The sequence below is a fragment of the Sciurus carolinensis genome, chromosome 13 (genome assembly GCF_902686445.1).
Source record: "Sciurus carolinensis chromosome 13, mSciCar1.2, whole genome shotgun sequence".
Lineage (NCBI taxonomy): Eukaryota > Metazoa > Chordata > Mammalia > Rodentia > Sciuridae > Sciurus > Sciurus carolinensis.
The window spans coordinates 41,685,978-41,746,925 of NC_062225.1; the positions used below are offsets into that span (position 1 = coordinate 41,685,978).

The window sequence follows — 60,948 nt, forward strand, 5'->3', positions numbered from 1 at the left end:
TAAAGTTTTTTAAAATGATTATTTCATAACTGGTTAAACAAGCAACTGTTACTTTAGGTTACTACACTATAGTTGACACCCTAGATATGTGTGACTAGAAATATGTATACATCTGAGAATTAAATGTTCAAGCTTTGTCTCAGTGTTACATAAAAGTATATAAAATAAAAATTTATGTAGGTCTAATACAGGCAATGTAACCAATAAGTGCTATCTTTTATACATTGTCCATGTTAAAACCTGTCTTACCTCTGTTTGCTTTGAGTACATAAAGGTTTTATTATATAAATGAGATACACATATATCAAGTAAGCTTATTTCTGACCATTAACACTGTTTCTCTCATTAATTTCATTTTGTGTTTTCCTTATAAAACTTTATAACCATTATATGTTATGTTTTGCAGAAGTACTACTTCTAACAGAAAAACCTGAGTTAAGATAAGCCATCACCTACAGGACAGATGGGATATAATGCTATTTTCCAGTAGTGAGACTGACCCTAATTAAACAAAAGGGGTTACTATAAAATTATAAGCATTATCATATAATCCATTACTCCCACTTTAAGACTGGTGAAATTGACCTGCTGGATGTTTAAAACCAAAAACTTGGATACCAAATTCAAGGAAGTAAAAGCATCAAGCGGCCTACATTTTGACCCTTGCACTCTAAGGTCAGCCAGAACCCAGAAAACCAGGTGATGTCTCTAAAGGCCCTCCAACTCCAGTGAGTTACTCAAACTCCCATTCAGGGGATTGTGAGGATCCTAGAGAACAGGAAGTCAACAGTCCACATTCTGCAAAGAGAAAGGTCACTGGAAAGGGAAAAGTCCCAAATGCTTCCAAGGGAAGCCACATGTGGTCAGCAAGACCCTGACCCATCCTGGCAGATGGCACAACTGGTAGAGGAAATCTAATGGAGCCAAAAGTCTTCTCACATGTTCCCCAGAGTGACCTCTGACAAATTTTAGCTGACTCTTAATAGTAGATAAGAAAAAGGTCAATTTTGACCAACTTTGTCTTAAACACCTGGCAGGAGAGTATAACCAAAGCATGAGTCACACAGGGACATTAAGGAAAAAGGCAATGACTCTTTTAATATAACTCAAAATGTACCCTGTGTCAGTTCTCCTGCAAATAAATAAAACTGGGAGGTTAGAAAGAAAGGGTTATAAAAGACACTGCCAGAGTCACAAGTTTGTTCTAAGTCAATTTGAGATGTACAAATTTTCCTAACCTCCTCCATAGGTAAACTCAACCTGCTTTTCACTGGTAGGATTATCTAATTCTAGTATTTATTCTTTAGATTGGTCTAAAAGAGAAATCAAATGGCATTCCACAGCTCAAGGGGACACTTCCACCATTATAAAAATTAAATACGTGTATGTTTCCAGCAACTCTTCTAACGTTTATAAAAACTTACATGGCCTCCACTCACAAATAAATGACATGCAAGACCACACTTTGATCTCTAATAAGTTACTATCTTCATGGTCTTCAGAAGTTGGCTGAAAACACTGATGAGTTTTGTGCTAATTGTTTGTAGAAAATAATGCTTTGCAGTATTGTTTATTGTTGTCCTACCATGATCCCTGCCCCATGTATACTCTGTCCAGTCACTTGTCAACTGTCATCATGGACCTGTGAACTGCCCTGATATAGCAGGGAAAAAAAACTTCAGCCACATCTTGCATCACATATAAAAAATAATGCAAAATGCATCACAGAACCTGGTGTGGTGGCACACACCTGTAATGCCAAAGACTCAGGAAGTTGAGGCAGGAGGATTGCAAGTTTGAGACAAGCCTGGGCAATTTAGCAAAACCATGTCTCAAAATTAAAAATAAAAAGAGCTGGAGATGCAGCTTCTTAGTAGAGGGTCTCTGGGTTCAGTCCCCAGTACCACAAGGAAAAAAACAGAATCACAGACTTTAATGTAAAATGCAAGACTATGATGTAACTTCTATAAGAAAAAAATATATATATCCAATCATTCCAGCATCATATCATTTATCGAAATGATTATCCTTTCTCCACTGAATTGCCTTCGAACCTTCATTGAAAATCCATTTCCAATCTCTCTTTTCCACTGATTATTTTACTATAGCTGCATAACAAGTCTTGAAATTGTGTAGTATGAATCCTCCAATATAATTCTTTTTCAAAGTTGATCTTGCTATTCTAAGTCATTTGCATTTCTACATAAATTTTAGATTCAATTTCTGAATTTATGCCAAAAAGGTCAACTGGGATTTTATTTGGAATTGCATTGAGTCTATGAATTAGTTGCTGGATTTCTACATAGATGATCATGTTCTTTGCATATACAGGCCATTTTTCTTTTCCTTTATGATACAGATGTTTTTTGTTTCATTTTCTCGCAAGGTTGGATGCACTAGAAGCTCTAGTACAATGCTAAATAGAAGTGATGAGATCTTATATCCTTGTCTTGTTCCCAAGTTTAGGAGGAAATCATTCATCTTTCATTATTAAGTATAATGTTGGCTGTAGGGTTTTTGCTTTTGTTTTTTGTTTTGTTTTGGTGCTGGGGATTGAATCACTGAGCTACACCCCCATTTTTATATTTTCTTTTGAGACAGGATCTAAGTTGCTTAGGGTCTTGCTAAATTGCTGAGGTTGGCCTCCAACTTGGGATCCTTCTGCCTCAGTCTCCTAAGTTGCAAGAATTATAGGTATGCACCTTTGTGCCTGGTGATTATCTTTTTTAGAAATGATAAAATTGAATGTAATAAATTTTTGTTTGTAATTTTGCAACTATGGTCATGATGAACACTGTTCTGTAGTTTTCTTATGAGGTTTTTACCTGGTTTTAATATCAGAATGATGCCAATTTTATGAAATGAGTTAGAAAATGTGCCCTTCTTTTCAAATTTCTTGAAGAACTTTGTGGAGTTGGAATGATTTCTTCTTTAAGTGTTCAATAGAATTTATCAGTTAAATCATCTGCTCCTGGATCTTTCTTTGTGGGAAGATTTTTAATTACAAATTCAATTTCTTTAATACATGTAGAATTATTCAAGAAGGCTATTTGTTCTTTTCTGAAAAATCTTCATGCACTTTATATGTACATTTTTATTGGTACATTGTAATTATACATAATAGTGGGATTCATTATAACATATTTGTACATATCATAATTTGATAAATTTAGTTCCCTGGTATCTTCCCTTTCTCTCCCCTCCTCCCTCCTCCTGGTTCCCTTCCTCTATTTAACTGACCTCCCTTCTATTTTCCTTTTTTTTTCCCCCCTCTTTTTTTATCTCTCTGGCTTCCACATATGAGAGAAAACAAACCCCTATCTTACGGAGTCTTATTTCACTAATATAATGCTCTCAAGTTCTATCCATTTTCCTGCAAATGACATAATTTCCTTTTTCTTTATGGACGAGTTAAACTCCATTGTGTATATGTACCGCATTTCCATTATCCATCCATCTGTTGATGGACACCTAGACTGACTCCATACTTGGTATACTGTGGATTTTCCTTTTATAAACATGGGTATGCTTGTTTTGCTGTAGTATACTGATTTTAATTCTTCAGGATAAGTGGTATAACTGGGTCACATGGTGGTTCATTGTTTGTCTTTTGAGGACCCTCCATACTGATTTCCGTAGTGGTTGTACTACTTTATAATCCCATCAACAGTGTATAATCCTCTCCAGCATTGTTATTTGTATTCTTGATGACTGACATTCTAACTGGATTGAGATGAAATCTCAGTTTTGATTGATTTCCCTCATTGCTAAAGATGACTAACATTTTCTACATATTTATTGTCCATTTGTGTTTCTTCTTTCAAGAAGTGTCTGTTTAGTGTCTTTGCCCATTTATTGATTGGGTTGTTACCTATTTCTTCTTGAGAGAACTTTGGTAGTTTGTATCTTTCAAGGAATTTTGTCCATTTTATTTGAGGTGTCAAATTTATTGGCATACAGTTATTCATAATATTCCTTGTGTTCTTATTAATCTGAAGAATATGTAGAAAAGTCACCTCTTTCATTCCTGATTGGTAATTTGTGTCTTCTTTCTTATTTTCCTAAAGGTCTTCAGGATGTTTATCAATGCTATTGATCCTCTTAAATAACCAGGTTTTGGTTTCATGGATACTCTCTACTATTTTCCTGTCACAATGCCTGTTTTGATCATTACTTCTTTTCTTGTGCTTACCTTGGTTTAAAATGTTCTCTTTTATTCTATCTCTTAAGGTGGAAGGTGGGGTCACTGGTTTGAGGCCTTTGTTTCTGGCATTTGGTGCTATAAATTCCCTCCTAAGGACTACTTTAGCAACACCCCACAAATTCTGATACATTGTCTTTTCATTTTCATTCTTCTCAGAGAAGACTTCCTAACGTCCCTTTGATTTCTTCTGTGACCCATGGCTTATTTAGCAGTGTGTTATTTATAAGTATTTGGAGATTTCCCAAAGGTCTATAATTGAGTTCCAAATTAATTCTCTTGTTTCCAGAGAAGACATTTGGTATGATTAATCTTGTAAAATGTATTAAGACTTGTCTTATCCTGCACAATATGGTCTATCTTGGCAAATCTTCCATGTACACTTGTAAATGTGTGTCCTGCTGTTGTGGGGTGGAGCTGGTTTAGACCAGCTTGATTGATAATGTTGTTAAAACCTTCCAGATCCTTCTTAAAGGTTTTCTGTTTTTGCGTTCTATCAGTTATCAAAACAGTGATATTAAACTCTTCAACCATTGCTGGGGATATGGATTAGTAATAGAGTGCTTGCCTGGCATGCATGAGGCCCTGGATTCAATTCCTAGCACAAAAAAAAAAAAAAAATCAACCATGACTGTGGGTTTATTTCTCCTTGATATTCTATCAGTTTTTGCTTCATGTGTTTTAAAGATCTATGTGCATGAACACACATTTACATTTTTTAGTCTTCTTGATGAATTGACCCCTTTGTCGTTATGACATGACTTTATTCCCATGAAATCAAGCTTTGACTCACATTATATAACCATTCCATCTTCTTTTAACTAGAGTTCTCATGTGAATCTTTTCCCATCCTTTGTACTTTCATAAGTCTTTGTATTTAGGTTTGCTTCATGCGATCATCATCTAGTTGGGTTTTGCTTTGATATCCACTCTGACATCCTCTCCTGCCCTTTCATGTGTGTGCCTCGCACATGCTCTACCACTGAGCTACATCCCAGATACTTTTACATGTTATAAACCCCATGACACACTGTTATAGTTGATTAAACAGTGAATTATCTCTTGAGATGTTAAAGAACACAGCCCTGCTAAGACAGGTTTTGTCAGCCTGTGATCTGCAATCAACGCTGGGACTGAGTCAGGAAATAAGATTGAGGCCCCTAGACTTTCCCAAGAGTTCCCTATTAATATTTCTCAGGCAGCTTAAGAAATATGTGAGCCAACATAATGACAAGATCATGTTAAGGTCACTGCTTTCCTCTCATGCCTACCATTTCAGATAATTTCCAGTAGCTACTCTAAAGTTGAAGGCAAGAGAACTGCTGAGCAGAGCCAACTATCAATATCTGAGAGATTTCAGAATTCTGAGCTATGTTTAAGTGAGATATTCTGAGATGTCTGGCTGAGTTTGTATGTGTGTATGTATGTGTATATGCATATGTAAATATTTATATTCATAGATATGAATTTTTTTTCTGATACCAGGGATACTTAACCTCTGAACTACATCCCCAGTCCTTTTTTTTTTGTTGTTGTGAGACAGTTCTGCTAAGTTGCAGACTCTGGTTTCAAACTTGTGATCCTCCTGCCTCAGGCTCCCTAGCAGTTGAAATTACAGGCATCCAGCACTGCACTCAGTGTGGTTAACACATAGATGGCAGGAGGCACATGGTTGCAGAAAGTGGCAAAGACTTATACCCCAAACAAGACCACAGGGAAGCATGTAAGCTAACTTGAACTAAGGGACTCCATTAGTTTTCCCAAATTTGGCAATTGACTTTGCTTCCCTCTCCTGCTTAGCCCCTCTCCTAGGCTGTCCCTGTTTGGTCCTGAGCCCCAGATCTGACACTGTGATCTGCTCAGCCTTTTCCACATTACCTATACCAGATTCCTATTCCAAAGCTCCAAACAGCCTTTCCCACCCCACCAAGGCCTCTCTGTCACCATTCACCATCACTGACCTGATGTGCTAGACACTAGGTCTGCCCCCCAGGTTCCAGCTGCCCCAATGCCAAGGCCAGTCTCCAGGTACCAGCCCCTCCAGTCAGACCTGAACCACCACCCTCTGCATCCAGGTGTTGACAGAGATATCAGGGGATCTACCTGCCTGGCCAGGCAGTCCTCGACTGATGGCCAGCTATCAGAAAGGTGTTTCTCTCAATTCACCAAAGTCTCTAACTTCCACCTGAGGTTCTGCTTCTGCCATTTTCTCCATTTCTGCAGGGATTCCTCTACTTTTCTGGTCATTTGGCCACTATTCACAGTAAGACAACTTGGATCAGGTGTTCTCTTCAAATACACTCCTTTTAAAGTCAGCTCTTTTCAGCTGCATCAGATTTAGGGGAAAAAATATTTGATGTGTGTAAGGATATGTAAGACACAGTCAGAATCAGATGTGAAAAAAGCAGAAAGAACCAATTCTGATCCCACATCAAGGAATTTCCCACCTATATGGCAGTGACTGGAAAAGACCTAGGCTTTGGTTGCTTTCTTAAAAGAAAACACAAAACTCCATATACACACACAAATTTTTATTTTATTATAAAAATAGGAGAGAACTGGGCAAGGTGGTACATGCCTGTAATCCCAGCAACTCTGGAGGATGGCAAGTTCGAGGCCAGCCCCAGGCATTTAGCAAGGACCTAAGCAATTTGGAGAGATAATGTCTCAAAATAAAAAATAAAAAGACTGGAGATTAGCTCAGTGGTAAAGCACCCTTGGGTTCAATCCCCAATACCAAAATAATAATAAATAAAAATTTTAGAAAGGAGAGAGCCAGGTATGGTGTCACATTCAGGAGGCTGAAGCAAGAGGATCATTTGAGCCCAGGAGTTTGAGATCAGCCTGGGTAACATCTTGAGTCTCCGTCTCAAAAATAAATGAATAAATGAATAAGGAAGAAAATTGCAAATGAACAAAAAACTGCCTAAAGCTTAGAAGTAAAATAATAATAAAATTCAGGAAAATATGTAATATTTTCATAAACTGCCTGACTCACCTCTTTAATGCTTTCTCAGACCAGAGAATACTATTATATAACAATTTTGTCATATGATTTCCTATAGAATGGAAGAATAATTTAATCTCTCTTCTAGTATGTTTGATTAAAATTAGATTTTCATTCATAGTTTAGAAAAGTCTCTTTCAGTTTCACAACTGGTTATCAGTAACCTCCTGTATCTTTTTGTTGGGGAAACTAACAAATTCTTCTCATCAAGAAGTTATACAATTTGGGGGATTTCAGGACTTTCTTATTCATCATAAATACTCTTTAAAGCTGAATGTGATGGTGCATGCCTGCAGTCCCAACAATTTGGGAGGCTGAGGCAGGAGGATCACAAATTCAAGGCCAGTCTTAGCAACTTGGCAAGACCCATCTCAAAAGATAATAAAAAGGGTTGAGGATGTGGCTCAGAGGTAGAGTACTTGCTTAGCATGTGTGAGGCCCTAGGTTCAATCCTCTGCACCACAAACAAAACAAAACAGCTCTTCAAATGACTCTACTCACCATCAGATTTGTTATTAATTTCTTCATTGTGGTTTATTAGGAGTTTTATATTATGTTGGAATTTCATATCAAGATAGGAAAACATTGGGGGCTGGCGATATAGCTCAGTTGGTAGAGTGCTTGCCTCACAAGCACAAGGCACTGGGTTCAATCCCCAGCACTGCCAAAAAAAAGAAAAAGAAAACAAAGAATGAGGTGAACCTGGGATCCGATTCAATCTCTGCCAAGTCCTGGCCTGTGAAACTTTACTAGCAACAACATGGCTCTACACAGAAGGGACTACAAGAACCTCTTAGTCCTGTGAAATACATTTCCAACTCATCTTCCCCCTAGCCAAATCCTCAGGCTACCTCCAGTCATTCCCACAACACAGACTCAAGGGGAAGTATGGGGGAGAATAAGCTAAAGTGGTGAGAGGCACCAGGCCTCAAGGATTGCACTTAAAAGTATTTTCTGTAAAATTTACAAAAACATGACTGTGAACCCATGGCTAGAGATTCTCCCAGGGTCATGCAAGGGACTTGTGCAAGTGAGGAGCCCTGAGGCTTAAGCTTCACAAGTTTCATGGTAAATTCATACCCTGTTGAGAACACAAAACACATACATGATGTACAGTTTTCTCTTATTGGGTAACAAATTATCCCCAAATTAGTACTTTTGAACAACACACACTTATTTTTTCTGTAGTCAGGAATCTAAGCACAGTATAGGTGGGTCCTCTGCTTCTTTGTCTGGCCCAAGGCTACAATCAAGAGGCTTCCCCAGGCAGTCTCACCTGAAGGCTGGACTGGGGAAGTAGTGGCTTCTAAGCTCACTTATGTGGTTGTTGGCAGGCTTGGGCTCCTTGAGGACTGTCAGTTTGAAGGCCTCATTTCCTAGTATGCAGTGGCCATAGGCCACCTTCAGCCCCTTGCCACAGAGGCCTCTCCAACATGGCCTCCTGCTTCATTAAAACTAGCACAAGAGTCTGCTAATAAGATGGAAGTCAGGATCATTTATAACCTAGTCATGGAAGTGATATCCCTTTACCTTTGCTATATGCTATTGGTTAGGAATGAACCTCTAAGTCTACACACTTGGAGGTTCCAAGAAGCAAGTCGGGTTCTAGAAAAATTTCTAATCTCCCTTGACTAGCAGGGACACTGGACACGACAGGAGATCAAATGTTAGACTACTGTCCAATGGCTCATGCTGAGATTCAGGTCTCAAAATGAACCATCAAATGCAGGACTGGGGAAGGTATCAAAGCTAAAAGCAGAGGAAACCGGAAGTTGGAAAACTGAACAAGAGCCAATTCAGTTGTGACAGACACCCATGGCTAATTCTCAGGTTACCCTGCATAGGCAGGGACTGGGATAGGACAGGCTGAAAGGATGTAATGAAGAGTTAGCTTCTATGTGCAAAGAACACTTCCCTGCTTTTTCTTCCTCCCCTCTCTGGAAACCTTTTGATTGCACTAACTTTTCTTCTTTCAAGAGAAGTTCATTTAAGGATTGCCTGTTAAACTCCTATTATAGACAAGGTATAGAGCTGATCACAACAGATAATGTCCCTGTCCTTCCAGAACTTTTCACCTACTTTCACAGGAAAGCTGGAAGACAACAAAGACGAGATTCCAACTTAATCAGTCTATCTGGTTATTACAAAATCTTATGAAAAACACTTGGGGAATCTTAAACTGTTACCTATTCACTCACACACTTCCTCCTTCCACACTCAATCTACACCTATTTCTTGAACTCATATTTCAGGTGAGGTACAGCAGTGACACCTGCCCCTTGTAAAACTTTTCTTCTAGAAGGTGAGAGACAGTATACAAAGTAACAGGTCCTTTGAAAACAGTTAAGTGGGGTAGCAGGCACCAGGGGCTCAGGGATAAACAAGACAGAACAGGTCTCTACACTGTGAGAGCACCCAATCCAACAGGATGACAGACAGGAGGACAGGGAAGTACCCTGCTCAGTAAAATTCAGCCTCTACCCCAGACTGCATCCTGGTTCCCAGCAACCAATTCACAAACTGGCAGGGGGCTCAGGACATCATGGGATCAGAATCCTGGTATTTCAGCAGCAGAAGAGGTCTTGGGTCTTTATTTTAACTGGGAAGGAGTTACAGAGAGCTCAGGGAAAGCCCACCCCAACCCTGGGGAGAAAATACCAAAAGGGCATTTGTGGCAGGCAGTAATCCTTTTAGAGTATCCTGGGAAGATGCTACCTGTTATTGATATTGGAGAAACAGTCTGAATTGATCAGTTTGGTCTGCTTATCACAAGAATTGGAATTGTATAAACTTCAGAGTCAATGGAATTTTATTTTTAATACAACTTTATTGGGATATGATTCATAAACCTAAAATTCAAGGTTTAAAGTCTATAATTCAATGCTTTTTAGCATATTCCCAGAGTTGTGCAAACATCAGTACAATGAGTATTTGAACATTGTGATCATCCCAAAGAGAAACCCTACACCCTTAGTGTCACTCCCTACCTCCCTCTGCCACCAGCTCCAAGCCCCTGGCAACCACTAACCTGCCTTACCACTTACTACCTATTTGAAATTAAAAGGTCACCTCTACATGAGCCTGTTTTCTCACCAACAGCTCTGTCTACTCTGGGTGCTACACACCTATATTGACAAACATCATAGGTGTGAATAAAGTGCCAGGCCTTGCACAGTGAGCCACCAGGGTGGGGCTTTATCAGACTCTGGGATGGCAGAGCCTGAGTGAAGCATCTGGGGGAAGCAAAGATCTCTGGACATTTGGGCATGGTGGTGCACACCATGTAATCCCAGCAACTCAGGAGGTTAAGGCAGGAGGATTGCCAGTTGGAGGCCAGCCTCAGCAACTTAGGGAGATCCTGTCTCAAAATAAAAAAAAATAATAATAAAATAATGATGTTGAAGCTCCATGTAGGGGGCACCCCCACACTGGCTATATGGGTAGCTAAGCCCTAGCTCACCCTCTCAATCCTTCCAGCCCACCAATAAAATGGATCTTACACATACACACACACACACACACAAACAAGCACACATATACCTTCCTTTTTTTTTTTTTTTTTCTTTTCTTGGCTCTGCACATGTCACTAGAACAAACCCCTACAAATTTGACCCTGACCAAGAAGCTACACTCTGTCACCCAGGATGCACTGACCACACCAGGAAGAAGGCTGGGTACCCTCTACTCCCCAGTTTTCCCATCTATATTCTCTGCCCCAGCACAAGGGCATCAACTCCCTTTCCTGGCTGCCTACTGCAGGCTTCTCATGAAAGGAATCTGGTGTCACCCATAGAGGGTCTCAACCTAGGGAAGGAACGAGGCTTCCATGACATCTGTCAGGACCAAGAAACCCAACTCTAGCTAGCTTAAGTAAAAAAGGGAAAGGAAGGTTCTCATGGCCAGAGAGCTTGCCCGAGGGTGGACCTGGGCCCAGGGGCTCAAAGGCTCACCTGTCACCACCACTCTCCTGGCTCCCTATCCTCAATCTCACCTTCTGCCCAGGGGAAGCTTCCTCCAGGTAGTCAGGGAGATGGCCAGTGACTCCATCACCCCCTTTTAACCACACCAAAGGGAGAGGAGCTCCCCTCTCCCAGGCCCAGGGAGGATTCAGATAGGCCAAGCTGGTCACCTACCCTCCCTACATCTGGGTCCTGTCTGTCTCCAAGAGGCAGATGGAGGGCCACTGCTGGGCAGGCAAAAGCAGTATACAGCCGTCCTCTCCATGGCAGCTATTTTGAGAAACTTCCCATCTCTGAGTAAAAATAGAGGCAAATGCTCCAAAGTAAGGGAAGAGTCTGAGAGGCGGAGAGAGCTGCCAAGAACAGCCATCCTGTAAATAAAACTGTGTGCTGGAGCACAAGGGGCCTGGGAGCAGCTGCTGTGCTTGGGCCCGGCGTCGAGGGACGCTGGCTGAGGAAGCCAAGGTTGCCCAGCACGGGAAGGGAAGGCTTCCCACCGCAGGCCTTGGTGCCCCTCCACCTGACCTGGCTCTCCTCTCTGGGATGCCCCAAAAGGAGGAACTGCAGGAGCCCAGCCCTCCTTGCATAACACCCCACTGCCTTCTCCCTGAGGAGGTCTACCCTGGCTCATTCCTGCCTCAAGGGCTCGGCCAGGTGGTCTTCTTCTCCATCCTGTCCCCCTAGGATGGTTCTGGCCCAGGCCTCCACAGCAAGAGGTGTGTGCCCTTTGGGGCTCTGCAAAGTCACCTCTGAGGCCCTGCAAAGTCACCTCTGACATGGACATGACTTGCACAGAGGAATCCTTACTCCTGTCAGTGTGGCTTTGTCCGTGCCCTGACCACCTGTGCTGAGGAACACTGAGCTCTTCTGTTCCATCTTAAGGCCACGGATGTTTTGAATGCAACAGCCAACCCTAAGGTGAGGAAGTGAGCAGTTAGGGTAGATCAGCATTCAAGGAAAGGGTAATGACCAAACAGTGAACAGAGACAGAAATAATAAAGTGACAGAGAAAAAAAAAAAAAAAAAAAAAAAACCAAAGCAACCGCTATTTATTGAGCATGTAGTACATGCCAGGCTCCAAACACTACATGAGTTAATACATTTAATAATATATACATTTTAAGTGTACAATGCCCCCCCCATGTTTTTTCTTAATTATAAGGAGAAAAATAGTATTTTACCATGGAGAAACCCAGTGCACAAGGTCAATATTATCAGTAATAGGGACACTGTGGTATCATTAACCCCTGCTGTGACATACCGAGAAAGACAAAACATTGCTCCTGTGATATTCTAGTCAATGACACAGGGCTGGTGATATAGCTCAGTTGGTAGAGTGCTTGCCTTAGAAGCCCTGGGTTCAATCCCCAGTACTGCAAAAAAGAAAAGAAAAAGAAAACAAGCAAACAAAAAAAAATCACATTCTTTGCTGGGGATGTGGCTCAGTGATAAAACAATTGCCTGGCATGCATTAGGTGATGGGTTCAAATCCTCCAGCACCAAAATAAAAAAATAAAATAAAAGGACACATAATCTCATTCTAACTATGAGAAAACATTAGACAAACCCAATACTGAAGAAAAGTCTACAAATAACCAGTACATTGTCAAAAATGTCATAGTCAAGAAAGCTAGGGTAAGGGGTAAGATTGAGAAACAGAGGGGTGATCAAGAAAAAAAAAAATACCAAATGCAATGTGGGACCTTACCGAGGATCCTGGAACAAAACATGGACATTAGTGGAAAACACTGTAAAACTCAAATAAGGGCTGTAGTGTATATAGACCAGAGTTCTAGGAACTCCTATTGTTGGATGGTCCAATATTGATTTTAATAATAATAATCTGGCTATGTAAGATGTTAATATTAGGGAAAGTTGGATAGACATATACAGCTACTCTGTACTAGTTTTACAACTTTTCTGTAAGTCAGAAATTAATTCAAAATTGATATTTTAAAAGTTACTTTTGAATTTAAAGTTTCCTAAGTGGAAGTTTCACCCAACAAATTCAATCTAAAGAAAATCAGCTTATCAGTTTATCTATTAGCAATGAAAAATGCCCCAAAACTGGGATAAAGCCCATATATATATAAAATATATATTTATATGTAAATATATATTATATATCATGTGTGTGTGGTACTGGGGGTTGAACTCAGAGTACTTTACCACTGAACTATACCTCCAGTTCTTTTTATTTTTTATTTTGAGACAGGGTCTCACTAAATTGCTGTGGCTGATCTGGAACTTGGGATCCTCCTGTCTCAGTCTCCCAGTTGCTGGGATTAGAGGCAAGTGCCACAGCACCTGGTAAGAATATTTTTAAGTGCTGTATCATTAGAAATCTGCCCAGGTGGGTTTTCTGTGGCTAGGATTGTCCCTCGTAGTTGAGCAGGTACTCAATAGCAGGAAAAAGCACTAAGCATGTCTGCGATTTCCAAAGATGTGACAGTGAGACAGGATGCCTCCCACGAGGAAGGGCTCCTCCCCAGCCAGAGAGCCAGCGGCCCTCCATGGGGTTGTTTTGCATCTTGTTTGTCTTGTTCCTTAGTCCAGCGGGGCACAGTGAGTAAGAAAGTGCTTCAGCCCTCTTGACAGTACATCGCCACCCCTCCTTCTTCATTCCTTCCACGGTGACTCACTTGTAGAGGCTTTTGCAATCAAATAAAGAAAGGCATTTCCCACCAACTTTAAGCCCAACAGCTTTATCCTTCAATGTCTACCCCTCATTTCTCTTAGCCCACAAGAGGAAAAATAAATGTGAGATGTTGCTATGTAAAAGAGGCTTGGATTTGCACACATTTGATTATTTTCTTCTGTTTTTCTCTCTGTGTTTCCCTGGGTTTCTCCATCTCTCCAGCCAGGGGTGTAACAGCAGATCAACAGAGGCTGCCGCCAAAGAGTCTGCAGCTCTGGCCTCCTGGTTGACCGCAACTTGGAAAGCAGGTATGTTGGTCCTCAAAAGTTCCAATAGCCAAAACAAGAAGGCAGGACCTGTGCCTTGTCCTGTGCTGGATCTTGGCACCTCCCATCTGATTCTGGGTCTCTGCCCAGTTGGGCTTCCCGCAGCCCTCTCCCGTGCTACATTTCATTCTCCTCTCTCCAGACTGCAAACTAGAAATAAGTTGTCCAGTGATTAGTTACCATCCCATTACTGTGCCACATTTTGTAATGAAGAAAAGGCATTCTGACCCTGGCTGCCTCAAGTCCTTGAACAGGAAGAGCAAGAGTTGTAGAGGGTCACTGAGTCCAAAGGAGGTGAGAGCTGGGAAGGTCTGCAGTGTCTAGGGAGATGCCAGGGGACAGTCAGACTGAGGTTGTGAGGTCGGGACCTGGCCATTTCCCACCTATCCCAGGAATTTTGTGCAGCTAAAGGACTGCTACCTGGGCAGGGGTGGGTGGAGGAGGGAGTCTACACTTGGCACAGGACAGACATCAGCAAGTCAAAACAGAATGTACTGACTCTCATGACAAAGGAACTGACCTTAGAGATCAGTGTTCCTGCCCTGATATGAGGGGACACTCACATCTCCATCATACTCCTGGGTAACCCAGAACCATATGGGAGGGAACTGAGAGGGTTTACACCCTCCACCCGACCTGTCCTATGGGTGAGAGCACTCAAAAGGATCGAAGGGCTAGGGGTATAGCTCAGTGGCAGAGCACTCACCTAGCATGCACGAAGATCCCCAATACCTGCCCCTGAGCCCAGACACAGGAGCAGAAGCCAAGAAACAATTATGTCATATCAGGGGGAAATACATTTAGAGACCATAAAAAACATCCGCTTCCATTTCTTACAAAATAGACCTCCCCCAGGCCTGGGGACTTGGAAAGAGATCATCCCCTAGGATGGGGTCAGGGCAGAAGGCCTTTTGCTGAGTTTGACTATGGTACTAAGAAGTCTCCACAAGCAGACAAGTGGGACCTCATGGGCTTCAGGGAAAGCCCAGACAGGTGGGTTCTGCAGAGGTGAAATGACAGAAGAGGTGGTGGGCTTGTACTACTTGGGTGCCCAGGTGACAGAGGGATCACAGACAACAGGATAGGTGGGAAGTAAACTTAGGAGGTTCTCATTGCTTTGAAGGGCCTTCAACCTCTCACTGAAAGAGACTGAAAACTGGGATTGATTCAGAAAAGAGTGAAAGGCAAGCACAAAGCCCTGGGTTCAATCCCCAGTACTGCAAAAAAAAAAAAAAAAAAAAAAAAAAAAAAAAGAGCAAAAGGTAGAAATGTTGCAGGAAGATGCTCAAAGATAACTGTGAGGAACCAGAGGAGACCTTAGGGGAGAGGCCCAGGAAGAGGCTGCGGGAAGCATGGGAAATTCAGAACCAGGATGTTGACAGGATTAAGGAGCCAGAGCAGGTTTCTGATCAGCAGCTAAAGAACCAGAACAATGGATATTGTGTCACCCAGAAGGAAGAATTTCAAGGTGGTCAGTGCAGTGAAATGCTAGAGGTCAGCAATGACCTTCCAGTTCAGTTCCCAGTTCAGGAGGACTGTCAGAAGTATCTGTGCTGTGTAATGACAGTGAAAAGATTCAGAGACCTAAGGCAGCAGGGGCAATAAAAAGTTACCATCAACAAAGTAGATGGTACAAACATTTCATTTCTGAAAGAAAAGGCATTATACTAAGGGCCAAATGGAAGAGGAAACTGCAGGCCAGAACATGAATGGGAGAAGGCTGCAGAGGATGTGGGTCAGCCTTCCCAGGGGAGCTCCAGAAAGGGTCTCAGCCTGGAGGAAGTGGTGGGGGTAACTTCCTAAGGAGTTGGCTATACACAGCTGAACCAACCGCCCCCCCCAAAACACACACACCTGCACTCACAAGTGCACACACAAAAATACCAGCTGGGTTGAGAATGAGCTCAGATGCTTACCTACTAAGAATTGTTCCCTAAACTGAGCAGAGACACAGTTCTCAGGTTGGGAAGAGACCATATGTCAAACACTCCAAAACAGCAAAGAGTTCCAGCAAGGGGTGGGAGTGTCAAGGCCACCTGCTCCCCACTTGCTCAATTCATGAAGGGAAACCAGGACACATGCTCAGTGAGACCCTCCTTCAGCTCCACTTCAGGAAAATGGCTTCTTGGATAGATGGTCTTGAAAAAGAAACACTTCCCAGAACTTCTACAAATCAGTTTAGTCCTTCATTCACAAAAAGGGCTGAGAATCACTTAGTATTCTCTTCCATGATAATCGGGGAGAACAGTGGCTTAACTAAGTCCTGAGATAATGCACTAATAATTATCAAAAGAAAAGTAATCTGCTTCATTATAAGGAGTCCTTGCATATTTAAAGAACTGGCCCTTATGGAAAGGAGGACAGTCAGGAAACAAGACATCATTTTGGATTTTTTTTTTTAAAGAATAAATTTGGCAGGCTGAGGCTGTGGTTCAGTGGTAGAGTGCTTGCCTTGCGTGTGAGAGTCCCTGGGTTCAATTCTCAGCACCACATATAAATAAATGAGTAAAATAAAGGTCCATCAACAATCAAAAAAAAAAAAAAAAAGAATAAAGATGACTGAAATAAAAATTCCTATACATAGCTAAATAATGGGCTGGTTAAGTGGATTATAGAGATAGTTGTACATAACTCTATGGTCTACCAAAATTGTACACTTTTTCTTGAGGGTTTTTTTTTTTTCAACATGGGGGATTAAACCCAGAGCCTCACACATGATAGGCAAGTACTCTACCACTTAGCTACATCCCCAGCCTTTGACTCTACACTTTAAATAGCGAATGTTACAGGAGGAAAATACACCTCATTAAAGCTATTATTAAAAAATTGCCCAGCCAAGTACAGTAGTGCAAGCCTGTAAACCCAGCTATTTGTGAGGCTGAAACAGGAGGATCTCAAGTTTGAGGCCAGCGTCAGTAACTTAACAAGATCCTGTCTCAAAATAAAACGAAAAGGGCTGGGGATGTCACTCAATTTAGAGTGCTTATCTACCATGCATAAACCAGGTTCAAACCCCATTCCTCCCCCACACACATGCACACACACACACACACACACATGCATGCACCTCACACAATCCCAACAGCCCATCTCTCAAAGGCCTCAGACAGGAGAATTCTGAGGTATGTATTTTGCATTGTTCTTGAACCCCCACAGGACTGAACTCCCAGGGTGGTAGTTGGTTTCATACTCCACACGCACTCCCTTCCCAGTATCACTTCCTTCCCTTCCCAGAATCACTTCCCAAAACTCTACTTACACAAGAATCCTCATCTAAAAGTCTGTCTGGAAGAACCCAAACCAAGGGTAGCATAATTTTTATTTTGTATTCTTCTGACCTGTTTTTTTAGAAAAGAAGTGATTGAAGGCAGAGACTGGATTAGGGTTATTCATGACCTGTCATGAGGGAAGCCAATTTCAGGGAGGGTTTGGAACTCTAGTTGACAGGTTGAAAAGGGTAAGTCACAGATGGTAGGTTTCCAGAGCCCTGAGGTGAGCCCTTGCTACAGACTTAGGGTTCAAGTTCTCCATGTGCCTTACGGCCTAAGAAGGATGAAAGAGCTCTACTCTAATGCCAGACCACTGCTGAGAAGTTGCAAGCACCTTAGTTCAATTCAGATTACACTCATATTAAAACCTCAGATTCTGCTGCTTCAGTGCAATTAATAATCCGCGTTTTCATGGTGCTACAGGAAGAAAGGAACTGCCAAAGCTCAAAAGCCACCACGACTGCTTGGGACGAAAATTCCCAACCAGATCAAAGTGACAGAGAAGCAGGAAGTAGACCTGAACAAACCTCCAGCTCTTAAAAGCACGGTTTTAAAATACATAGACTGTAGAGAAATTAATGCTATATTCCAATTATTCCACGATGTAATATTTTCACACATCTTAACTATCTGTAATTGAGGAACATCATACAACGTATATAAATCATATTGATTGGCAGAGTTTTTCAATGAAAAGATATTATACTTTACAATGAACAAATATATGAATTCATGTGATATGAACAGATTTGGGGGGATTCTTTTTTTTTTTTTTCCTATCATCTTCTGGGCAGGGGATTTGAACCGCGGTCCTTCGGCATGCTAGGCGAGCGCTCTCCAAAAGGAGCCATTTCTTCAGCTCAGATTTTGGGGGGATTCTTTAAAGAAAAAAATGACCTCATTCTTGACCTCTCCTTTTCAAGATGCAGTAATATGAAAGGCAAAAAATTTTGTCAGTTTATCACTTTGAGATCCAAATTAGGATAAATACTTCAATTTTTCAAATTTATTATTAGCTCTAAATAAAGTTCAGTCTCAAAATCTCTTATTCAGTAGATGTTCCTAACATTGAAAACAAAAGTATAGAATTAATGTTAAGAAAAACACAAATTTATCCTATAACCTCAATAGTCCAGCACATCAATGAAAGATTTTCCCCCTTGTTCTGAAGAATTTTTCCTTTGTCTGGCTGTTTTTGTTTTGCTTTTGGCAGAAAATAAATCACAGAGAAGTTAACTTTTAGCTCAAGTAAAGGCTTCATTCATTTCATCTTTCCTGGAAGTGAAAAATAGTCATCTCCCTTTCCTGCTTCTGATGGGCTAAGATGGCTTAGGTCATCAAATATTCATCACTACCAACCAGAAGAGCAAACATGGGGGATGGTCACTCTTGGGTGTCTTTAATTCTGGACCCAATTTCCAGGGTAACCAAGTGTTTCCCCAACTTCCTATCCTCCTTTTCCAGGCTCCCTCAACTCCAAAAAAGGAGATGGGCATAATTGGGGTCAGGGGTGGTGCTATTTTGGTCAGCCTTTCCCTAAGGCCTTGTTATAGCTTAAATGTGAGATGTCCCCCAAAAGCTCATGTGTGAGACAATGCAAGAAGATTTAGAGGAGAAATGACTGGGTTAGGAGAGCCTTAACACAATCAGTGAGTTAGTCCCCTGATGGGATTGAGTGGTAACTGAAGGTGGGTAAGGCGTGGCTGGAGGAGGTTGGCATTGGGGGCGTGGCTCGGGTATATATTTTATATCTGGAGTGGAGTCTCTCTCTGTTGCCTGATCATGTGAGCCGCTTCCCTCTGCCATACTCTTCTGCAATAATGTTCAGCCTCACTTGGAGCCCTGAGGAATGGAGCCTGCTATCCATGAATTGAGACCTCTGAAACCGTGAGCCCCCACATAAACCTTTCCTCTTCTGTAATTGTTCTGGTCAGATCTTACAGTCACAGCAGCAAAAAAGCTGACTAAAACAGGCCTGCTTGGGTTTATGAAACACTCAAATTCTGGCAACACTCATTCTTCCTTTTTGACCTTCAAACTCAAAATCAACATGAATTGAGAGCAGACATGAAAAAAGCCAGGCTCCAGTTTCTGCTGAGGCTTCAATTATTATTGAGCGGTTCTCAAAGAATTAATTAGTCTTGTTGGACTTACCACCATGAGAGAGGGGATCAGGTCAGAGTCCATCTCAAGGGCACCAAGGGAGGGCTTCATGGATTAGGCTCAGTCAAGTATCGTAACTGAGCCCAAGCATGTGTACAGCTCTAAAACCTAGACTCCCTTTGCTGCAAAGCCCAGGAGGTTAATCTCAAAGCACAGCAATGCTCAGCATTGTGGGCTCAGGCAGTCAGTGCACAAGAACTTCTGCCAAATAAAAAAGGGCCAGAGATTATCTCACCCAAATATAATCAACACCAAGGACTCATGTTCCAACAATAGCACCCTTATCAACTGCAGGCTCACAAAATCCCCCCAGCAACCCTCTAAACCTGTTATAAGGCTTCTTTCTTTGCAGAAGACTTGAAACTTCATGGAAGCAGATTCCCTATAAGGAAATTCCCCCTCAGGAGAAATCTACTACCTGAGACTGCATGGTCAAGTTACAAGAACAGATGCATATTGTGAACCAATTACCTTTGGGTGTTCTCAGAGCTTCTTTATTCCTCTCTAAACCTAATATGGCAGAGTGGCCCTTTGGGAAATGGGTTGGCAACCACAGGAGTGCAGAAGTCAGATGCAGGCCCCATAAATCCTTCAGAAAGACCAGGTTTCAAAGCCTTTGAGCCCACATCAAGGATCTGTGAGCTCACACTTGCTCATACGTGGCCTCAGCACTCCTAAATAGTGGAGGACAGTCTGCAATCTTCTCACAACACCAGTCCTCCTGTTCTGAGTTTTATCAAATGTCCACTTGTTTTTAAGTGCACATTGTTCACAGGAGTCTACGAAAGGAACAGGAGTGGTCAAGGCTGCCTCTGTATTTCATCAGTGTGGTCACAACCCCCACAAAAAGGAAACAACTCAGGATTCTATGGTCTTTGCAATGCAGAACCTTTCCCCAGTTAAATTATTTATATTCACTAAAAACAGAAGCATAAGTAAATATTCACACTTCTCTTTAAAGACTAAGTGGGAAAGGACTTTTGAGATTTTAAAAGGAAAGATGGATGATCCATTGAGAGAAAAACTCATAGTTCAAAATTATTGTAATGGCTTCTGGGGAAAATGTAATCAAATATAGGAAAACACAAATTATTACACACAACAATTAAAAATATGGTGACTTTATTTCCACTTTTTTACAGTCCCTAGTACTGCATGTGATAAGAATTCTTATCTCTAAAAACACAAAAATATTTCAAGAAAGCATGTTACAAGATAGTACATATAAGCAATAGCTTGGCAGAATTTTATCAACTCTAGTAGTTCATACTCCCCAAAAAACACAAAATTTTAAAATTCAAAAATAACCATTAGCTTTATTTAACATATGTTACACCTTAACATTTAAAATACCATGCTCTAGTTAAATATTTCACCAACAACACTGTATACAAATAAAAATATTACACAAAATATATTTAAGAAAATGTTTTGGTCTTTGATCTGAACAATAAATAAAAACACAGGCACTTCTACACTGAGACAGGGAAGCAACCACTACTCAGAATAATAATTTTGTATAAGCAACATGTGAAAATATGGCAAGAATAGAATCCTGGAGTTTTAAAACTGACAGACCATGTAAGAAAAGGTCTGCAACTTCAAACCTTTCACTTCAAGTTCAAAAGTCACTATGCTTCCTGATCCACAGTGAAAATTCACAAACCCATATATCTGTCAGGGGCAATTCAATTTCCAATTGGCCATTATGAAATCATACTCATTATTTTCAAAAATACTAAAATCAGATCATTATTATGATACCACCTAGCAAACCAAACACAAGAGAAATTAAACTCATTCTCTCCTCATCAAAACCACAAGACCACACCAAGATACACTGGATGTGTCACACGAGTCTCATTTTGCAAAATTAACTGATTAAATTAACATAAGAAAATACTGTTGGGGTGGCAGGAAATTTTGACTGAAGTCCATTTTCTAGATAATTTAAAAAATTCATCCAAATTTCATGAAAATAAATGTAATTCCATTTCACAAAACCACTGAGTCATGAATAACAAAGTCATGGTAGCCATTAGGTTCATAAACACCTGAATTCCAGATAAATCAGGCATGATAATGGAAGTAGGAATAATATCATATAGCAGAGCAAAATAAAAACAACTTACAATGATCACATTCTAGGAACTTAAGATTTCAGATAAGAAGGGAGGACAAATTAGAAAATAATGACCACTAGCCGGTAGGCAAGTTCAGAACCAATCATCCCAACAAATCCTCCATAAAAATTATCATCTTCTGCTTTCCCTAGTCACAAAAGTACCAAACTAAAGGGTTTGGAGGTCCTCAAATGGATACTACTTATGAAGGTAATTCTGATGGTTTAACACAGAAATTACCCTAATGTGAGAAAACAGCATGGGAACTAGGGAAGATATGTCTTTCTATGTAAAAATTAGCGTGTATATATTTTAGCATTTTAAATGAGCATTTTGCAACCGAGACCAAATATCAATCATCTCTTGAGGTTTTCTACTATGTACTAACATCAGATCTACGTAAGAACAGATGTTATTCTTATTTTTCTCCTCGATATCAAATGTCCTGAAGCCTTTGTGTTTTTCTGGAACGAGGCCAAGTTTCTGAAGGCACATTCCAGTATAAACGTCATCAATGGGGTAAAGATGGACCCGGTCAGTTATGTTGTACAGCCTCAGGGCCAGGTGGCCGGAGTAGAGGAACCCACCTCCCCCTGCATAAGGTGGGTAGACCCCAGAGAAAACCACCTCTGGGATGTAGTACTTCAGTTTCTTGTCTCGATGAGGACCAGCATTGTGGATCACATCACCTATAAACAAATCTTTGGCTTTGTGCTTGGGAAAGCTATTCAAGTAATTCAGGATGTGATGAGTGTTCACAAAAACATCGTCATCGCCCTTGAAAACAAACTCTGTGTCTGGGCAGGAAGTGCTCACCCACCTGAGAAACAGCACTTCCTTCAGAGACAAGTTGAAGAAAGTGTCTCTATAGTTCCACATAAGAATGTCTTGGTGCTTCTCACTCTCAAATTTCAGCATGTCGGAAAGGTCAGGGTGGTTGTCTTCTGGGGGAGTCTGGCCCAGTAAGAAGACTCGCACCACTGTCTGGTTCCCCTCGTTGGTTTCTCTGCCCCAGGACTCCCGAATTGCTTGCCTTCTGGCAAAATGTGGAGTGAGAGACTTAATTGCCAGCAATAAGAAGGGTTTCTTTGCACATTTATTCGGTTGATCTATAAGCAGTGAATAATTTCGACATCTCAAATACAGGAGAAAGTCTTTAAATCTGTCCGGCAAATTGTTAAAATCTGTCACAACTGACATGACCCTCAGGTCAGGTTCACAATAATTCAGATGGCTTGTATTTGATGACCCATATACATCTCCCGTTTGGTTGGCCAACACGTTCAAAATGGGATTGTACCGCTTGTTCAGCTTTTCTTGTTCCCTGTTCCAGTATGCTTGGGGAGGTAAGCTAGATATCTTCCAGAACTTTTCTTTGGGTATTATTACTTCCCCCTTTCCATTTTTTTCTTGGTTACTGCTTTTGGAGACTTCCACAATCAAATAAATGAAGGCATTTGCCATCATCAGGATACCCAACAACTTTATTCTTCGACGTCCAACACTCATTTCTCATATCTGGAATAAAATGCAGGGAAGTATTACATTAATTTGGTAATTATGAATTTGCAGTTGCATGTACATTTTAATTCATTTCACTTGCCTTTTTGTCTCCCCAGGAAGAATGGTTTAGAACAAGGACTCTAGACTTACCAGCTCTGGCTCAAATCATGGCCCTTCCTCTTTAGCTTTGTGACCTTTGGCAAATGGTATAATAATTGATGTCTCAGTTTCTCCATCTGTGCAGTGTGGACAATAACCATAGCAGGCACTATGTAAGTGATGATTAACATCACTGTTGTTTTAGAGACCCAGAAAGCAGAGAAAAGGGTCATTATATAACCACCTGGGTATTCAACTTCTTTGCTTATGAGGTTACATACAAATCAACTACAAAATGATCTGCCTATAGTTCATAATAAATATATTTTATACTGAGATACAATAATGCACACATATTATTATTATTATTATTATTATTATTTTGGCAGTACTGGGGATTGAACCCAGGGTGGCTTTATCAAAGAACTATATCCACAGTTCTTTTTAGTTATGTATTTATTTTTAAATGTTGAGACAGGCTGCTGACAGGCTTGCTAAGTGCTAGGGCTGGCTTTGAACTTGTGATCCTCCTGCCTCGGCCTCCTGCATAGCTGATTACAGGTGCTACTGTGCCCAGCCATATTTTTTGTGTTGCACTCTAAATTTCAATTTTAAAAAAGTGCTGTTCCCTCAATTATTTCCATTTTATATCCACCATTGCATAGACAAAGAAACTGAGGCAGAGAGATTAAGATGCCTATGGAAGTAGGAAGTGGAAAAGACACTGCATATTCCACTGTGCATTAACCACACTGTGTATTCTGAGTAATAAAATGAAAAAAAGACTCAACAACTTTATCCCAATAACTAAAAACTGAGAACAAACCAAATATCAAAGGAGAAGGGGTTATCAAATCATGACATATTCATGCAATTGGAATATCCATTAGTAATAAAAAAGAAATAATTGTTACTAGCAACATTACATTGTGAATGAAAGCCAGACCCCCAAACTTCAATTTTTTCTACTAACTCCTTGTGAAGGAGGTGGAGGCCTGGGGAGGGGAGAAGGAACATCCTGGGATCCAAATAAGTACTATATACATGCTGCTCTGGGTGAGGGCTTCGAAGATGAGTTCATCTGTCAAAGTTCAAGATCTCGATTGTGCATGGCAAAAAAGCAAATGCAAATGACATTTTAGTGAAGCATCAAAGGATTTCAGGCTATGAGTAACAGAGGAACAAACAAAGAGTAAGGAAATGTTTTCTGGGGACAACTCCAAGATTCTAATACCACTGCAACAGATGACCTGCACAAGAACAACTATTTAGACAAGCTTGACATTAAAAGAAAACCCAAAAAAGTGGAATGGCAAAACACTCTAAAGAGCTATTAGACTTTTCTTACCAGGTCAGTTCTACAACTGGGAACTTATCCGAAAGCACTGTCACTATTATTCCCATTTAACACTGAGGAAACAAATTTAGAGCAGTTAGGGCTAGGCTGGACTCTCAGTCAATGCCATCGGATTTCAATGGTAGTCAGTCTTCTCCAAAAACTTATAAAACAAAGTGGTCTGACTATTTTAATCAAGAGCAGTATTTACTTTTTAAAAATAGAAGTGGATTTTTAAGTTCACTGGGTTCTAACAGTCAAGGAGAAAGATCATTTGTCGTGCTGAGAATGCTGTGAAACTATGACATGTTGAACATCTCAGATCAGATTCACTGGAATTCACAGCTATTTTATTTCTCCTAAGATCCATCTAGTAGATCTTAATTGAGTGGATTGCATTTACCACTGCAAAAGAGTTGACACAGACAGACCTGCAGTCAGGCCCCCCACAACCATAAGTCAAAGATATTAAAAGAAAAAAAAATGTACCTGTATTGAACATGTATGGACTTTCCCCCTTTGTCATTCTTCCCTAAACAAAACAGTACATGGCTATTTAAGTAACATTTAGACAGCACTGGGTATTTTAAATACTAATGCTACTTTATATAAGGGACTTGAGCATCCATGAATTCTGGTAGCCATAGGAATCCTGGAACTAAATCTCTGTGGATACCAAGAGATGACTCTCAGTAAAAAGGTTGGTATTATTTTATCTATTTATTTGTTTGTTTGTTTGATTTTTAAGAGATGGATGCTATGCTGCCCAGGCCAGGTCCAAACTCCTGGGCTCAAGCAATCCTCCCATCTCAGCCTCCCAAGTAGCTGGAGTCACAGGTGGGCACCACTGGAACCAGCCCTTACCTCACACCTCCAACTTCCTAAAGCCTTTGCACATCTAAAGAGAGTAAAGGAAGAGAAATGACATAGGTTCCTCAGCTCACTAAAGAAAGTAGCCTCTTATCACCATTCCATGTCCCCTCACCCCCCAGTCACTACTCACTTCTATGCCTCCAGAATCCCGCCTCTGAGCCAGCAAATAAAGGGGGTGGGGGATCTGCTTCCATCCAAAGAAGGAGATCACAGTACATTTCTTACTTCTTACAGTTCAAAGCACCTCAAGTTACACAGCCTGACTAACATCAAACTGTCCTTATCTAAATAACAGGGTCACACCCTCAGGTTGGCTGCTTTCAAATGAGTTTTTCAGCAGATCTCAGGAGTGAGCTCCCTGCAGGTAGGAGTCCGGTACATCTCGGGTACTCTCAACCCCTGTGCTGTGAAGGTGTGAGGGCTCCAATGGCAGAATGCACTTGCATGGTATCTGATGCAGATCAAGAACTAGCAAATAAATCACAGATACATTGAAGGGGTTTTGTTTGTTTTTAATTTCCAGACTTGAGACAAAATACTTTTCAAAAATAAATGGTTTTCTCCAAATTGGAACAGTTCTCCAAAGGCAAAAGCAGCCCTTGACCCTAGGCTGAGAGAAAAACAACAAGGAAAAGGATAAGGAAAAATAGAGAAAAACTATAAGAAAAAAGATCTGGAAAGATATGCAGGTTGGGGAGGTGGGAAGACAACCAAAACCCATTATGAATGGCTAAATACTAGGCATAAGAGAACTGAGATACCAAAAGACAATTCCTGAAATTTCTAAAGTAAAAGCCCACAGCTTACAGAAGAAGAAAGGGAGGTAACAATACTTTTTACATAGCAGGTTGTGAGCTTCCAGAGCTTAACTCTTCTAGAAAAAGATGTAGGTGAAAAGCATGGAAAAATGCAGATAAGTTAATAAGTTAAGCATCCAGGTTGTGAGGGAAGCCATGGATGCCTGGAAGGCAGCCCTAACTATGTAACATTTCCATCAGGAAAGCTCCAACCCTTCTTTTGAGAAAACTTTTTTTTAAAATTTATTTTTATTGTAAACAAATGGGATACATGTTGTTTCTGTTTGTACATGGAGTAACAGCATACCATTTGCGTAATCATACGTTTACATAGGGTAATGATGTTTGATTCATTCTGTTATTTTTCCTTCCTCCCCACCCCTCCCGCCCCTCTTTTCCCTCTATATAGTCCCTCCTTCCTCCATTCTTGCCCCCCTCCCACCCACCATTATGTGTCATCATCCGCTTATCAGTGAGATCATTCGTCCTTTGGTTTTTTAATTTTTTTTTATTGTAAACAAATGGGATACATGTTGTTTCTGTTTGTACATGGAGTAATAGCATACCATTTGCGTAATCATACATTTACATAGGGTAATGATGTTTGATTCATTCTGTTATTTTTCCTTCCCCCCCACCCCTCCCACCCCTCTTTTCCCTCTATACAGTCGCTCCTTCCTCCATTCTTGCCTCCCATGGACCCCCCATTATGTGACATCATTCACTTATCAGTGAGATCATTCGTCCTTTGGTTTTTTGAGATTGGCTTATCTCACTTAGCATGATATTCTCCAATTTCATCCATTTGCCTGTGAATGCCATAATTTTATTATTCTTTATAGCTGAGTAATATTCCATTGTATGTATATACCACAGTTTCTTTATCCATTCATCAATTGAAGGACATCTAGGTTGGTTCCAAAGTTTGGCTATTGTAAATTGAGCAGCTATGCACATTGATGGGGCTGTATCTCTGTAGTATGCTGATTTTAAGTCCTTTGGGTATAGGCCAAGGAGTGGGATAGCTGCGTCAAATGGTGGGTCTATTCCAAGTTTTCTAAGGAATCTCCACACTGCTTTCCAGAGTGGCTGCACTAATTTGCATCACCACCAGCAATGTATGAGTGTACTTTTCTCCCCACATCCTCTCCAACACCTATTGTTGCTTGTATTCTTGATAATCGCCATTCTAATTGGGGTGAGATGGAATCTTAGTGTAGTTTTGCTTTGCATTTCTCTTATTACTAAAGATGGTGAACATTTTTTCATATGCTTGTTGATTGCTTGTGATCTTCTTCTGTGAAGCGTCTGTTCATATCCTTAGCACATTTGTTGATTGGGTTATTTGTATTCTTGGTGTAGAGTTTTTTGAGTTCTTTATAGATTCTGGAAATTAGTGCTCTATCTGAAGTATGAGTGGCAAAGATATTCTCCCACTCTGTAGGCTCTCTCTTCACATTGCTGATAGTTTCCTTTGCTGAGAGAAAGCTATTTAGTTTGAATCTATCCCAGTTATTGATTCTTGCTTTTATTTCTTGTGCTATGGGAGTCCTGTTAAGGAAGTCTGATCCTAAGCCAACAAGTTGAAGATTTGGACCTACTTTTTCTTCTATAAGATGCAGGGTCTCTGGTCTGATTTCAAGGTCCTTGATCCATTGTGAGTTGATTTTTGTGCAGGGTGAGAGATAGGGGTTTAGTTTCATTCTGTTGCATATGGATTTCAGGTTTTCCCAGCACCATTTGTTGAAGAGGCTACCTTTTCTCCATTGCATTTTTTTTGGCACCTTTGTCTAGTATAAGAAAATTGTATTTATTTGGGTTTGTGTCCATGTCCTCTATTCTGTACCATTGATCTTCCTGTCTATTTTGGTGCCAATACCGTGCCGTTTTTGTTACTATTGCTTTGTAGTATAGTTGAAGTTCTGGTATTGCGATACCACCTGCTTCGCTCTTTCTGCTAAGGATTGCTTTAGCTATTCTGGGTTTCTTATTCTTCCAGATGAATTTCATGATTACTTGCTCTATTTCTGTAAGGTACATCATTGGGATTTTAATTGGAATTGCATTGAATCTGTATAGCACTTTTGGTAGTATGGCCATTTTGACAATATTAATTCTGCCTATCCAAGAACATGGGAGATCTTTCCGTCTTCTAAGGTCTTCCTCAATTTCTTTCTTCAATGTTTTGAAGTTTTCATTGTAGAGATCTTTTACCTCTTTGGTTAGATTGATTCCCAAGTATTTTTTTTTTTTTTTTTTTGAGGCTATTGCAAGTGGAGTTGTTTTCCTCATTTCCCTTTCAGCTGTTTCATCGCTTGCGTATAAAAATGCTTTAGATTTATGCGTGTTGATTTTATAGCCTGCTATTTTGCTGAATTCATTGATGAGGTCTAGAAATTTTCTGGAGGAGTTCTTTGGATCCTCTAAATATAGAATCATGTCATCAGCAAATAGTGACGGCTTAAGTTCCTCTTTTCCTATTCGTATCCTTTAATTTCTTTGGTCTACCTAATTGCTCTGGCTAGAGTTTCGAGGACAGTGTTGAATAGAAGTGGTGAAAGAGGACATTCCTATCTTGTTCCCATTTTTAAAGGGAATGGTTTCAGTTTTTCTCCATTAAGAATGGCTTAGCATAAATAGCCTTTACAATGTTCAGGTATGTTCCTACTATCCCTATTTTTTCTAGTGTTTTGAGCATGAAGGGGTGTTGTATTTTGTCGAACGCTTTTTCTGCGTCAATTGAAATAACCATATGATTCTTATCCTTAAGTCTATTGACATGATGGATTATGTTTATTGATTTACGGATGTTAAACCATCCTTACATTCCAGGGATGAACCCCACTTGATCATGGTACACGATTTTCTTAATGTTTTTGGATACGATTTGCCAATATTTTGTTAAGGATCTTTGCATCTATATTCATCAAGGATATTGGTCTAAAATTTTCTTTCCTTGATGTGTCTTTGCCTGGTTTGGGTATGAGGGTGATATTAGCTTCATAGAATGAGTTTGGTAGGGTACCCTCCTTTTCTATTTCCTGGAATACTTTGAGAAGTATTGGAATGAGTTCTTCTTTGAAGGTCTTGTAGAACTTGGCTGAGAATCCGTCTGGTCCTGGGCTTTTCTTGGATGGTAGGTTTTTAATGGCTTCTTCTATTTCATTGCTTGATATTGATCTGTTTAAATTGTGTATGTCCTCCTGGTTCAGTTTGGGAGGAGCACATGTCTCTAGAAATTTGTCAATGACTTCGGTAGTTTCTATTTTGTTGGAATACAGATTTTCAAAGTAGCTTCTCATTATGTTCTGTATCTCAGTGGTGTCTGTCATGATATTTCCTTTCTCATCATGAATTTTAGTAATTTGAGTTTTCTCTCTCCTTCTCTTTGTTAGTGTGGTTAAGGGTTTGTCTATTTTGTTTACTTTCCCAAAGAACCAACTTTTTGTTTTGTCAATTTTTTGAATTGTTTCTTTTGTTTCAATTTCATTGATTTCAGCTCTGATTTTAATTATTTCCTGTCTTCTACTACTTTTGCTGTTATTCTGTTCTTTTTCCAGGGCTTTAAGCTGTAATGTTAGGTCATTTAGTTGTTGACTTTTCATTCTTTTCTGGAATGCGCTCCATGCAATGAATTTTCCTCTTAGTACCGCTTTCATAGTGTCCCAGAGATTTTGATATGTTGTATCGTCGTTCTCATTGACCTCTAAAAATTTTTTATCTCCTCCCTGATGTTTTCTGTTATCCATGTTTCATTCAATAGCATATTACTTAGTCTCCAAATGTTGGAGTAATTTCTTTTTTATTTTGTCATTGATTTCTACTCTCAGTCCATTATGATCTGATAGAACACAAGGCAGTATCTCTATTTTTTTTGCCTTTCCTAAGGGCTGCTTTGTGGCATAACATATGGTCTATTTTCGAGAAGGTTCCATGTGCTGCTGAGAAGAAAGTTCCATCCATCTGCTCAGTGATGGATGGAATATTCTATATATGTCTATTAAGTCTAGGTTATTGATTGTGGTATTGAGTTCTATGGTTTCTTTGTTTGGTTTTTGTTTGGAAGATCTATCTAATGGTGACAGCAGTGCGTTAAAGTCACCCAGAATTACTGTGTTGTGGTGTATGTGATTCCTGAAATTGAGAAGGATTTGTTTGATGTACAGGGATGCACCATTGTTTGGGGCATAAATATTTACTATTGTTATGTTTTCCTGAGTTATGGTTCCCTTAAGCAGTATGAAATGTCCTTTTTTATCTCTTCTGACTAACTTTGGCTTGAAGTCCACTTTATCTGATATAAGGATGGAAACCCCCACTTTTTTACTGAGTCCATGTGCGTGGTAGGTTTTTTCCCATCCTTTCACCTTTAGTCTGTGGATGTTCTTTTCCATGAGATGAGTCTCTTGCAGGCAGCATATTGTTGGGTCTTTCTTTTTAATCCATTCTGCCAGTCTATGTCTTTTGATTGATGAGTTTAGGCCATTAAAATTCAGGGTTATTATTGAGATAAGATTTGTATTCCCAGTCATTTGGTTTATTTTTGGTTTTTAAGTTGGCTTGGTTTCTCCTTTGAGTGGTTTTTCTCTAAGGTAGTTCCTCCCTTTGCTGACCTACATTGTTGTTTTTCATTTCCTCCTCGTGGAATATTTTGTTGAGAACGTTCTATAGCGCAGGCTTTCTATTTGTAAATTCTTTTATCTTTTGTTTATCATGGAAGGATTTTATTTCATCTTCAAATCTGAAGGTTAGTTTTGCTGGGTATAGGATTCTTGGTTGGCAACCATGTTCTTTCAGAGCTTGAAATGTTGTTCCAGGCCCTTCTAGCTTTTAGAGTCTGGGTTGAGAAGTCGGCTGCTATCCATATTGGCCTCTCCCTATATGTAAACTGATGCGGCCTTCAAAATCCTATCTTTATTTGAATGTTAAGCATTTTCATTATAATGTGCCTTGGTGTGGACCTGTTGTGATTTTGTGAATTTGGTGTTCTGTAAGCCTCTTGTATTTGATTTTCCATTTCATTCTTCAGGTTTGGGAAATTTTCTGATATTATTTTGTTGAATAGGTTGTTCATTCCTTTGGTTTGTATCTCTGTGCCTTCCTCAATCCCAATAATTCTTAAATTTGGTCTTTTCATGATGTCCCATAGTTCTTGGAGATTCTGTTCACGATTTCTTACCATCATCTCTGTTTGGGCAACTTTATTTTCAAGATTAAATATTTTGTCTTCATCGTCTGAAGTTCTGTCTTCAAGTGGTCTAGTCTTTTGGTGATGCTTTCCATTGAGTTTTTTATTTGGTTTATTGTTTCCTTCATTTCAAGGATTTCCGTTTGGTTGTTTTTTGAGAATCTCTATCTCTTTGTTGAATGATCTTTTGCTTCCTGCAGTTGCTCTTTCAGCTTATTGGTTTTATCATTCATTGCCTGCATTTGCTCTCTTATCTCAATCCTTGCTTTGCGAATCATCTTAATCATGTGTAATCTGAAGTCCTTTTCTGACATTTCTTCTAACATACTGTCATTGGATTCTATTAATATAGAATCTAGATTTGTTTGGATCATTTTCTTCCCTTGTTTTTTCATGTTGTTCATGTATCTTCCCCTGTAGTAGTGCAGATCTGGGGTATTGCAGATTTCCGCCTATAGGCTTATAGTGGCCCTATAGGTTTCCAAAACCCTTTCTTTAAGGGGAGATCAATATTAGCAGTGCCCAATTCAGACACTATGCAATCCTAGACCAAATAGCCCCTATGAGGACAATAACAAAATTGTCATAATAAACAGAATGAGTTCAAATATTGTCTTCAGTAAAACAGATTTGCAATAAGGTCTGCAGTTTCAAATGAAGGACAAAGAGGATGCAGAGGGATGTAGAATGTGGCTGTTAATGGGATAAGAAAAGAATATACAGAAGTTCTAAATAGAAAGGGTGAGAGTGTAATCAAAAGAAATTGGATGTTAGCATGCAAAAAAGGAAAAAGAGACTCTGAGGGAACAGGTAAACAAAAGGAAAAGAGAGCAAGAAAAGTAAAGAAATAAAAACTTAAGTTTTTTCAATAAGGAGAAAAAAGAAAATCTACAGTATAACAATCATATAGTAATGAAACTCCCAGTCTTCAGTAGCCTGATGCATGAGAGGTACGTGACAATGAGCTTCAAGCCTCCAGCCGGCATCTCAGGATGGGATTTGCCCCACCTAAAGATCGGAGCTCCGGCTTCCAGGATTATCCAAGATGGACGCTCTGGTTTCAAAATGTGTTGGCAAATGGGGAGCTGCAGCTCAGGGTGTGGCCGTGGTCAGCTGGATGTCTTGGAGGTGGGATGCAGTTGGTCAAGCAGGGGTCCTGGAGGTCGGGTGTGTTTGGTGTGGTTGTGGGATCCTGGAGGCCAGGTGCAATCAGTCGGTCTGGGGTCCTGGTGTTGGGTGCAGTCAGTTGGTCTGGGGGTCCTGGCGGCAGGGAGCAGTCAGTTGATGTGAGGGCCCCAGAGACAGCGAGTGATCAGTCAGGCTGAGGGATCCTGGAGACAGGGCTCAGTCAGTCCGGCCAGGGGGCCTACGGGGCCTGACTGTTGTCTCAAAATGGCAGCAGCCACATGTAATCAAACCTGCAGGTACTGTAACAGTGAACTTCCAGGCAACAGCAGGCAGCTGGTTTTCCACTGGCAGTCGGCGATCAGTTTGCTGACTGTTGTCAGACGATCAGAAGGTGAACCTCGTGCATTGGGTGATAGATAGGTGCAAGGCAGGCAAAGGACAGGCGAGAGGCAGGCAAATGGCAGATGATAGGTGCCTGACAGTGAGCAATCTGCACTCAAAAAAGGTGTAGATATGCTGGCAGACTGCAGGTGATCACAGCAGACAAATGGGGTAAACAGCAGGGGATCGATAAGCAGCAAAAACTGCCTCACAAAGAAACAGATATCCTCTGCTTGAAACCGGAGTTACGGAGGGACAAGGAATGCAGCCTCCCTCTAGTCCACCATCTTGGATCTCCTTGAGAAAACTTTAAGTAACACATTCGGCTTGCAGACCCTGGCCAACATTTCCAACTTCATCAGCTACAATTCAGGCTGTAATTTCCTCAGTCAAGACCCAGTCAAGGGCTGGGGAGATAGCTCAGTTGGTAGAGTGCTTGCCTTGTAAGCACAAGGCCCTGGGTTCGATCCCCAGCACCCCAAAAAAAAAAAAAAAAAAAAGAAAGACCCAGTCAAGATGAATCCTCATGTCACCTCAACTCAAGACAGGTCTTATGGCTGGCTATCTAAGGAATATCATCCTCACCCTGTACTTGCTCAAGGCCTCCAGCTGGCTAAGCATCTTCTTGCCCATTTGGACCCCCTCCAGGAACTGACAGGATGCCACTTTACCAGTGAGAAAAATGAAGGCTCATGGGAGTGGGGGAAGGGATTTGCCTGTGCATGACACAGGAGCTAAGAATGAAGCATGGCCTCCTTCTGGCTTCAAATGCAGGGCTGTCTGCGTGTCTTCCTTTTTCTACAAGGCACAAACACATTCTGTAAACCTAGCCCAGGTCTACAGTCTTAGGGACTGGCTCTAGACTGAAAATATACCCAAGGTATGGGGTCATGTACATCTGATCGTTGCCAAGAATCTTAAAAGAAAGGAGCACCTATCAGATCCTGCCCCTTCAAACAATGGGCCAGTCTTTCTTTGAACAGCCTACATTCCCAAAGGCTCGATTTGGGGCAACTCTTCCCATTACTTGCCAAAGAGAATTTTTTGCCAACCTACTGAGGAAGAAGGATGCAAAACCAAGATTCTCAATTGCATACTTCCTTAAGGTTGCATCTTTCACTTGTGACCTGGGTGTAGACTCCTGCATAAGAATTCTGCTTTTAGACTCTTACAACAAACTGAAGAGGAGATGATAAAGCAACGACTCCCATAAAAACATCTGTGGGAAAAAGTTAACTATCTTAGCTAAATATTCCCACTGCAGACATAAAGCCTGATTCTGAATCCTTTTTTGAGCAGGAAGTTACATTGCTCAAAAAGAATTTGAGGAAGAATTACTTATCCAAAGTTGGGGAAAATGGCATAAACCTTCACTGTGAAATACAGAATTTTTATAATAATAGAAACAGGAGAAATTCCCACATGCAAAAAAAAAAAAAAAAAACCCAAAAAACAAAAAACAAAAAAACATGACCTTAGCTCTTTACCTTGTCCCCAACAGGGGAGAAACAGTTTTCAAACTTCTAACAATTGTTGATTTTGTTTAATGAAAAACAATTTCTTTATTTTGCAACTAAAATATTTAGAAAGGAATGTGGAAACAGGGAAAATGTTAGCTGAAAATGGATTACAAAACAGAATGGATATTATGCTTCAAATTATGTGAACATCCAGATAAAATACCACACATAACAGAACTGGTTTGTTCAGGGAACTAGGACTAGAGGGTGTTTCAACGTCCTTTAATGCTGCCACACCACCTTTCCTTCAAGCAGCCCCTGCGGCACACCTGGACACTGCCCAGAGAAGGAAGCTTGGCACAGGGGCCCAGACGCTGGGCTCCCACCTCCACAGGCCTCTGTAGCCTGTCCCTGGCTGCACAGTGCCACATGCATTGCCTCACCAACCTGACACCTGTAGTGGTTCAGAGAGGCTGTCACTACCCTGCCCCAAATCACCTGCACCCCTCACCTGTGCCACACCATCTATCAGAAAAGATTCCTAGACAGAAGAATACATGTGCTATATTTTAAAAAATAGATTAGACATGTGTGAATACATGTGCTATATTTTAAAAAATACGAACCAAGCACCAGCGATCCTACTACTCTAAACGCCCCTCCACACACCTTGCAGATGGGGAAGAGATTGAGGCACGAAGGAATGATGAAATTTGCCCAAGGTGACACAGCTGGTAAATGTAGAGCCAGGATTCAAACCCAAGCAAAATGATCTCAGAGTCTGAGTTTTAAACCATAATGCAAAGTGAATCCTGATGCACAGGCTTAGGATGACAGGAACTGAAGGGATGCTAGTTTTATTTTCAGTAGTTAATCTTCTTAGAGTAATTATTTTAAAAGCTTTATATTTATACATTTTAACCCACTAAACTACCATGAGACAAAAATCAGATATGGGAGGCAGGGATGTTCTAAGTAACACTTATTGAATTATTACTCAGGCAAAAGGCCTCTCCTCTTATAAAGGAGGAAAATGGGAATCTTGGTTTCCTAGCCAGGAAGCAAGGAAGGGAGGATCTGAGCCCAGGCAGTCTGCCCCCAGACTGCTACATATTGCACTAGAACATGGGGAAAGATCATCAAACTGTGAGAACAGACGATGATACCCACATGACCTCAGGGAAGCCAATTTCTCAAGACCTTAGTTTCTTGATTAAGGAGCCGTTTTTATTTTTCCCCCTCCCATACAAAACCATGGTTGTCAAAAACATCAATTTTTCTATTTTCCTGTTGTTCTATCAACTGGTAGCTGTGCTCCTCCTCCCCCAAGGGCTCCCTCCCACCCAGTCACAGGAGGTAACCAATGCTAACAACTACCATTTTCAATTGGTTTAACTCCAACTGAGAGCACATGCCTTCAGCTACTCAGACTTGATTTTCTTTAGGACCCCAAAATACTGAAACAATTCACATGTTTCATGTACAGACGCCAGACTGGAAACCACTGAACTGGATGATCCTAAGAGGTTACTTACAGATCTGAAAGTTCTAAAAACAGAGGCAAAGTTCTGGCTAGCATATGTGAGTGTGACCAAAGTGGCTGCCCACAGTCCATTCTCACAGAACCCTGAGGCAGGGACTAGCCTCCCCCAACAAGGGGCTCAGGCAAGTAATATACCCAAGCCAGACCTAAAGCCCATGCCAAGATGCCCTGTACTACCCCCAGCAAGGTGGTTTGGTGACATTAAATATCCCCCAAAGGCCCATGTGCTAAAGGCTGGGTCACCTTTACAATGCTATTGGGAAGTGGGGAACCTTTAAGAGGTGGGGTTTAATGGAAGGAAGTTACATCTTTGGGGATATTGGGACTCAGACCCTGTTCCACCCCCAGTGCCCCCCCCTCCCAGCTTCCTGGCCACCATGAGGTAAGCAGTTTCCTCTGTTACATGCTCCCACCATGATGAACTCTGTCACCACAGGCCCAAAAGCAGCAGGGCCAACTGACTATGAACTTAAACCTCTGACAACATAAGCAAATAAACCTTTTCTTCTTTAAGCTGATTTATCTCAGGGTTTTGTCACAGAGCTATAAATCCAATTAACACACAGGTTAAGGATTTTTAAAAAGGCAGAACCTTCTTGTAATCATGAAATAAACGACCAGACACCCCCACCCAATCAGGTTGAGACAAGGAGGCTGGAACCCCAAACCTGTGACTCAATCCCAGGAGAGTCTGATTCAGCAGCCTCCATGTCTAGGGGGTCCTATTTCCTGCTCGCTCTTCGGCTCAATTCCCAAATTCTCAGAGAGAAAGAAGCAGTCCAGGCCCACTGCCACACAATGAGGGCAGAGAACCAGTATATCTTTGTGCCTGCCCTGCTCTGGGGGCCTGGCAAGAGTGGTTTCTCTAAATCTTCACCTCCCAGGCTACTCCATCTGTTGCCTGTTCTTTGCCAACCCTTTCCAGGTTCTGCTCAGATAAACAGAGACAGTTTGCAGCTAAGTGGTTCTGGAGGAGATAACAGCTCCCAGCACTCATGGCAGATGGTGGGGTGATGAGGATGTGAGCACAGAGGCTCAGTGGTACCAGAAGGGCTGGGCCATATCTAGAGCAAGAGGACTAGCCTGGGTTTCTGCCAGTGCAAGGGCAGGGAGCCCCAGGACTCCCCCACTCCTCACTGAGAGGTTGGCACTAGGCTGTGTCTGACTGCTTTTTGGTCTGTAAATTACAGAATAACTATAGCCTAAATTTAAGGAATTTGGTTCCTAGTTATTAGTTTTACCCTTCAGGTCCAAAATTAAAAGGGAAACGTATTTCTAATGGATCTATTCACCTACACTTCCCCACAGGCAACACTACAGATCAAAGTGTCTGGCAGGCTGTGTTCTGGTCCTTGTTGATTACAACTCCCTCAAAGTCCAGCACAGCTGATTTGCTCAAAAGGTATTTATCATTTTTAAAATGAAATTAATCACAAGGTGGAGGTGGAGTTCAATGGTACAGCACTTGCCTCGCATGTATCAGGTCCTGAGTTCAATTCTCTGTACTGAGAAAACAAAACAAAAATAAATAAATCACGGGATTTGTTTCTCAAATAAACAAGTATAGAAATTTCAGAAAAGAGGGGGTATAGAAATGATGACAGGGAGGTCATCTTATCCTGCCTTTAATAAAACTGAAAGGGTTTTAGGTCCTCAGTGGAAAGATTATGTAATTTAAAAATAAGGCTAGCAGATGTTTGAGGATGGAGATGTCCCAGATCCAACTTCGGTCTGGAAAACCAGTCTGGCATCTGCTGTCAGATCAACCAGTCAAATTCTCTGATTATGTTACATACTGGTTATGTGACCTTAGGCAAGTTACTTGACCTCACTGACCCTAAGTTTGCTCACTTGTGAAATGGGGTTGATATACCAGCATGTCATCACCATGCCACAGGCATTCAATATTCTTTCTCAGGAGTTCTGCTTCCTCCACCAAATAATAAACAACAGCATATTATTCAAGTTTTGTCCTTCACTGCCTCTTAAGTTTTCTTTCTAGAAACTCATCTATTCACTGCCATAAACATCACCTCCAAAAAATTCACAGTGGACACACCTAACTCCAGATCTTAGCTTCTGAAGGCCTTGTGGAGACCCTCTTTCAGCATCCCCCTGTCTCCATTGGTCAAGTTTCTGGGCATCTGGATGGAAACCCCAGCATTGCTTTGAACTGTTTCTTCCCCAGCTCTTCACATTCAACCAAGACCAGGCCTGTGTTCCTACCTTCGCAACACCACTCACACCTCCTCCTCGCCTCTCTGTTCAGTTCAGGCTCTGCCACCAGCCACAAGCCTAAAGCCTTGCTGTCCACTCTGCTCCTGATATGCCCATTCCCCACACATCAGTCTCTGTGCCCTGCACATACCCTCCCTGCTCAAGCTGCCCTCCCAGCATGGTCAGCCACCACCACAAGATACTGCTCCCTTGCAGCCTAACTCTACCTCCATGTGTCTGCTAGAATACCTCTCTTCACTCCCAGGGCTTGGACTCAGGGCTTGGGCTCAAGGCTCCCTTGCTGCTTCTCCTCCAAGAGGCAGTGCCACCATGACACTACAGCACATGGCACTCAGCATTTGCTGAAGGAACAGATATGCCAGTCATCTGGTCAAGGTCATTGAACATTGTGAGTACTAAAGAAAAATTGGATTAATTAAAATATATATCCTTTCTCTAAAAAGATGATGTGTAAAATCACATGTGGGTTGGTGGAGTATACATACATATTTAAATGATATAAATCCATCTCACTTGACTAAGTACTAAAGGACAATAAAAATTCTTTTGAAGGATTTTCTAAAGTTAGGATACATAAGCAGTGAGTCCATGTGGAACCTAAGGGGGTGGGGGTGGGATCTTAAGAGTAAACTAGAGTATGAAGTGTAGCCACCACCATCCCATTTCCCCCAGTCAGGCCTACACCCACCAAAGGCAACACGACACACATGCTCTTTCTGAGTATCCCCAAGCACAGGAACACAGGTGTGCAGGAGTCAGCAGGACTTCTCAGATGAGGGCTCCATCCTCCCTCCACAGCAGATTGGAGTCACTCCCCACCACATTCCAAAATGGGGAGGCCTCCACCTCCTTCCTGCCCAGAGCCAAAACTCCAGCAATTGTCACCTACAAGGCCATGACAGCAGAGGGATGTGGAGAGCCTGCCTAAGACAAGGAATCAAGGGCATCAACTTGCTAAGGTGGAACAGTAACTTTGGAGAACAAATGCTGCAAAGCAGTCAGTCCTTCCTGGTGAGCTTGAAGCCCTTGTTAAGAATCTGTACATGGCACTGGCACTGTTTCCCCTCTGACCTCTAGGGCCTTAGTATAAGCACATGTAGCCTGGCAGGGTCTCAGAAAACCCTCTAAAGACTTCTCTCCAATTCAGCCTTCTGCTTGCTTAGTGGAACTGCATGGGATGCTTCACATTCTGGGTCCAACCAGGAGACAGCAATTTAAGTAAGGGACGTTTCAGACAAAGAACATGATAACTGAGTAACTGTGAAGATGGAGTAAGAGTCTAAAGGGTGGTCTGGGACAGATGAAAAGAGCCCCAAAAGGACGAATTTGGAAAGGGGGGCGGTGTCATTGTTTGTTGAAGAAGGTACAGGTGGCAGAAAAGTTCCTGGTACCCAGGTCAGAGACAGCCCACTGTCACCAGGAAAAGCAGGGACCACCATCTGGGGTGTGAGCAAGCAAGGCTGTGTGTGGAGTGGCATGAGTGGGTTATGGGAGCTGGGCACACAAACAGGGAGTCTTGGGAGCTGTCCAACTGGGAACTGAGGAGGTTCCCTCTATAGGAGCTCGGCACATCAGCATACAGCAGGGCACAGCAGCTTGGGGAATGCTCAGGAGAATAAGTAGATGGCCAGTCGCTACATGGCCAGCACCCATGGGGCACCATGAGTGCTCATACATGGCAGCTGAGGGCAAGGAGCAGAGAGCAGCAATCAGGGTTGGGCCCAGGCTGCTCTGTCTCAAGTTCCCAGTCTCACCACTGCTGCCGGAGAAAGCAACAGAACAGCCCAGTGCTGGTGAAAGCTGTGTCCTGGTGGCACCAAGGTGTGCAACAGCAATAGGCTCTCTACAAAGCCAGACTCACACCCTAACCATGGACACACAGACACTGGGCTCAGGAAGGACAAGTTCCTTCCTCCTATGAGGAAGAACCCTCAATTTATAGAAGGACCCATATACCCATTTTCAGAGATCAGGCAACAGCAGGTGACTTTGGAACAGAGAGGTAATAATTGAAAAACTGGCAAAAGTTGTAGATCACTGTATCGCCAATCCAACGTTATCTCTAACCATAAACATTTCAAGTCTGAAGTTGAAGGGTAAAGTGTATAAAACATGCTTCCTGTACAATGAATCGAAGAAAAGCAATAAATACACAATAGTGTTTAGCTGATACCAGGAGACAAGGCAGGATCTGAATGGGGCTTGCAACAGGACAGATTCCAGAAATGTGGGGAGAACAGGATAGGGAATGAGATAGGGGTTTAGGACAGAGAGATATACTGAGTCTTTTGTTTGTAATTTCCACAACCGCAGAGTGCTGGGGACTCGAACCCGGGCCTCCAGCATGAGAGGCAGGCACTCTACGAGATGGGCTATATGGCCTGCTATACTGAGTCTTAAAGGAAATATCCATGAGTCACCAAGATGCAGAAAGCACAGTTATAAATCTTGAGCAAGAGGCTCTTGGTCCATGCCCTTGTAAAATGAGGGAGGTGTGTGGGGGCAGGGAAAACTGGCATGAAGTTGTATGGTTCCACGTCCCGTCTGGCCCTGATACAGTCCTTCTATAAAAATTGAACCCCCAGCCCAAGGCAGGGCTTCTCACACTCGAGAGAGCCTGCATTCTCTTTAATGTGTGTCTACTTTCTTATGGGAAATCATGGGACCCTTCTCTGGAGACATTTCTTGTCCCATGACAGGGAAGAGGTAGAGTAGCAGCATGGTGTCTGCAGGCAGAAATCAACACAGCCAGTTCATGGGCACATGGGTTCTGAGGCCACCAGGGACAGGGTGGGTAGGAGCTGGTACCCTTGGTCTATCCACTAGGAGGAGGATGAACCCTGCTGACAGCTAAGCTGCAGAGATGGTTCAAACATGCTTCTATCCCATCTCCTCTGCAGAAGAAAGGAAAACTGACTGCATTACACAGGAATATGAAATAAGGGGGGAAAGAAGCACTCCAAATCGGAGGTCCATGATGATCACAAACATAGTGGGCTATTAGCTTCTCCAAGACTTCACTTCTAGAAAGTGGATTCAGGTCTGGCTGGCCTCCTGTCCTCACATCCCCACACCTCTGCCCAGCACACAGGAACATTTGGTCTGCCTCACCAACTGCTAACCAATGGGCCTGAGTTTTCCTGACTTTCTCTAAACTGAATAAGAAGTGACAAACTGGGGGCTGGAGAGATAGCTCAGTTGGTAGAGCGCTCGCCTCGCAAGCACAAGACCCTGGGTTCAATCCTCAGCACCGCAAAAAAAAAAAAAAACATGTATGTCTTCTTTCATCACGTGACCATTGCCTCTGGAAGAATCACAGAGGGAACACAACCTGTTGAAGTCATGTAACATCTAACTGAGGGATTCCCTGTACCCTCACCCTTACCCCCCCCCCGACAATAAGAAAAGCCAGACTGATTTACCCTCTCATTGTACCCCCAAGAGCATGATGTCATCAACACTGACAGTGGACATTGTCTTTAAACCTTTACTACATTAAAACACAAAAACAAAAACACCTCCTTGTTTTATCGTACACCATCTTTCCACCGGCTTCCTTCCTGATTTTCCTACTCCATGTTCCCTTTGCCCATTTTTTCTATGTCAGGGTGTTCCCATCTCATTCCATCTTCACAATGAGCTTTAAAAAAAAAGGTGAAGCAGTTACTTTGAGGTCACAGTTAATCTGGGTGGAGCCAGAATTTGGGCTTTGGACCCTGACGAAGTCCACCCTCCAGTCCACTCTTGTGCACTTCCTACCACCAGCACTGCAGTGCTCAGAGAGGACTTCAAGAATCCTAGAGCAAAGCTGCACTTCCTAAAAATAATTAAGGACCTGAAATCAGTAGTATTTACAGGATACCCAGGAATATTTAAATAATTCCAAGGAAGTTCAGGGAATTTTGAAGTTCTTAAAAACATCAAATTGAGGGACTGAGGTTGTAGCTCAGTGGTAATGCACTTGCCTAGCTCATGGGTTCCATCCTCAGCACCACATAAAATAAATAAATAAATAAATAAATAAATAAATAAATAAATAAAATTTTAAAAATAAATAAAATTTAAAAAAACAAACAAACATCAAATTGAGAAAGGAATAATGTAGACAAAATGGCTGCTTGGATACCCGCCCTGAACTGAGGTGTCCAGAGACCTTGGTCTGGTTATACAGGTACCTTCCATACCTTGGGTAGAATTTCTTGCAGATGTTTCATGATTCATGGTTACATTTGATTAGTGAGTTATTTATCCATACTAAAGAATGGGAGATTGGCAAGGGCTTAAACTAACCTCGTCACAAACACGTCCAGGCAGAGCCTTCTGTCTGAGTTGTTTACACAAGAGAGGAAATCTGCCTCCACTACCCTCCAGTACCACAGTCTGAGGAAGAGACCCCTACAGCCTGCTGTAGGCTAGACCCCTGCTCTCCTGCTCTGAGAGAACAGTCAGCCAGCCTGGAACAGAGGTGACTAAAGAACTAGTGCTAACCACAAACTGGACCATTTCAGTCTCTTCCAACAATATTCATGTATATTCTGCTCATGAATCATATCCCAATTTCATTACCAGGAAAAAAGTCTTAAGTTTCATTTCCAAGACCAAACAGATCACCTGCTCTAACCAGCTCACTTACAGATGAGGAGACCAAGATCTCTAGGGATAAAAAACTGTGCCTGGGGTGCCATAGAGAGGGCAATCAGGACTGTCACTTCCCATGGGTACTGTGAGATCTGCAGAGAGAATTATTATGACAAAGTCTCCTTCCACAGTCTACAACTTCAATTCTGGGTGATCAACATAAAAAACAAAAAAGTCCATTGGCCCCACAGCCCCATTTCTCCCAACCTGGATTGGGCTCACTTTTATTACTTCCTCCTTGCTACTACAACACCTCACCCACATTTATCTGACCTATCACTATGTGATAACATGTCAGACACACCACAGAATGCCCGGCTCTATCTCTACAGAAGCCTGCCACTCCAGACAATAAATATGAGGACAAGAAAGACAAAGAAAGGGAGAGGCAGTAAAGGAAGTAGAACCTAAAGAAAAATCCTTATTCTTAAATCTTGTGATTGAGAGTAGTTAATACTACACTAAATAATCATTTCTGGATAATTTCACACACAGGTCCTAGTATCCAGCACCCACCCACAAAGCAACCCTCCCTGGCCCCTGGCAGTCTATTTGCCAGTCTGGCTACTCTTGTCCACAAGATCATAAGACTTTTCCAATTCCTGAGCTTTTTCCTCAACACCTCACCTGTCAGGACTGTGTAAAGGCACCATGTCAAGGTAGTACTTCACCTAAAACCATCTCTCAAGAAACAGTCACATACAATTAAATTAATCTATAAACAAACATGAGCCCAAGGGATGGGAGAAGGGAGGGAGGAGGCAATTAAAAATTAATAAATAAATATGCACATGCATAAACTGTAGTACTGGATTAGAAACAGATCCCATTACATAAACTGAGTTGTCAAGCTGACCTTATGTAATTGCTTCTGGAAATAAGTAGGCCATCAGTCCGGGCCTGGCAACCTTGGTGTGCAGAGGTATGGGGGTTGGGGAGGTAAGATGGCCTCTGCCAGGTGGGCTACTCATAACTACAGACACACAAACAGAACAGCGGGGAAATCAATTAAGAAAGAATATTTTCATATGGATATCAGAAAAGTGACTTATTTTATCTGGTAAAATGTACCAAAAAATCAATTAATGACCAATTAACAAAATTTAAAAGTTTGATTACCCTCAAACTCTTTAATTTTGAAAATGACATCATCTTCTAGCATGTAGTTCTAAAGGCTATGACAACTGACCACAAACATAAATAAAAACTTTAGATTCTAAAAGAATCACTTAACTGTTAGGTACTTGGACAATCAAATTCAACCTGCCATTTTCCATGACATAAAGAACCAGCTGTGTCACTTCCAACAGGTATTATATGGATACCAGTCCGTCCCAATTCTATTAAATTATATTTGGTCATTCTTGTCCCATGAAATACAGAGTTTGAGAGCATGTCCATAATTTTCCTGCAATTAAATTGTTTATATGTGTATCCCTCCCAAAATAAAAATATAAGCTCTAAAAATAAGGAAAGCATTGTGTACAAACACCCTCCAACTAGGGATTGCATGAAACATTAATAAACTGCCTTCTTTTGTAACTTTAATAAACTTTTAAATTTATACCAATGACATTCTTTGTGTTTATTTTAAGTAACTTAATAAATTGCCTTGGGAGGTCTCAATTTCTTGGCTATTAGGAGGAAGGTTTTCAGTGACACATTTTCTTAAAAGAGAACATACCCGTGGTGGTGAAGAGGACACCAAGGAGCACAGTTCAGACTCTAGGACTCCTTGATTTACCCACATGGAGTCTCTTAGAAGAGTAGCCTTGAGATAGCTGCCTGACTCACTCTGCTAAAAACTGGCATGAAAAATCTCACAGCAGAGGCTGTGGTGTGGTTCAGTGGAGGAGCATATGCCTAGCATGTGCAAGGTCCGGGTTTCAATGCATCGCAAAACACACACACACACACACACACACACACACCCATATAGAATATTCTGTAAAACTGGCCTGTGCAGAGATTTTTAAATGATGTATTAAAAAGGGGGACACGACAGGAAGGCTGGCCAAGGATCTGACACCTTGTAGGAGGGAAATAATACAAGAAACGAGATGGTGGTACCAATGACACTACTTATAACAAGACAAATTAACAACTGCACACCTAGTCCCTACCCAGTCACTGTGCCAGGAAGTGTGCCAAAGGCCCAAATGGATACATTCTGTGAAGTAGTTACAAAGGTCTCTTTCTCTCACAGATAAGCAAATAGGCTCCCAGGATGAGAAACTTGTCTGAACTTTCCAGAACACACAGGGAGGGTCAAGAACTGGGAACCTATGCCCCAGCAACAGTATGGAGCTGCAAGGTCGGGTACCTCATCCTCACCGAGGACTCTCACAAAGACCTGATTCTAAATCCAAGCATGGCAAACCTCACAATCCCCTCCCGGCAGCCTTCTGCACACAAGAACCCCTTAAAAACAACTTCTATCCTCCCGACCCAAGCCTTAGCTCAGGCTGGCTTCTCTCCGCTTCAAATGCCCTTTCTCTTGCTCCTTAATTCTACCCCTATCTTGAAGGTCCAGATTCAAATCTTGCTTCCTACTTCCTGGGTTTAACCTCTCTCCCTGGCATCCATGATCTCCCCAAACTGGAGCCCCTCTAAAGGAGTACCAACATCTAGTCACCTGGAAATCACCCTCTGCACCAGCAATGCTTCACAGAGACCTGAGACCCAGTCCTGAAACCCAAGGGAGACAGAACTACATACCCCAACCTCAAGTGCCATAAATGACTGACAGGAGATGCACCCAACCACCACAAGCCAGGCAACCACTCCTCACACAGTGTCTCCTTCTCCAGGATCAGACTCCTTCCAGAAGACCACCTTCCTAGTGACATGTGACCCTGAGTAGCAAAAACAAGTCAAATAGCTCCTTCTCCCGGCTCCCATTTCTGATTCCTTCCCTGTCTCTTTTCCATTTCTCAAATGTTGGCTAAATTTCAACTAGTTACTGGTAGGTGCTTGAGCACTGTGGTTTCTAACTTGTTTTTTAAAATATTAAAATAAATCATGTGAGTTTAGAATACATAGCCTCCAAACAAATGACCTTCTGGCCTTTCATCCAAATATTCCATTAAAGGAAGGGAGTGGAGGAATCATTCAATCATTCAACCAAGACTTATGGCTACTTATTTAAAGAAGGTGAAATAGTAACACAGCTTTCTCCCACCACTTGCCAAGAAAAACATGTGTTGCCAAAATAAAAGAGATCGTGTTGTTTGCTCAATAATGGGCACATTGCTGAGCAGCTAGGAAAGGGAGCCTCTTTTGCCAAGCAATTTAAATCACCTTGGTTTTAAGTATGTCTATGAATGTCACCGTCACAGTGCCTCGAGCTCCCCATTCAAACACTGGGCGGTGCTCACTCACCCGGAGCCATGCGCTCAGCCTCTAAGGTCTCTCCACTCCTGTGGACCTCCACACCCTTCTGCATGGTCACCAGTGGGGGAGGGATGAAAAAAGCAATCATACCGCTGAAAGCACAGCTGGCTACCTGAAGCTTCACTATACACTTCTCTGTGGTGCTTGTTTGAAAACTTCCATTATAGTTTTTTTTTTTTTTAAAGGATTCATCAGAACCTCAAAGAACAAAAACTCAAAAGAGAAACATTCAGCTAAAAATAGGGGTATTCATGACAGATATTTTAAGTTCATTTGAGGAAAATAAGCCCTTATGTGGGGAAGGGAGAAAAGTAAAATGGCTGCATCTCACTTAAAAGAATAAAACAAGCTTCAAATGCAGCTATAAAATAATAAATGTAAAAAATACACCTCACTAGTTCTGTGAGGAACTCATTCCAGGACCCTTGGGGATAGCAAAACTCTCTGATGCTCAAGTCTTTAAGATGGCACAGTATTTGCATATAATCTATGTACATTCTCCAGTATACTTTAAATCAACTCTGGATTATTTATACTACCTAATATGAAGTAAATTCTATAAAGGCAGTTCTTTTTTTTTTTCTTTTCACATTATTTTATTGGTACATTATACTTGAAAAATAATGACAGGGTTTGTTGTTACATATTAGTACATGCATACAATATAATAATATAATTTGGTCAATCCAGGCATTTTCCCCCATCTTAGTCCCTTTCCTCTGCTGATCTCCCTTTGATGTTTACAAGATCCTTCTCACCCCCCATCTTCTTTTCCTTTTTCCTCTCTAAATTTCACATAAAAGAGAAAATATACAATCCTCAACCTTCTGAGTTTGGCTTATTTCACTTAACAAAATGGTCTCTAGTTCCATCCATTTTCCTACAAATTACAATTTCATTTTTCTTTATGGCTAAATAAAACTTCATTGTGTATATATTCCATATTTTCCAAAAGCAGTTCTTACACTGTATTTTTTTTAACTTGTATTATTTGTTGTTGTTGTTTTCTGAATGTTTTTGGTCTACAGTTAGTTGACCCCTCAGCTGTGGAACCCACAGTTACAGAGGGCAGGTACATTTATTCTGATCCTTTCTGTGTTTGTGTGTTAGACAAATGTATTTGATTTTGAGAACATCACCAGGCTTCCTACTGAACAACTAGGGCTAGACATGGAAGGTTTGTTTAAACACACACACACACACACACACACACACACACACACACACACTGTATCACTCCCTGATCAGGACTCAAAAAAGCAACACTTTAGAGAAGCATTTGAATGTTTAGTGTTTTTCAAAGAAAATAAATGATAAAAATTGTGAAGCATAAATTACAAGCTGTGACAAATTTATGGTTCATAGAAATACCTTACTAGAGTGTTAACACCTTCATATTCACAATTTCAATGGATTTACACTTAAAATAAACTCATGAAGGTGGCTGTGCAGGTTTTATCCTATTTAGCAAGGGGGTGGGAAAGAGAAGCTAGGTGAGTTGCCATGGTTACAGTGATACTTGATGACAGCTCTGGAACTTAACCCTCCTTCTGCAACATCTCCACATCACCCAGTCGCCCCCACTCCAGAGTCACTCTTTCTCAGGACTCCAAGCCCTGGTGTTAACCTTTGCTATACCCCTAGGGTCTTGAACCACTAGCAATCTCCACTTCTCCACTGAAAAGTTCTCTCTCCAGCTGCTGCAGACACTCATTCTTGTCATGCCCCTTTGTCCTGTCTTGACCTTTTTAATTGCCTTCACCTCTAGCATCTTCACAATCCTTGCACTCTCCTGAATTCCCAGGGCACCCAACACCTCTGGCCACCACTTCTACCCTTCCTGTTTGGGACAAACCCTATCACCTTTTGATTCTCTTCCCTCTTGACAGCCTTGATTCATATTCTCAACCCCCCAAAATGGGCCTTCCCCATACTGCTGGGCCAAGTCCACTGCAGGGTCTTCCCTCATCCCACACTCCTGTCCCCTGCACCCTGAGACACCACCACATTCTATATGCTAAATGACATCCCAATGGACCCATGTCTGTAGCTCACCTCCTCCACACCTTCCTTAAATGGTTTATAAATCTTATTCCACCCAACCATGAGTCATTTCATCTCTGACTCTTCCAAACACACATGGTCTTCAATCCTGTACCACCTCTGCTCCGTTTTTGAACCGAGTTTTTCCCTTACCATAACTAATGAGTTGGACTAATTCAATAAATGCCAAGAAGCACCCATTAAAACCAAGCAGTGTCTAAAACAAGGAACAAAAACTAAAGTTACATGACTGTTGTTAGGGTGATAAAGTGCTTAGATGAAACATAAGACACAGAACAGGGATTAAGGATAAGGTCGTGTTAAGTGTGGAGATCAGAAAGAGAAGGATGGGGGATAACTTCAGGTAGCGGTAGCAGCTGGAACCAAGACCACAGGCAGGAAAGCTAGTGTACGGAGAGGTGGAGGGAGATGGGAGAGGTGGAGGGAGATGGGAGAGGATACCATCCCAGGAGGTGACGACATGAGAACTTTGGCTTTATTCTGGGGAAGACAGGGACCCACTGGAGGAGTCTGAATAGAGAAGTGACCTCAGTAATTCTAGCTTCTTTCCAAGAATAGACTGAGTGTAGGGGCAGCAAATGGGAAGCAGACAGTCCGACCAGGGACTGTAAAATGACCCAGGCCCCTGATCAGTCCAGCCTCCCATCCAACTCTCTCAACTTTGCCCTCTCCAATGCAAGTCTGACTATGACATGTCACCATACCCTCTGCACCCCAGCACTTCCAATGGCTCCCCACTGCCTCAGTGATACTATCAAGTACCACATCTTTGCAGTCACTGAGGTTGTGCTACACGCTATTACCTGCTCCAAAACACCCTACACTCCAAACTCACAGGATCCCTTGTTGCTTCCTGACACTCAATGAGCCTCTGCAGTATCCTTTTTCTCAGGCTGCAATCCAATGGCCACCTCTGCCTTCCTTTCTCTGCCCCTGAAATGTTATGTGTTCATCCTTCAATGCTAAGTCCAAATGCCATTTCATGAGGGAGACTTCCTTTGGCTGCCCCAACACACACCCTGTTAACCTCTCCAGGAGCACTCTCGCCAATTCTTGGTTAGTGTCTACCACCCACTTCACCAGCCATCATCCTGAGCTCTTAGCTAGAGTAGGAGGATTCAAGAACAGGAGATCCCCCTCGGTTAATGCAATCTGGAGGTTCCTTGGAGGAAGCCTCCAGCACTCTGGAGAAAAGGGACTGCTCCAAGCAGGAGCCAGAGTGTGGGTGGGCCTGAACCTAGGCCTTCTAAGACACCTGCCCTATCTGCCAGCATCTCTTAGGCAGGCCCACACACTATCAAATATGCCTAAAGTGCCAGTGATGTGTTTTTTCTACGGTCATTCTAGAAGTGCACATATGCAGAGAAGAGCACCTACAAGGGTCCAAATCAAGTTATCAACAGAGTTAAGACACAGTGGGATTCATTTTCATTTCCTTTACCTTATCATGAATATTGTTTCTAAATAATAGAAGAAAAACTTCTAGAAAGAATGCCAAAATACCACCCAAGTTACATTTGAAGAAGGAGCTCAAAAATAAGAAGTATCAAATAAACCCACTGGGGACATGAGATGATTGAATACATAAAACCACTTATAGAGTAAGATTACAAAAGTCAAAAACATTTTAAATGGCTTATCTGAAGCATGCAATTAAAACAATTGGCCCCGTGCTTTCACTTCTGAAATAATTACTTCACAAAACATAATGCAGCAGTAAATGTTCTAAGCATCTTGGGCACTTACTGATGACTTTCATCTAAACTGAACTCTTCCACATTCTTCAAGATCAAATGCAAACCAGCTCTCATGGTTGCAATCTCTGCATGCTAGCTCATAACACAGCTGATCAAGAGCTCTGTATGGGACATTTCAATGACTGTCATTTGAGAGGAAAAATCCATTGGAAGTAATAGAAGATCAACTATCTAAACTAAAAAAAATAACTAAAAACTAACTAAATAACTAAAAACTAACTAAAAAAAAATACGTTTTTTTAAGCTAAATGCCACACCAACAAAGTATTGAATCAAAAAAATTGGTTTCTAACCTTCCATAAAAAAACCCCATATATAAAAAAAAGACATATATGACTTTCATAATTTATTTAAACAGAGAAGACATAGTTGCTTTAGTTACCACCTTTTTAATGAAATAAAACGAGGGCTGGAAATTGCCTATCAGTCACAGTGCTTGGTATTTTAAGTGTATCATTCACTTTAACTTTCCCAGCATATCTATGAGATAGGGCTTTATTTCCTCCATTTCACAATGAGAAAATTGGCTCAGAGAGTCAAGGAACTTGTCCATAGTAAGTGGCAAAACAGAACTCAAATCCAGGTCTGTTTCACAAAAGATTACACATTGTACAATTCTGTGAATCCACTTATGTGGATTCCATTAACTATTCCCTCTGGGGAGTGGGTTCTGACTAGAAAGGAGCACCAGAACCTCCTATAGTAGTAAAAATGTTTACTTCTGGATTTGGGAGGTAGAAACACACACAAGCTCACACTTTGGGCACTTCACCCACTTTATATTATACATTAAATTTAAAAAAATCATCCGATTGACTTTAAGTTCATGCTTACAACCACTAAACTACCACACCACCACTGACAGAACCTAGCCACACTCCAGAATTGATTACCTTGGATAATCCATTTTTAAAAAACATTCCGGTAAGCAATGAATCCTAGTCCCATCACACTGAAGACATCTGAGCAATAAACCCGGTTTAAAATGCTACAGAATGAAAAGTTGAAAGTATCGGTTTCCTGGCTACTGGGAATTTCCCCTCTGTAGCCACATCAGATTTTTTTTAAATAAAAAAATAAAATAAACCCTGCCTTAAGGGAACATTTACAGAGGCACAAAAAATAACCTGTAACAAAGTTCTTAGATTAAACTATGGAAATGCTGAAAGTTAAAATTACACAAAGATTTCTAGATATGTGTAGTAACTTTATCAACAATACTAATTCTCACAGTTTGGATTTTGTTATGGTGATTAAATCAAGCCAAGACAAAGCTGTTGAGCAAAGGACATAAAACTCACTGTAGGGGCAACATACAGTAAGTGCAAAAAACCTCAACTCAGAGTTGTAAGAGATAGAAATTCAGTACAAATAACTTGTTTCAGCAGTAGCCAATGTGCCACCATGTGCCCTGGTAACAAATTCTCCATCAAGTAACAAGTTCTTCTCACTGAAGCTTTGTTAGACTGGCAAAGCCTCATCACCAGTGGGTGATGATGAAATCATTACATCAATTCTCTCAAAGCCTTACCCCGCACATGCACACATCTCTCATCCGAACAGTAATTGCCTCTCCAGAGAGAGGAATATATTCATTCTACAATTTGAGGACACATTTGGCCCCACCTTGAGGGACACAGGACAGACAACTGGATCCATACCTGTTTCATACCTGTTGGGGGTATGCATTGTCTTCTTTAACGGTGCTTTTGATTATGCAGCCAGGAAGTATTTATCAGAGACTAGTTTAATTCACATTTCAGCTTTCTGAGCACACCAAAAAATATCAGGCAATTGATCAAAAGGACAAAGGACTTTGGTTTCTCCTAAGCATTTATACATAAGACTAAAAGGCCTTTATAAGAATCTTTCAGTAATTTATATATCCTATTGGGTATGCTGCAATAGATTACATAAACAAAGGATCTCAGTATTTATAAAAGTAACCATTTAGTCAGGGACAATGGCAAACTCCTATAATCCCAGAGACTCAGGAAGCTTAGGCAGGAGGATCACAAGTTTGAGGCTAAGCCTGGGCAATGTAATGAGACCATGTCTCAAAAAATAAAAAAGACTGGGGATGGTAAAAGCACCCATGAGTTCAATCCCCAGTACTGGGGTGGGGGACGTATTCATTTGCATTTAGTAATTTTAAAAAATATTTTTTAGTTGTTAGTGAACCTTTATTTTACTTATTTATATGCAGTGCTGAGAATCAAACCCAGTGCCTCACACATTCTAGATAAGCATTCTACCACTAAGCCACAACACCAGCCTCATCATTCAGTAATTTTTAAAGTCTTAACAGACTAATAAGACTGTCCAAAAAAATAAAATAACAACAACAACAAAAAAAAAACCCACTGAATAGTCAAATATTGCATACACTAAGTAAGTTAGAAAGAATTAAAAGCACCAACCCAGTGTGTCAAGAGAGCAATATTTCAAGGATGGGTCAGCATTCTTAAATTAGGTTTTTCAAAAAAAAACCCCAATATTATTAGAAATCATTAAACGTTAATGCTTTCAGAAACAAGGATTCGCCTTTTCTTTTAATCCCTCTGTCAGCTGAAAAAGCCTCACACATCTCTATCCAGAACATCTTAGCTTTATACCAACAATGTATCATGTAAAATAAAATGATTAATGTTCTTGGATCTTCCTTCTTTTTAATGCAACTTTTAAAAATAAAAATCACATTTGAACAAAGAGTACAGTATAAAGTCCATCATGAATTACCAGTTCCACTTTCCTATTTTCAGCATAACTGTAGTATACAAGTTTTAGAGAAATCTAAATTTTGAGTTTTTAAAACAAAGAAATCTTCCTAACTATATAAGCCATCTATATACCCAGCCCTCCTTCAGAAGCTCCCCAAATCACTTCATAAAAATTTTTTACAAGAAATTTATGCTTATTTTCCTCAAAAGACAACCACATTCCTTGGATTTTAAAAAGCTGCTAACTGCATTTGCCAAATTTGGCTGATTTCAGACTCAGACAAATCTGTTCCCATAGGGTCACTGTTTTGGATAAAAGGAAGCTGATGCTAAGAGGAACTTCTATATTAATGGCACCAGGACCCCTCATTAAGATCTTCATAATTTCAACAGGCCAGTGATAGGAATGGGAAATCATCCTACATGTCCTCAAAACAATCCCCCAGGGCAGACACCACCAAAACTAGATATGGGAAATAAGGCTCCAATGAGAAACAATTCACCCTGGGTCACTGAACAGTCCGTGGCAGAATCAAGACAAGTGAAAGGTGAGGGTGGGAACTCTTAAATTTAACGGAGAATTAGGGTTTTAGTCATACATATGCCATTGGCACACACACAAACATACACACACAAAACTAAATTAAGAGCAGTGAGCCCCGTCTGCAGGGAGAGTACCAAGGGAAAAAGCAATATTCCACAGTGAAAAAGAGTTTCAAACAGAAGATAAACACGTTTGAAAAGGCTAGGCAAGTTTTACTCGAATTACTCAAGGAGAGTTCTTATAGGACTCCTTCACTTCTCTGGTCTTAAAATCTAATCTGGCTTAAGAGTACACACGGGCTCTGTGTAAAACTCTTCCAAATTCCACCAGGCTTAATAACCTCTATTCAAAAGAAGCAGAAGCAGGAGCAAGGGCAGAGGGAAGTGACCTGACCTTCCTCCAGGTCAGCTGTCAGATCCACTTGGGCGCGACCATGAGACAGCATCAGAACCCCCAGACTCGGTCAGGATCCCCACCTTCCTACTCCCAGTCCCAGACCCGTCGCCACCTCGTTAACCATCCCATCACCTCCGCAGGCACAAATAATTACACTGGAGAATTTGTTATAACAAGTAGAAGCCCATATTCACCAACTGGCTTCGCAACTTGACAGACAAGGCTCTAAAAAGGGAGGGGCAGGAGAATAATTGTTCTAAACAACGTCTACGAAGTCGGGGAGGTTGAGGCGGCCAAGGAGGGTAGGGAAGCAAAGACAAACGATCCCAACGTTTTAAGGAGGAGAAAGCCTTCTCGCCAACCGAGATTATAAATGTATGTAATATTTTTTAAAGAGGACCTTTCACGCTGTGACACTTGTGGGGAATTTCTTGTCTGTTCTTCCACTTGATGGGGAAAGGGGGGGGGTTCAGAGGCTCCCCAGCTCAGAGTGTAAAAAAACCGTGGCCTGGAAAGTAACAAGGTGACTCGGTTATATTGCCTTCATGAGGGTCCGCCTGCCTTCCCGCAGCCACCAGACCAGCGTCGCAGCCCCAAGGCCCACACGCCCACCTTCCCGCGAGGTGTTTTTCAGAGAGCGGCTTTGCGCGCTCCCTGGCCTGCCAGCTACCCCCACCCTCCGGGTGTCTCGGGCAAGCAGCCTGGTTAATCATTCAACACGGGTGGCGTGGAAATATTTTTAGAGGTCAAAGCGAAAGGTTTTCCCTTAAGTTTCGCAGAAACCAGTCTTTGGGGACCCAGAGATGGCAGTGCAAAAGGTTGGGGGTGGGGAGCGGGTGCCGGCGGCTCTCTGGCTCACAAAACACCTGATCTCCCCATGCGGCACTGGAGACCAGCGCAGTGCGAGGGTGGGGTGCGGGGGTGCCAGCGAGAAATCGCACACGGCCCCCTCCCCAAAACGCCCAGATACCCCTGATGAGGACGCCCCAACCCAAAAAGAAGCCCATTCCCAAATCATGCAGCCCTGGGCGCGGGATCCCCCGGAAGTTAGGGTGCAGAGAGGAGGGGGAATATCCCTGGGCCCCAGGGGGTGGGTGTGGAGTGGGGCAGGAGGTTCCAAAGACACTCAGCCAGGGGTTTCGTTATCCTCTTCATCTGGGGTTCGGAAGATGCAGAAACCAGAAGGGAAGGCGAGAAGCGTAAATGCGGCAAGAGCCACCTAGGAACGGTTTCCTCCGCTGGGGCGCCGGTATGGAGCCGGAACTGGCGAGGGGGTGGGAAGAAAGAGGGGGTCCAGTTTGGGGGCCCGGGAGCGGGGAGGTGAGAGGGGCGGGCAGAGTGGACCCGGGTAGGCAGCGGGGGAGGGGAAAGCGAGGAGAAAGGAGGTGGGGGTGACCACCCGCCAGGGCCCTACCTTGTCCAGGAGCAGTACCAGCTCGGCGGGGCGGGGGCGGGAGATCTCGGCCGCATCCACGTCCCAGCCGCTCCGCGCGGCTCAGCCCGGCGACCGCCGCCGCTCACGCTCCATGCGCGGCGCCCGGGACGGGCAGCCCGGCGGTGTCTGCGGTGTGGACAGTTCCGGCTCGCCTCCAGCACTTGTTGCCGCCGCAGCCGCTGCGCCTCACTCCCGGCTCCGGCTCCCGGCGCCGCGGCTGCCTCCTGGCGCCCGCCCCGGGCCCGCCCCCGTCCGACGCGCCAATCAGGCCCGGCACCGCCCCTCACGTCACCGCCCAGCACGGTCGTCCTCCCCGCGCCCCAAGTTTTGGGAAGGCCCTGCTCTTGCCGGCCCGCCACCAGGCGCCCAGGACCCGCCCAGGCTCGTGCTTCCGGAGAGCCTAAGACCCCTACGTCCACACCTGGAAAGCAAAGAGTTAAACTGGACAAAAGGGACGCCCTAGGAAATAAACCCTCTCTCGAAAAACAGGGCAACTTGAAACTTTAAAAAACTGTTTAACTCAAGTCTAACCTAAATTCCTCCAGTTGGCCCCTCTGCAGTCCGTTCGATGCTGGGGGTCAAAGCGACTCACTTGATGAGAACTCCAGTGACCTTTCCTGGCCAGAACTGGTGTGTGACTGGGCCTAGACTGGATCCCAGCCGCCCCCCAGGTGCTGGGGTGGGTTAGAAATGGTTCCACCGTGGGAGATGGGGCGGGGGAACGGGGCCAAAGTGGAACCTGACCTTTGCTTCCTGTCCACCTAGTACCTGCAGCCACTTATTGGATGCCCGAGGTCTAGGGTGGTGCCCACTTGGCACCGCCACAGGATCCTCGGGTTTATGAAGCCGCCTCGGGTTTATGAGACCTTTCGGGAGTCTTGTTCCTCCTAGCGGTGAAGTTCAGAGGGTTTCCTCGAGGTCCCCCTTGAGTCTCAGGAAGCCGGAAATGCAAGGTGTCCGGCGCGGGGCTGCTAACCCGATGCGGCAGCCCAACAGGCAGGTACCTAGGCGTAGTCAAATGGCTGAACGCTGACCCCTCGCGACGTCGCTGGGCTCCGCAAGCTGGATGGAGGCTCGGCGTCAACCACACCCACCCGCCCTACCTCTCCGAGCCACCGGTACATCCTCCTAACCCAGCGCCCCTGCCGTCTCGCTAGAGCACTGCATGACACGATGAGTCCGACCCGCTGACAGCACTTTGGGGCCCCTGGCAAACTTGGAGCGACCGGTTGGAGAAGTTGCCCTGGTTTGAAAGGTCCAGCCTAACCCGCAAGACCCGCCCGAGGTGCACCTGGAAGCGCTCCCTTACCTTGTCCTTTCCCGATGGGCTGAAAATAATCCCCTCTAGATAATCGTATTGGGGAATTAACTATTTGCCTTCCCCCCCCCCCCCCAGAATACTGTCAAGAGGCGAAGTTAGACAAAGGGAGGGAATTACTAGTGTAAGAAATTTCGGGCACCTGCAAATTCAGCTCAATGGACCATCACCATCGGCACTTATCTCTTAACCAAACTGGGAAGGAAAGAAGAGCACCTTGTCGCTGGATGCCCCGAGCCACGTGGGTGCGACCCTCCAGAAACAAGGATTCTGAGTCAGTGGATCTGGAAAGGCGGTATATCTTTCCGCTTTTATGTTATCACATGATTTTCCTAAGACTACGATGTGAAGTCCAAGAAACAAGTTGTATTTTGTATTCATAGAAAAGATATTTGAAATGATGCACACGGACCATTAACCATAGTAACTAGAGTTTGGGATTGGAGCGGGGTAAGAAAGGGAGATAAATTTAAACGTTTATAAAAGGGCATAAAACTTGAATGTTGTTCTTCCAGTTTTGTTTACTTTCATAATTTAGCAAACTAATAAAACTTTTAAAGAAACAAATTAGAAATTAATAAATCTACAGAAACTGTACACTAATAGATAAATGAAACCTGTTTCTTTCATTCCGTGTAAAAATAAATAATCCTGAACCGGGCGCACGACTGTAATCGCACCGGCTCGGGAGACTGAGGCAGGAGGATAGCGATTTCAAAGCCAGCCTCAGCAAAACCAAGGTGCTAAGCAATTCTGTGAGACCCTCTCTCTAAAAAAAAAAAAAAAAAAAAAAAAAAAAAAAAAAATACAAAATAGGGCTAGGGATGCGGCTCAATGGTTGCGTGCCCCTGAGTTCAATCCCCAGTACTCCCCCCAAAAATATACAAATAATCTTGAGTCCATGTTCCTTGTTTTAAATAAAGATATTTGTAGTCTCTGTTTTGGTCTTTAAATGTTGTAAGGGGGCAAAGCTAGTATCTGAAGAAGATCCTTCTGGGCCATCAGAATATTTTGTTACTGTGCATAATTCGTCTTTTTAAATTCATTCCCAATAGCCACAGACATGCTTTCAAGGACTGCCAGCCAAGCAGTTTTTAGTAAAGGAACTGCTACAATGTCAGCTGGCAACCAACAAGGAAATTAAGCTGTGTCCTTCACAGCTGCCAAAGGCTGTTCAGGCCCTGAAATTTTAAAATAAGGGCATTCTCTCCATGTTGCCATTAATTAGTGCAGCTGGGACTGTATTAGCAACAGTTATACTGTGACTTTAAGGGAAAGGCTCAATGCTAGATTCCATACCCACTTATCTATAGTCCATACTCTTAGTTAAGGACTGGGGTTCATCATCAGTAAGTAGAGATGTTTTATTCATTTATTCAACAAGTTATGTGCTAACTACTTACTAGGTGTGGGATGGAGGGCTAGGCACTGGAGTAGTGAACATGGCAAACATACCCTTCCCTCTTGGAGCTCACATTCTAGCTGGAAAAAGGGGTTTAACAATTGAATGCACTAAAGTAATTGCAATTATGATATGGGCCAGGGTGAATGTAAGGTGGTGGGATCATTCGGGAAGTCCAAGAGAAGTTTCTGGCTGATGCAGGATATAAAGAATAAAGGTGGAGAGGTAGGCAGGGTCAGACCATGCAATGGCTAGTATAATATGTTACAGAGTTCAGACCTTATCTGAAAAGACATCTGAAGCTGGAGTTGTATACTCAAATTTGCACCTTAGGGCCAGGCATGGTGGCACATGTCTATAATATCGCAACTCAGGATGCTGAGGCAGAAGGATGCCAAGTTTGAAGCCAGCCTCAGCAACTTAGTGAGGCCCTAAGCAACTTAGCAAAATTCTCTCTCAAAATAAAAAATAAAAAGGCCTGGGGATGTGGCTCAGTGGTTAAGCACCTGATTTAAAAAAAAAATGCATCTTGGTTAAGATTACCCTGACTCCAATGTGAAGAAGGAAATGGGGAAGGGGAGGGTGGGAGTGGAGGACAGGAAGGTGTTTGCCTAGACAAAATGGTAGCATCAATGGAGAGTAGATACCAACAAGACCAGGTCATCACTCAGATAGGAAGGAACCAGGGAAAACTCCCAGATTTCTGCTTCTTCAGTCATGTGGATGATGGTGCCATTTTCTGATACAGGGAACCCAGGAGAAGAGGGTCGAAATAATGCTAGCAACATTCAAGCATGGTCAAAATAGGTTTGAGATGCCTGTGATTGGTCTGAGTAGAGATGTTGAGCAGGTAGTTGGTTATAGTCTGGTGCTTTGAGGAGAGTTTGGGGTGGAATAACTTGTGTAGCTGTGGTGATGAAGCCACGGGAGTGAGCAGGTCTCATGGGAGAGTACAGAGTAGATAATGGCTAGGAGTGATCCTTGATGAATCCTTATCTCTGGGCTGGGCAGAAGCAAACTGGCAGAAGAAGTTGAAGAGCAACTAGAGAGGCAGGAAGAAAGCTAGAAGCTTGAGGAGGTGGGGGTTGCAGAGCCCAGAGAGCCAAAGTGCTATGAGAAAGAGGCAGTACTCAGCAGCACTCACGATGACCGAGACCAGTATGAAATTAAGACTGAATAACGACCACTCAATTTAGTGACCTCGGTGTCATAGATTTTTAAAGCAGGATTGGTGGAGTGAAGAGGAAGGTGACTGGAATGGACTGAGGAAATGAAGAAAAGTACTGAGTGAAAGCAACTTTTGAAAGGTTTGACTATGTAATGTCAGGAAGAGAAACAGCTAGCATGGAATGTTATGTCAGCAATGGATTTCCTCATTCTGATTTATATATTTTTATATTTTTAGGATAATACAACTTGAGTGTATTTAAACACTCCCATAGAGAAGAGGACCATGAAGGTATAGCAGGGAGAGGATAAAGAACAGTAGAGCTTCCTGTAAAAGGGAGAATGGAATCAGAGTGAGTGGAAAGGCTGACCTCAGGCAGAGGACCACCTTTTCCTTTGTAACAGAAGGAAGGGGGTTGCAGGAGGCTGCATCAGGCAGGTTTGGTATGGATAGCTGAACCTTTTCACCTGAAGTCTTCCTAATCTGTGACATAAGGAGGATTGTGACCACCAGAGAAACAGCCAAGTAGCAAGACTGCATGACAATCCACTTGAGGTTACTGGCTTTCCTCTGTGGTTTCCTGCAACAGTTCAGTGGTCCACTCTGGCATGGGCTCAGGTGAGGGAATTGCTAGGGCAGAGGAGCAAAGAGATTGAGAACATTGGCCACTGAGGTTAATGTGATGCGTGATCAGAGAGAAAGGACAGATGTCAATGGGCTGGAGAGCTCAAAGGGATCACATGAGAAAGAGAAGAGGTTGGTTAGAAATGTGGATGCTTAAATAAGGGGCTCAGGGGGTGACGTGTAGGGCCATGGCAAATCCAGGATGTGATGGGGAGGAAAGTAGAGGAGAAAGTCATTGAAGAATGTGAGGTCAAGGGGTTAAGAGGCAGTGTATTTTGGGTCTGGGTTTGTGGTTCAGTGGTAGCACGCTTGTCTAGCACGTGTGAGGCACTGGGTTTGATTCTCAGCACCACATAAAAATAAATAAACAAACAAATAAAAGTCCATTGACAACTAAAAAAATTATTTAAAAATAAAAGAGGCAGTGTACTGGATGGATCACCTATTTAAGTGAAGCTGTCCCAGATGTGGGCAGGCACTAGGAATGTGGTATGAAGGCCAGAGAACCAGGAGTTAGAGCAAGGAAGAGGGAGTAACCAGGAGATCAGAAGATGGAAAGGACCAGGAAGGGGAGAGGGAATATGGCTGGGGTGACAGTCTCCTCAGAGGAACCAGACTGTTTGCAAGAGGGAGAGGAGAGGTGACTGGTAGAGGACCCACCCCCACCTCTGGAGCCTGGGAGACACAGTGGGTGAGAGTCAGCAGGTTCAACACCCAGTGCTGCAAGGAAAGAATAAAAGAGTTAAATTCTGAGCAAAGGTGGATGAAGGATGGATGGATAAACTGACGGACAGATACACAGATTAATGAAATCAACCTTTCATTCAGCTCATTTGTTGAAGTCGACAGTTCCAAAGGTCCATGTTGAAGGATTTGGGGGCAGCGGGTAAGTAGAAGGGATAACTCAGGTGTCAGGAAAAGCAGAGTGTGATGGCATGATGGCAGGAGAGAGGAGCCACAAGGGAAGATGATGAAAATTAAAGTGAGAGGCCCAGTGGATTTTGCTTTCGTGGTCACTTTATGAAGCCTTACCCAGTAGCTCTGCAACCAGGGCCACATTCCCTTACTTTCTTTTCCTCCCAAGATTTCCATCAATCACAACAAGACTTGTGAAAGTCTCCCTCCCTTCTTCTCTCCTAGGGGCACTGTTGTCACCAAACGAGCTCCTATAGGCCCTGTGTGTGAATCAGGAATCCCAGGTTTGTCTACCTCTATTGCTTACCTCCCTTCCTCAGACACTTCTTGATTTCTTAGTCT

At 42.3% G+C, this 60,948-nt stretch overlaps 1 protein-coding gene and 1 non-coding gene across 4 annotated transcripts; one reads left to right on the plus strand and one right to left on the minus strand.

Annotated features, from left to right (window-relative positions):
- The first annotated feature begins 7,802 nt into the window (after positions 1–7,802).
- Trnav-cac (transfer RNA valine (anticodon CAC)) lies at positions 7,803–7,875 on the plus strand. Its single transcript has one exon. It is a non-coding gene; the product is annotated as a tRNA-Val (tRNA).
- Positions 7,876–20,674: 12,799 nt separating this feature from the next.
- Positions 20,675–55,476, minus strand: B3gnt2 (UDP-GlcNAc:betaGal beta-1,3-N-acetylglucosaminyltransferase 2). 3 transcript variants are annotated; one of them, XM_047523279.1, is made up of 3 exons: positions 55,159–55,474; positions 37,464–37,499; positions 20,675–23,204 (listed from the first exon to the last, which is right to left on the minus strand). In XM_047523279.1, exon 3 carries the CDS (start codon positions 23,193–23,195, stop codon positions 21,999–22,001), a length of 1,197 nt encoding a protein of 398 aa, XP_047379235.1. In that variant the 5' UTR covers positions 23,196–23,204; positions 37,464–37,499; positions 55,159–55,474; the 3' UTR covers positions 20,675–21,998. The 3 variants fall into 3 exon arrangements, with proteins under 3 accessions (XP_047379235.1, XP_047379234.1, XP_047379233.1); XM_047523278.1 differs by lacking the exon at positions 37,464–37,499 and adding an exon at positions 54,145–54,252; XM_047523277.1 differs by lacking the exon at positions 37,464–37,499 and having other exon boundaries at positions 55,159–55,476.
- Positions 55,477–60,948: the final 5,472 nt, after the last annotated feature.

Bases quoted from the DNA above. Each gene is read 5' to 3' on its own strand.
- B3gnt2 (XM_047523277.1), bottom strand. From the start codon at position 23,195: ATGAGTGTTGGACGTCGAAGAATAAAGTTGTTGGGTATCCTGATGATG.